We start from the raw sequence: 72,089 nt of genomic DNA on the forward strand, positions 1-72,089 counted from the left end.
TTTGTACTTCGAAGGATTCCATCAAGAAATTGAAAAAACAGCCCATAAAGTGGGAGAAAATTTTTGCAAATCTTATATTTGATAAAGGTCTAGTATCCAGAATATATAAATAACTCTAACAAATCAAGAGTAAAAAGACAACCAAACTAAAAATGAGCACAGGATCTAAATAGACATCTCTCCAAAGAAAATATACAAATGGCCAATGAGCAAAAGAAAAAAAATGCTCTACGTCATTAGTCATCAGGGAAATGCAAATCAAAACCACAATGAGATGCCACTGCACTCCCAGTGGGATGGCTCTAATAAAAAAAAAAAAAGACAGTAAAAGTGTTGCCAAGGGTGTAAAGAAATTGGAACACTCATACATTGCTGGTGGGACTGTAAAATGGTGCAGCTGCTTTGGAAAACAGTCTGGCAGTTCCTCAGAGTTAAACATAAAATTACCATATGACCCAGAAATTTCTCTCCCTCTCTCTATATATAGATGGATAGACGGACAGATAGATAGATAGATATTCTCATCCCCATTAACAGTCACTCTCCATTCCCCCTCCTTCCAGCCCCTGGCAACCATGGATCTATTTTATGTCTTTACAGATTTGCCTATTCTGGACACGTCATTTGTAAATGGAGTCATAGATGTGGCCTTTTGTGTTTGGCTCCTTTCACTTAACATAATGTTTTGAGATTCATCCATGCTGTAGCATGGATCGGTATTTCATTCCTTTTATGGCTGAATAATATTCCATTGTATGGATATGTCACACTTTGTTTATCCATTCATCAGTTGGTGGACATTTGGGTTCTTCCCATTTTTTGGTTATTATGAATGATGCTGCTATGAACATTTGTGTACATGTTTTTGAGTGGACATATGTTTTTAATTATCTCTCATGTATATTTAGGAGTGGAATTGCTGGGTCATTTGGTAAACTCTATGTTTAACCTTTTGAAGAATTGCCAAACTGTTTTTCCAAAGTGGCTTCACCATTTTATAGTCTCTCCAACAGTGTATGAAGGTTCTAACTTCTCCATATCCTCAACACTTCTTACTGTTCTTTTTTAAAGAAAAATTATTATAACCATTGTAGTGGATGTGAAATGGTATCTCATAGTGGTTTTGATTTGCATTTCCCTAATGACTAATGATATTTAACATCTTTTCCTATGCTTATTAGCCATTTGTATATCTCCTTTGGAGAAATATCTATTTAGATTCTTTGCACATTTTAAATTGGGTTGTCTTTTTACTGTTGCGTTGTAAGAGTTTTTTATATATTCTGGATACTAGTCCCTTATCACAGCGGTCCCCAATCTTTTTGGCACCAGGGACTGGTTTCTTGGAAGACAGTTTTTCCACGGACCAGGGGTGGAAGGGGTGTGGGGGATCGTTCAGGTAGTAATGCAAGCGATGGGGAGCAGCAGATGAAGCTTTGCTTGCTCGCCCACTGTTCACCTCCTGCTGTGCAGCCCGGTTCCTAACGGGCCAAGGACTGGTACTGGTCCACAGCCTGGAGGTTGCGGACCCCTACCTTATCAGATATATAATTTACAAATATTTTCTTCTATTCTGTGGGTTGTATTTTCATTTTCTTGATAGTGTCCTTTGAAGCACAAAAGTTTTTAATTTTGATGAAGTCAAATTTATCTATTTTTCTTTTGTCACTTGTGCTTTTGGCATTATATTTAAGAAACCATTGTTTAATCCAAGGTCACAAAGATTTAAGTCTAGGTTTTCTTCTAAGAGTTTTATAGTTTTAGCTCTTACATTTATATCTTTGATCCATTTAGGGCCAATTTCTGTATATGGTGTGAGGTAAAGATCCAAATTCATTCTTTTGCATGTATATTGTCCCAGCACCATTTGTTGAAGAGACTGTTCTTTGACTATTGAATGGATGTAGCACCATTTTGAAAAATCGATTGGCCATAGATGTGTGGGTTTATTTCTGGACTCTCAATTCTATCACAGTGATCTATATGCCTATCCTTATGACAATACCACACTATTTTAATTACTCTAGCTTTGTAGTAAGTTTTGAAATTGGGATGTATGAGTCTTCCAGATTTTTCTTTTTCAAGATTACTTTGTTTTTTCTGGGTTCCTTACATTTCTGTATGAATTTTAGGATCACCTTGTTAATTTCTGAAGAAAAAAGGAAGTTGGAATTTTGAAAGGTTTGTATTGAATATGTAGATCAATTTGGGGTGTATGACCATTTTACCACTATTAATCTTCTAATCCATGAACACCAGTGTTTTTCCATTTATTTAGTTCTTTAATTTATTTCAACAATATTATGTAATTTTCAGTGTACAAGTCTTACACTTCTTTTGTTAATCTTTTTCTAAGTATTTTGTTCTTCTTTTATTCTATCGTAAATGGAATCATTTTGTTAATTTCATTTTGAATTGTTCACTGCTAGTGTAGAGAAAGACAACTGATGTTTTATTTTTAAAAATTTAAAATTTTATTATTTTTTAAAAAATAAATTTATTTATTTATTTTTGGCTGCATTGTGTTTTTGTTGCTGTGTGCAGGCATTCTCTAGTTGCGGCTAGTGGGGGCTACTCTTCGTTGTGGTGCACGGGCTTCTCATTGCAGTGGCTTGTCTTGTTGCAGAGAATGGGCTCTAGGCATGCGGCCTTCAGTAGTTGTGGCACGAGGGCTCAGTAGTTGTGGCTCACGGGCTCTAAAGTGCAGGCTCAGTAGTTGTGGCACACGGGCTTAGTTGCTTCGCGGCATGTGGGATTTTCCTGGACCAGGGATCGAACTCGTGTCCCCTGCATTGGCAGGCAGATTCTTAACCACTGCGCCACCAGGGAATTCCCACAATTGATTTTTTTATACTGATGTTTTATCTTGAGACCTTAGTGAACTTGCTCTTTAGCTGTAATAGTCTTTTTTTTTTAACATCTTTATTGGAGTATAATTGCTTTACAATGTTGTGTTAGTTTCTGCTGTATAACAAAGTGAATCAGCTATACGTATACATATATCCCCACATCCCCTCCCTCTTGTGTCTCCCTCCCACCCTCCCTATCCCACCCGTCTAGGTGATCACACAGCACTGAGCTGATCTCCCTGTGCAATGCAGCTGCTTCCCACTAGCTATCTATTTTACATTTGGTAGTGTATATATGTCAGTGGTACTGTCTCACTTTGTCCCAGCTTACCCTTCCCCCTCCCCGTGTCCTCAAGTCCATCCTCTATGTCTGTGTCTTTATTCCTGTCCTGCCCCTAGGTTCGTCAGAACCTTTTTTTTTTTTTTAGATTCCATATATATGTGTTAGCATACGGTATTTGTTTTTCTCTTTCTGACTTCCTTCACTCTGTATGACAGACTCTAGGTCCATCCACCTCACTACAGATAACTCAATTTTGTTTCTTTTTATGGCTGAGTAATATTCCATTGTATATATATGCCACATCTTCTTTATCCATTCATCTGTTGATGGACATTTAGGTTGCTTCCATGTCCTGGCTATTGTAAATAGAGCTGCAATGAACATTGTGGTACATGACTCTTTTTGAATTATGGTTTTCTCAGGGTATATGCCCAGTAGAGGGATTGCTGGGTCGTATGGTAGCTCTATTTGTAGTTTTTTAAGGCCTCCATACTGTTCTCCATAGTGGCTGTGTCAATTTACATTCCCACCAACAGTGCAAGAGGGTTCCCTTTTCTCCACACCCTCTCCAGCAATTACTGTTTGTAGATTTTTTGATGATGACCATTCTGACCGGTGTGAGATGATATCTCATCGTACTTTTGACTTGCATTTTTCTAATGATAAATGATGTTGAGAATTCTTTCATGTGTTTGTTGGCAATCTGTATATCTTCTTTGGAGAAATGTCTACTTAGGTCTCCTGCCCATTTTTGGATTGGGTTGTTTGTTCTTTTGATATTGAGCTGCATGAGCTGCTTGTAAATTTTGGAGATTAATCCTCTGTCTGTTGCTTCATTTGCAAATATTTTCTCCCATTCTGAGGGTTGTCTTTTTGTCTTGTTTATGGTTTCCTTTGCTGTGCAAAAGCTTTTAAGTTTCATTAGGTCCCATTTGTTTAATTTTGTTTTTATTTCTATTTCTCTAGGTAGGAGGTTAGGATTTTCTATATACGAGATGATATCATCAGCCAGAGGATTGGAGAGGAGGGAAAGGATGTGACCCTCCTCCTGCATCTCATTTGTGAACATGTTTGTTCTGATTCAAGTCAGATACTTTTGTGATTCAAGTTAACTGTTTTATGAAGGTTGTATCATTCTATTCCGGGAAGAAAATGTTTTATGGAAGCCAGACTCCGAATGCAGATTTAAATTTTGGAATTCTCTTTGGTAAACACAAAGTAGAATAAATCAAGATGGTTTCTATCTCTCTCTTTCCACCTTCCTTTTCTTCCAAGCAAAAGGTGTTGACAAAATGCCAGAGTAGAGTGAAAGGACTGTTCTTTGGAGATCTTAATGTTAAAAATTTGAAAAGATTTTAGTCTAAAAGTTCAGATACAACCATAAGTAGGTATAGGATTTGACAGGACACTGACAAAATGTAGTGGACATCTATTCTACCTTCCACTTCACATCCGTACACCCTTCTTTGGTAACAACACTTCAGTTTTCCTCAGGAGGATCACCTCTCCCTGACTTTCATTCCAGGCAGGTTGAGTGGTATTGATATCACCCCAAGATCCAGGGCTGGGCATGTGACTCAAGGCTGGCCAACTAGAGAAGTTTCCCCCTGTGGCCACAGAGGTTGGTTCAGGGATGGACACAGAGTCCAATTCAAGCCAATGAGAGACTCAGAATTTTTATTTGAACTATCAGGGAAGAGAAGCTATCTTTTCAAAGGGGAATTAGCCTTTAAGGATGTCGGCCTGGCAATGCTAGCAGCCATCATGCATATCTTGATTTGTGGAGCCTGAGAATGAAGCCAATGTGATGGAAAGCAGAATAGAGAGATGGAGAGAGACTGTTTCCTAATGACATCTTAGAGTTCCTGGACTTTTCAGTTATGTGATTCAGTAAATTCCTTTTTATCCTTAAGTCAATTTGAGATTTAAAAAAATTCATTTGTTTATTTTGTCACTTACAAGCAAAAGAGTTCTAAATGATATACCAGATTAGGAAAGTATGAAGGAGGAAATTTGAAAAGGGAATGAATATTAAAGAATAGAGAAAAGAGTTTCTGTAATGGGAAAGCCTACTGCCTCTGACCCCATAGCCGTGGAGCAGAGTATGCATGAAGATAAAATTGCCCCAATCACTGGAGTCGGTTCAGTAGATAGTTCTAGCACTGTATCAGGCTCTGAGGAGTCTGTCCTCAGAATCTCAAAATCTTGGTGGATGTGCTAGGTATTTCGTTTGCCCCTCCAAATGCACTTTCTACCCTTTTCCACCCTGCTTTCTTCCTTGGGAGGCTGACCTGTATGGACCACATCGGTGGGCTTCCTTGCCCTCTGACTTTTTGTTGATTTTGGGCAATGGGAATTACCAGCAGGAGATCATAGAGAGGGAGGAAAATTAAGTCAAAGTATTTATTCTCCTATTTCCCCACCTACAAGGTCACCTAGAGCTAACTTAGTCCTCCAACAAGGTCGCCACTCCTCTCAAAGCAGTCAACTGGGCACAACTCAGTCCTTCTGGGTTCTGGGAACCACTCCCTACCGTTGTCCCTTAGGGTCTGGGGAAGCCTAGAGTTTAGCTTATACTAGCCTGGGTTATTGTGCTATTCTTTGCAGTTCCCTACATCTACACATTTATAAGTAACCTCTTCGTAAATAAATTCTCTTCCAATTATTCCATTTTGTCAAGTGTGCTATCTATTTCTTGTTGGAACCCTAACTGAAGCTATGGCCATACAGGAGCCTGCAAAGAAGTATATCCTGGATACTGTGCTGTCAGATTGAGAGCCTATCACATCCTTCTTAAACCTTTTGGATCCCTCTGTCAGCTTTTCTTCCCGCCTAGCCTGCAACTGCAGAACTTTGTGAAGTAGGCAAGGCTATTCAGCCTCTCAACTCCATTTTCCTTGCCCTCTGCCTCCATGCATCCTAGGCCCCCACACACACCTCAACACACACACGAACCCCCAAAACTCTATTTTCTGCCTGGATAAAATCACAGTGTAAATCACACTTCTGTATGATTTGGTTAAATTGCTTTATCATGTTTGAAGTCAGTAAGGAAAAATGACTCTAACAAAGAACGTAGATGGGGGAAATACATTGGGATCACAGACCTCGCCCCAAGTCAAACTATATCAACCTAGTAGAACTTAGCCCAGGGCAGCTTCCAAAGAAAGGGATTCCTACTGCAGCCTAGCCTCTGAGTCAAACAAGGGAGTGGAAATATTTCTGTCTTTAGTTGCAGTTACAACTAGAGATTTGCTCTGGGAGACAGTTTGGGGTCAAATGTGCCCTGAAGTCCCTTAGCTAGACTTTCATCAAGCAATTGCAGCTTCTCTTTGAATTTTGCTTCCTTCTCCCCACCTCAAAGTTTCTCATAGTGTTCTCCTACACAAAGGGAATAATTTATACTGGAACTCAACCTTGATGAAGAAAGGAAGTTTACTCTCACAAAGTAGTCTTCCAAGAAACTGGAGCGTGAAGACTGCAAAAGGAAAAGTGCTCAGAAATGGAACAACTTTTAGTTTCATTCTCCTGTGGCCAAATCCCAGGAGTTGGAAAAAAAAAAGGTGGGAGGGAGAAGAATTAAAAAGTCTTAAACTAATAAGCTGTCAGTTGTTGAGTTTTCCACCCACATGTCTGCCCAGTATTCCTATGGGAAAATCAGTGGTACAGTTTAGAAAGAGGAAATCATACACTCCTTTTTTATTTTAATTTATTGCTGTCAACAACTCCCCAAGACAATATTAATGTCTTCTATATGAAGATTCCCAGCAAACAGATGCCTAAGGAAGGTAACTTCAGGATAATAATTTCAGAGGGATAAGAAGTAAAAAATCCTAAGTCTAGCATGGACAAAATCATGAAGGCATTTGGAAGTAGTATTTCTCATTGACAATCAAGTAAAACCAAGTGCACTGCAACAGATGGTATACAAATCAAATCCTGGTACAGCACAGTTTGGGGGACTATTTAAATTAATCCATTAGAAGTTTATTGAATTGTTAGAATCCAATTTTAGTGAATATATTATAATATCCAGTTCTGTATAATAAAGCTATTTTTAAATGTCCCAGCTGACATCCCCAACTGCCCTAGTACTATTCATTACTGCTTTGAAACTGTGGACACGATGGATTCCACTGAATGAGAAATACTGTATGACAAAAGATTCATAATTCCTTGTCTGTTTAATAGTCAACGTATTTAACAGGATAACGTATTATGTATAATATATAGCACCAGTTGAATTCCTGTGAAATGTTAACTATTCTAACTCAAATTTGACATATGTTTTAAAATGTTTGGGATATCATTCATTGATTTTTAAAAAGATGGTACTTCCTGGTAAGCAGCAGCTCAGAGTAGAAAGAGCACTGGACCTGGAGTCAGATGCAATGCAGGTTGTTTTCACTAAACGCTCTAATATCCTTTCCAGATCTAATGTTCTATTACCTTTTACTACTAAATCTCGAGAGTTTGGTTATTTGAGGTAATTTTTAGGTGGCTTTAAAGTTGTTATCTTCAAGTTTGTTTCTTTTTAAAGGTTAGCTTTGAAAATGGAATTTGGTAAGGAAAGGCATTGGGAGGAGACAGTTTCATTGTTTTTTGTATTTTCCACAAATCTGCTGTTGCATGTCTTTTAATCACTTGTTAATAGCAGTCAACCCCCCTTTACTCTGTCACTAAAAGTTGGAAAGGTGTCTGGGAAGGAGATTCCAACGAGCAGCAGCAGTCCTTTCTGCCATAAGCCAAGAGAGAAGCACTACCTGAGAGACTAGATTGCTGTGGTGTCTTTACATAAGTGGCTCAAATTCCCGTGATTAAATAGCTTAGACTTTATTAAGAGAATTCACTTAAGCGAATGCTGCTTTTGTTCTCAGATTTCCTTCTTCCCAACCCCACTTATATTTACATCTCCACATCAATGTCTGACCAATAGAAATCAAAAGCCTAAAATGTCCAAAAGCGATCTCAACATCTTCCTCTCCAATCCTGCTTCACTAGTGTATTTTCAGTCTTAAAAATATCACTATCCCACTGGTTGTAGCCAAGCTCAAAACCTTGGCGTCATTCTTGACTCCTTCTTCTCCCTCGTTGCCCATTCCCCAGTCTTGCCCCTCTCCAATCCACCCTTCACGTTGTGGCTGCCAAAGTGCTCTTTCTAAAAAGTAAATATGATCACAGAGCTTCCCTGCATAAAATGCTTTAATGACTCCTTTTCACCTACTCGATAAAACTCAAAGTCTTCTTTTGGTACCTGTATACATTTCTAGCCCAGTCCACTGCCGCTCCCTGCCATTGCTCTGAGCCCTTTACACTCCAGCTACATGAACTGCTCAGTTACCCAAACACACCATGGTCTTTCGTGATTGTGACATTGCATGTGAAATTTCCTCTGCTACTTTCTCAGCTTACTTTTCCTCATCTTCCCATAGCATTTCCACATACTAGTATTATAACTCTTATCACACTATATTGTAGTTACTTCTTTACTTGTTTGTCTTCACTACCAGACTGTCAGTTCCCTGTTTTGGGAGAAGGTAAACATTGTAGAGGAGATTCAGACTCTGGATACTTCTAGGTGGCATTTAACCCTGCTTTGGACCCTGAGACGCTACGCTCTTCTCTGATGCTTTCTTTTTCTCCTTGTCCCAGCCCTCCCCCTGGTGGAGGTGTTAAGGAACAGTGGAATGGTCACATGGCCAAAGATAAGACAAAGCAGCCTGGCTGATCCACAACCTGGATAAACATCTGCCTCTTATCGTTTTTTTAAGCAAATGAAAAGCTGGCTAATGGGCCTCGAATTTAGGTGGCCTGGCAGGAGCTTTCTGTTTTACCACGTATCAGTTGGGAGACCCTGATTTCAATCCCCAGCGCTGTAGCGAGGTGTGGGCGGGGACGGTCAACACACCTATCCCTGATGGTCTCAAAGAACATCACACTACTGTCAAACAAAGAGCTCAAGAAGAATTAGTTGGTGGAGATCTTCCTTGTTTTCTTCCTGTGTCTGACGCTGAGACAAACCTTTCTGCAGGAACATTTGCCTTTGGATGATTACACCATAAAGCAAGGAATCTAATACCAGTCACATCCACATGGTAGGTGTTCTCCCCAGTTGCAGTGGGCCTCACCCCCCAAAAAAAAGTTATAGGAAGGTCTATGTTCTGGTCTATCCCAGGACAATATCCAATTATCACTGACTTCTGTCCCAGTTGAAGATAACCTAGTCTGTGAATCAGTATTTAGATGCCCATGTGAGGCAGCCAGTTTCACAAGCACCCCTGGATGTAGAGTTCCCTAGGTATGGTGGCCCTAGGTGTTTTCTGGATTGGTCTGGATGGTGATTCTCAGGGAAGGACCTTGCCAGGCAGGTTAACAAAAATGGTTAGTTATCAGCCTGGTTGGGAGGAATCTTAAACAACAAATTTTTAGAAAACATGATGAATTTATAATCATTATGGAAATTCTCCTTCATGGCTATTGTGAATTTTATCAGATACTATGTTACACTACAATGAGACTTCTAGCAGCAAGAATGGGTTTTAGTTTTAAGTGGGAGAAAAGGAAATTAATATAAGCTATTTGTCATCAGGAGACACTACCTTTAAAAATCAAATAGCTCCCACAATGCCATTTCGAACATACGCCAAAGGCAAGGAAAGATGATCTGCTGTCTCAGGTGTCCACTTGGCTGTGTCCCAATTGAAGAAAAAGAATTCAGGTGCTACCAGGGTAACATGAAATAAAACAGAAACAGAACTGGTGGGAGTGGCCCCCTGAAGTTCTTAGGTTTCTATGTTCAGAGTAAAGATTACCCTACCCACAAAACGATCATTGATGACATCATTTATGATGCCTTTGCCCTTCAGTTGGCACTGCACAGGCACCGCTTGGTTCTTCACTACATCTGTAAAGTGCATTGCCACCAGCGGGGAGGTGTAGTTAACCTGTAGGTGGAAGAACAATGAATTCTAAGTGTGAGGAGGGGAGGGGATGTAGGGGAGGGCAATAGGATGGAAGTGATCAGATAACCAGTGCAGGAGGATGGAACAGCCTCCACAAAAGGAACTGAGTAAATCCCATGATGCCAAGTCACAAATGGCTAAAGCAACTGACATGCTGTCTCTGCCCTGGGACAGTGGAGAAATGACACATTTCTCTCGTAAGTCAGTGTCAGTTGTCTGTCCTCTGGGGAAAACCAATTCTAGCTCAGCGTGATGTGATTTTCTAGATATCAGACCATGAATCAAACCAGAACTAGTATTTATCAAGTCTCCATGCTGGAGATGAAGTTTTCACTGCCCCGAGGCTCTAAGTGTGAGAAACAGGAAAGTGATTATTTGGGCATAATTTAGTGCAATGGCAAGTGATTTGTCTGCTCCTGGCTCTGCCACTAATTAGCTATGTGACATTGGGCAAGTCACTTCTTCTCTCTGAACCCTAATCTCTCCATCTGTAAACTGAAGGAGTTAGGCCAGACCATGTCTGAGATTCCTTCAGATTTGGAAAGGAGCGGTTGGGATAGGAATTGGTAGAGGGAACTCCTAGTCTGGGCCAGCAGCTATTCACACCTTTGCTACTACCTGCTGCTCCCTAATTCTCATAGATCCCAGCCAGCCCTTCCTTTGTCTCTGAGCCCTTTCTGACAGCAAAGACTGAAGGGAATACAGACTTACGTGAGTCAGTTTGCCATAGTAAGGGTAGTAACGGAGGTCAAAAGAAGCCGACTCTGGGTAGTAATTGATGGATCGGATGTCGTTTTCATCACCTTTCTGTAAGTAAAAGCAAGTACATATCAGGTGCTGGGTCACTCAGTGAGTTGGAGCCTGAGCTAAAGGGGCCTGTGTCCCAGGTGAAATCACTGTGTGACCCACAACTGTCTCAGGAAGACCACGAAAGCAGAATGGGGCATAGCTCAGCCCAGACTTATCCCCAGAGGAGTGTTTCCAGGGAGAGACTGTGCTTTGGCTTTTCAGTGCAAAGAACACTGAATAGAAGGCCCAGACCACGGAGGCTGAAGGTTCTCAGTATGGCTGTATGCTGGCTCCTAGGGGACCCAGGCAGAAGGGCTCCAAAGGGCTTGCAGTACCCAGTGTTGCTCTGGCAAGAGGGCCTACCATGCCAGCCCCTTTCCAAAGAATCACACTGGTCCTGGTACCCAGTCTTGGACTTTGGAGCTGAGGCAGGCGCAAGTTGGAACATGCCTAGTAAATCCCACTCCACAACAACGTGCACACGGTGTGCTCATTTCTGGTTGAGGTCAGACCCGGCGCACAGGGACCCGATGCATAGGGACACAGCCTGTAGTTGGCTCACCTAAATGCATGTCTCTGACCACATTCTCTGAGGTGCTTAATTACAGGAGGTGGGGTCAGGAGGATAAGTAAGGGGGGAAATGATTAAATAAATAAGTCTACCCTCATCATATCATGTCAGGTAGGGGACTGCCCATTCTGCCCATGCGTTAGGCTTGCCCTAAATAGCAGAGGTCTAGAGGTTGCTAGGGGACGAACAGTGCATCACTACTAGCAAATCGCTCACTTGGGTCATGTGATTACTTCTATCGATATAGTATAATAGCTCTTGGTATAAACCGAGCTCTCCTTAATTTATTCTAATAATTACCTCATCATGCTTGATTTCCACAAGTGGGCGTGGATTTGACCAGTGTTGATTATTATACAATGTATAATGACTCAGCGTTTCTTTTTTCTTTTTAAAGGACAGTTCTCAGCAAGGTTCGATGTAAGCTGAAAAATGAATGGCTTCCACTAGGGAACTATAAGCAGGACTCAATCCAATTAATATGCTGGTTTAAGACTGAGTTCGTCTTTATGGTTTATTTATATATTCTTGTAAAAAGTAATGAAATTCATTTTTTTCTGAATGGTGTGTGGAATCAATTCCAACGGTTTGCAGTCACACCTCACGTGTGTATGTTTATACATGCTCACATATATGTGACCAGAATGAATGTCCTTCCTACCTTGTTCACCTAGCAAGCACTGCCTGACCTTTCAAAGCTCAACTTCAGTGTCACCACCTCTCACGTGGAACTAACCTTTCCCTCTTTAATGTCCCCACTGCACCTTTTTTTTTTTTTTTTTTTTTGCGGTACGCAGGCCTCTCACTGTTGTGGCCTCTCCCGTTGCGGAGCACAGGCTCCGGACGCGCAGGCTCAGCGGCCATGGCTCACGGGCCCAGCCGCTCCGCGGCACGTGGGGTCCTCCCGGACCGGGGCACGAACCCGTGTCCCCTGCATCGGCAGGCGGACTCTCAACCACTGCGCCAACAGGGAAGCCCTCCACTGCACCTTTCATAGCACCTGTATTACTTGGCCCTGATTTCAGAGACGGAATCATATTTATCTTGGCACCCCCAACACCTAGCAAAGTACCTGGTACTTAATAAGTGATCCATAAATTCTTGCTGAATGTGAACTATTGACTGAATAAATGCTGCCTTTTGCTGCTTTCTGATCTGCCACAATCAAGACTGGAGTTTTGAGCGGCATTTCTGGTACTGAGAATGGGGTTACCCTGCTTCACACATTTGCAAGACAACCGTCCAGGACTGGGGGTGTAGTAGGTGTTACCAAACAGGTGGGAGCTACTGCCAGCTTTAAGAAGCAAACCCCAGCAAACCCAAGATCTCTGTAGGCTTTTTCCTACAAAGGAGCTAATTGGCATAGATGAGATAGGAGTTAATGGTCCCTTGAAGGACAGTTAATTAGCATATTAATGGAGTTCTGTTTATACTTCCCTTGTAGTCATTTGTTACTGCAGCACCCAGTGCCACTGGTCATTGCTACAAAAAGTGAAATCAGTTTTATTTATTTATTTTTGTATTGCTATATATGTTATATTGTAAAATATGTCTAAGAGTATGGAGGCTACACACACACACACACACACACACACACACACACACGATTTAAGGAAGAAGAAGAAAATTGACCCCTGAAGACCTCCACCCAAGTTAAGAAACAGATCAGAGCCTGTCTTTCCACAAACACTACCTAACTTTTGTGATATCATTCCCTTGCTTTTCTTTTGTGAAATCAGTTTTAAAAGCAGGGACTAATGACTCTAATGAAAGCTGCTTGTTTAGTTCAGAGAAACAAGTAATTAGAGCAAAAGTGTAAACAGAATTCCCGTTAATGACTTGGCACATTGTTGTTTCCTGCTGTGGCCCTTAGCTGAGGTTCAGTCTTTGGCTTTCACAGGTATAAATCAGCACACACACACACAAACACTACACACACGAATACACATGAATGGAATGCTTTCTGGAAACAGGGAGGCCCGAAGGTATAAATGGAGGTGTAGTTATGAAAAGATTAAACCTTTCCCTAACCCTTAGGCAACCATCCATGGTAAAGCCCTTGGAAGGGGAGACCCACCCTTTTGCATGAAACAGCTGTGCTAACAGTACTTACTCAAAAGGGCACTTTACCTGAACTTTGCAGGAAACCTTCACAGGGTCTCCAGGCTCAGGGCGAAAGCCAACAATCTAGCAAAAGAAAACCAGCGTTTTTTAAAAAACCAAAAACCAAAACAGATTTGACAGGAAAAATACGGCTTTTCTAAATCCCCCTTGAGTTGTCCTTTCTTTAGGCATAAACTTGATCTATTTTGCCCTCTCAGAAATGTTACAGAAAGCAGAAAATGCAAAGTATCTTCAGAGCTGCTCAGCTCAGCTTAGTTCTTATTTTATTTGTGCCTGATATTCATACAATGGTAACTGCAGCAGGATTACCTTGAAAATGTAAAGAACGTACTGGGTCAAGAGGAGTGTGCCTGGTAAGGCTCTGCCACACCTGAGGCATGGCAGGAGAGAAGGAAAATGCATTTCTTGTGATATAAGAATTGTCCCCCAGGCCACCCCCATGTCAGTCCCCTGTTCCAAACAGCTCAAGATCTCATTCCTGACAGAGCATCAGAGGTTTAGGGGTGCTGGAGAAGAATCAAAATAGAACGTGTTCAGGGAGAAAAGGAATTATTGCTTGGTAGGTTTGTCTGGTTGTTTGTATTAGTGATGCTCTTGGTAAAAAATAGCCAAACTTACAGTGTATGAAGACAGAGCCCAAGAGAAGTGGAGCGGCCAGAGCCTTCCTACCCAACTCATCCACTTATCATAGCCAGAGTGACAAGGGCCAATATACCCGGTTCATCTTGAGAAGGATGCAGGGCTGTCCAGTAGAGTAGCCAAAAGTAGGGTCCTCCAGGCCAGAGCAGTTCTTCAGGAAGGAGCGCTTAAATTGGCAGGCCTTCTTGTCCTCATCCTCATCACCATCTTGGATGAAGTATTGGCCTGGGGGGCAATCTACATTCATTTCCTCTTGAAGACTGTCATTATAACCTAAAGTGTGGGTGGCAAAGGGTCATGTTAGATAGGTACTACAGAGGAAGGCCATGTTTTCAGTAGTTCTCTTCCCTAGTTTCCTTTCTCCAGCTTGCTTGTGCTCCTCTGAAAGCCCACTCAGTTTGTCCTAGGGCCCGTGACCTGGCATCAGGTGCCCAAGGCCCTTCATCAGCAACATACCTCCAAGAAGCCTTCTGGGCTGGTCCCCTCAGCCCACTTTGATTGCCTGTCCCCTTGCTTTTCATTCCCTTGAACTTCTTCGATATCTGTCTCTGGATTGTATGTTTATCGCTTTATAACTTTCCTCTATTTTTCATTATTTCTTTTCTGATACGGTAAATTGTAAACTTGGAGGGCTGCCTTTTCTACTTCTGGGAGAGGAATAGGCAACATAGTAGATGGATTTTGGAAGAAGGATTGAATCATATCAAGGCATGGCATATATAAGGAGGCAAAGCCCCTGGATTAAATCTCTTTAAGTTCAGCCTAGGAAACATCTCTCTTTGAGGTCAATGAGAGGCACACGATGCAAGACAGTGACGAGTGTGTGTTGTGGGACAGGAGGAAGGGGGAGCACGAAGAGGAGGAGATAAATCAGCTCCTCATTCTTTACAGAGGGAAGTTAGCACTGCAAAATAGAAGCTTAGGTTGAAAGACAGAAAACAATGACAACCATAGCGGTCTCCACTGAGAGGGTGAGGGGGTGAGATCTTGTCTACTGAGACCTGAGGCACTCAGAGTTAGTGTCCCTTTACACTGGATGGAATTTAACATGTGCCCAAGGTACATATATCAGGGAGAGAGCTGAAAAGGGCTATCTGTGAGCTGACTCTTTGGGCTACTAGATGCCAGAGAACTGGGCTTTAGAAATTACTGCATTATTTCCAGTTTGGTTCTAAATGATGGAATCCAGTTAGTCCGGTTAGATCCAGCCCCCATGCATTCATGTTCCAAGTAGCTCAGGTTTTTAGAGGAGACTGTGCACCTACAATCCACCAGCGTTAAAACTCCAAACGTATTGCTGGACCCTCATCTAACCAGATTGTGACTTGAGTTTGATATTAGAAGCAACTGGGAATTTTAAATCTATTCTAATTATGGCTAAGCCTTTATTTGTCCTTTGACAAAGCTACATTCAATTCAAGGTTTTGTTTTAATCTCTCTCTCTCTCTCTCTCTCTCTCCTTTTTTTAAAGAGTAAACTGTTCAAATAACTTTCTAAATAGAAGCTCTAATCATGTGCTCCTTGTTTCTCTTGAGGTAGTTCCATTAAAAATACTGTGACATGGACATGACCCTTATTGCAAAATCCCTGTCCTCATGGGAATGAAATTGATACTCTGGGATGTCTATTTCAGAGGTGTGTTCCTTTTTAACGGGGCATTATTATCTACGCTTAGGCACTAAAAAACCCAATGCTTTTCCTAATGTTCCCCACCTGTGTCATCAGGTCAGAATTGATATTTCTGAATCTACTACCTTCTCAGAGGAATTTCCTCAGCAGAGATTCTGGCAGTACATTTGCAATAGCTCACAAACATTTTGAAAGAAAAGAAGATATTGTGCTGGCTATGATGCCCAAAACATTTTGGGGAGTCAAAAGTGGAACTACATGGATTCAAAAAGAACCCAGCCCCTCTAATTTTTTTTTTTTTTTTTGCGGTATGCGGGCCTCTCACTGTTGTGGCCTCTCCCGTTGCGGAGCACAGGCTCCGGACGCGCAGGCTCAGCGGCCATCGCTCACGGGCCCAGCCGCTCCGCGGCATGTGGGATCCTCCCGGGCCGGGGCACGAACCCGTGTCCCCTGCATCGGCAGGCGGACTCTCAACCACTGCGCCACCAGGGAAGCCCCAGCCCCTCTAATTTTACAGGTGAGTAATCTGAAGCTCAGACTTAACCAAGATGACACTGAGCATTACCAATACAAAGCTGAGTTTCTAACTCCTGGTCATATGGCAGCAGCAGAGAATTATGAAAAGCAGAACTTCTCGAGCTTTAATGGACATACAGATCACCTGCGGATCCCCATTCAGCAGGTCTGGGTGGAGCCTGAGATTCTGCCTTTCCAACAAACTCCCAAGTGATGCTGCTGCTGCTGGTCCCTGGGTCACACTTTGAGTAGCAAGGGTGTCGAGAACAGAAACAAGGGTTTAAATTTAAACACTACTGCTACTGGGAGACTATGATTACATTTCTTCTCCTTTCTGAGCCTTAGTTCCCCCAATGTGGACGATAGACTCTGCTATGCAGGGTTAAAGTTCAGTGACATTTACACATTTACACATTTAAATAACACTTCCTATCACATAAGAGAATCCTCTTAATTCAGTGCACATTCTGTTGGCCACCCCCATCACCCCACTTCAGCCAGGAAAACCAAACCTGGCTTTTTTCCACAAATAATAGGTGCAGTAAACCCATGGGGGCTCCTCTTTGATAGCTGGATAAATACAGAGACTGTGTGCTCTGTGTTTAACCTTAACCAAGCTGCTACCTCAGTTTTCACCCTGTGTAAGGGCTTCTCAGAAAGCCATTCATTCACCCCTGAAAATGTATCTGATGACGCTCTAGAAAACACTTGCTGTCAAAATGTTGGAGTGAGTGCCACTCAGATTCTTCCTCTAACTCCCTTTTGGACTGCTATTTAAATGAAGACCCTTTTTCTCCTCCTTTAAGATGGATCATCTCCAAGAAATGAATTCTCTTACCTTGAGAAAACATAGGAGGCAAGAATCCTCCTGTTCTGGAGAACACTCTTCTTTTCTCACCACTACCTCCCCCCCGAATTATCTTTTATAATTGATCATTATTGAGCCATCTGGATGTGCCTAGGACATAACTAGGTGGTATAGGGTGTTCAGGAAGAGAAAACAAGTTCTCTGCCCCAATGAACTTATCATCTTACTGGCTTATATGCTTTCAAGGCAACATACAATCACAAACCATAGCAGTTTTGATTGTATCTGCAGGTGCTCAGGGGGATGCATGGTAAGGAAAAACCAGAATGGGCAGTGCTAGTAAGACTGGGATTTCTGAGCCAAGTGAATTTTGAATTTGAGTTCCCACCCATCACCTTTCCAAAGAGATTCTCACCATTCAGAGGAACTTACCCTGGAGAAAGCCATTTAGACTAATCACATAATGCTGCCAAGTGTCAGGTTCAGAAACGTTGAAGTTGAAGTTAAGGCTATGGGCGAAGGGTCTGATCATAACTCCTGGCAATGAAAACAGGTCTTGGATATATTAACCCATTCTTGGGATAATTTTTTTGTATCGATTCCCATGAAACCATTTCCCCCCAGGCAATCAAAATGAAAAGGACCATAATTTGCTAAGTACCATTTTACTTTTACTCTTAATAATTGAATCCCTAAGTCATTACCGGGAAGAGCCAAAGTTAATTGAAGCTGAACATGCTGTGCAAGCAGATTTCTGTCCAGCAAGTTCTGACAGCACGGGGTATTTGGGCACTCACCAGGAGGCTTCACCCTCTCAGTGAAGGTCGGCATGTAAGGACTGATGGTCAGAAATAGCGTGTACATGCAGAGGGTGATCACAGCGGCCAGGGAAGCATAGAAGAAGAAGTAAATGACTAAGATCAGGCCTGCAGAACAATCACAGATGAGGGTGGTCAGTGCTGGCCAACAAGCCCTGCCTCTGCATTTGAACTCATGAACCAGAACCAACCCAAACACGTGACATGGCTTTTTAAAAATTCCTCAGATTCAGTATGTCCTTGCTTATTCAGATTTCACCAATTTGAAATTGGTGAGAATTGCGTCAGAGGTCTGATTGCAGTTTACCTTTACAGCATCTCCGATGGAAGGGCTTGCTGAGCAAATGATGACCGTGAACAAGATTACAGGGGAGTGGAGTTTAAAGTACTGCAGAGGGCAAATTGCTTGGGAGTCCTCTGGGCAATGGTTGATGTCCTAAGTACAAATCATTCTTCGCTATTCATTAAAGTAGGTGCCCTAAAGAGTCCTAGCAGCTTGGTTCCAGTGATTATATGTATTTGCAAGTGATGAAAACAGCATTTCTTTTCACATAGCCTATAATTCAAACCTTTGATTCGTTTCCACTGGATGTGCCTCTAATGAAGGCAAAGTGAGGTTTCACTTTACGTATTTCAAATCTTCTTTATTTTTGGCAAAACTCTAAGTGACTCTGCTTTTCAAAAGGAACACTAACGCAGGATGGGGAAGGGAAGAGGGGCAAACTGTACTTAATTACTGACACCTGCTACCTGTGAGCTCAACCTGTGAGCTATAAGTTATAGAACCTCCTGGCACCCCCGATTCCTCGCAGGTAAAATGGGGATAAGTTCAGCCCTTACCTCATATTCTGATCAATATCCCTAACCCTATTTGAAATTCAGCCTTTCCTGACATCCTGTCCTGACTGTACCACTTCCTAACTGTTTAATCTTAGACATGCTATTTACCTCTCTGGGCCTCAATTTCCTCATCTGTAAGATGAGGATAATAATAGTACTTACTTCTTAACATTGAATAATGCATATAAATAGCATAGCACAGAGCCTGGCATATACTAAGTGCTCTGTAAGTGGCAGTCTTCATCATCGCTATTATTTTTTTTAATTTTTTTTATTTTTTGCGGTACATGGGCCTCTCACTGTTGTGGCCTCTCCCGTTGCGGAGCACAGGCTCCGGACGCGCAGGCTCAGCGGCCATGGCTCACAGGCCCAGGCGCTCCATGGCATGTGGGATCTTCCCGGACCGGGGCACGAACCCGTGTCCCCTGCATCGGCAGGCAGACTCCCAACCACTGCGCCACCAGGGAAGCCCCATCATTGTTATTATTAATATTATTATTGCCATAGGACCAGAAGCACAGTTGTGTGAATTCTTCCTCTGTGGGCTGGATTAGTATTAGGTTTGCCCCAGGATTAGGCAGCACAGAATGAGTGAATGAGCATGAGATTGCTGCTGAGAAGCTCTTTCAAGCCCTCCTTGGGGCTTTCTCAGAAAATAATATCTAGCTCCGCTCACAGCAGTGACATGATGTCGGAGCTACAGATTTGAACTGAATCATGAACCAGAAACCGGAACAAACCGCATAACTTTGCTGTACCCCACACCAAATCCAAATATTAATTTTTTATAAGCAGATATTCATTTTAAATAATTTTTATTTATTAAATATTAATTTTTAAGTTGAACCATGAACCAAATAAAATGAGCCAAAAAAGAAAAAAAAAGAAAAAAAGGAGTAGGGAAAAGAAGAAAAAATTCTTAGTAATCTAACTAGAAGTGAACCTTTATGTTTTATAAGATGAACTAAAGTAGAACTGGAATATGAACACATTGATTCAGTTGGAGTCCCTGGAGAAGAAACAGCAGCACCTCGTGTGCTTGTGATACTTGGCTGCTGCCCGCCTGCTGTCCTGATGGGATGTGCCCTGTGACTCCTCCTCCAACCCTCTACCCCCATCCCCATCCTGGGAACCGATCAACAGCTGGAGCCATCCTGGGGGACCAGAAGGCTCAGTTTCATGGATGAGAGGAAAGCAATAGAATACAGGTACATTCCCCTGGAGATATCTTCCTTCTTGCCTAGGATGTGTGGCCAGAAAGCTGTAGATGGGAGAAGGGCACTAGCAAGGAGTCCCCTCAGCTTTGCCCAGGAGTCTGTGCCCTGGAGTCTGTGATAGGCTAACTGTCTCAGCTACACCACCCCCTGCCCCCGGCAAAACCAAGCACTGTACCCACCTGAACCCGTTGATCCCTCCAACCCTTTCTGCTCCAAATGTCCAAGTTTTACTTGGGCTGCTCCTCTAGGTAATCCAGGGTTTTCTCCTGAATGTCCCACCCAAGCTTGGATAGACCACTATATCTTGAATAGACTAGGTACCCACGATCCCAACTCTTCAGTCCTTCCACTAAAACACCCCATCAGGTCCTGAGGCCCTATCCATCAGGGCCTTGCTCATTGCTAGAGTTCATGAAGACAGCATGATGTTCTGGCAAGAGAATGAACTCCAGTGTTCATCCAACCTGGGTTTGAATCCCAGGACTGCCACTTTATTAACTGTGTGACTTTAGATAAGTTACTTACCCTCTCTAAGCCTCAGTTTCTGCATCTGTAAAATGGGGATAATAATATTACTACCTCATAAAATTCTTGTCAGTACCCAATAAAATAACATAAAGCTCCTAAGAATAGAAGTTGCCCAGCTATCAGAGGAAAAGCCCAGAATATAATAATGGGCTGGGTGAATATGTTGGTCATTTTGATGTCCAGGTTGGGACAGTGTTAGTAAGTGCTTAAGTGGCACCTAGTTCTCAAGCAGGAGGGCAGCAAGGCATGTGGCGGCCTAGGCATTAACATCACTATTTGCCCTTTGCCCAGGGGTAGCCCGGGCTCTCCTTAGACCCGCTACCCCGAGGCCTGGATACGACCTACCGTGCAGTGTCCCCATTGCCATATCTTCCCTGGGCACTTGAACCTTCCTCCCTCATCCCCACTTGTTGGCCTATGGATTGTTCTCCGCAGGCGCAGTTGGGATCAGCTCATCTGGTTAAGTTCCAATGGCTGGCTGTTTAAGGGTTAACGTAGGGCTCCCTCTCCCAGAATCACACTTGCATTTCACAAGGCCTGTTTTTCCAGTCCTCTTTAGGCAAGGGAGAAACAGCTGTGCCCCCTTTTGGAGCCCCAGTGAGTGTCCAGCATTTGTCTGCAGCTTCCAGAACGTCGGAATGTTCCTTGAATGGTACATTTGTTCCAGTTGAGAGCTCGAGGGATGGGCAGGGGTGGGGCTGGGAACTGAAGAGGGGTAAAGGGAGGTGGGTGTTGTTCAGAGCCCCACACCTGCTATTGCTAATTCCAGGCAGCAGGGCTGGCTGTTTCATCCTGACTGAGCTGAATTAGAAACATAAACTACAAAGGAGAGAATTCTCAGCCAAAGGGGCCTTTAGAAGGCATGACCATCGACTTTAGCAACCTAGGCCCTTGGCACTGGGGGACTCTTAATTTATCCATAGAGTTATCTATTGTTTTCTTCTGTGGGTTAACTGAATTCAAACCAGCAGCTGCTCTTTTCCTGGGATGTTCAGAGACTATGGCGAGTGTGACTTTTACCACAAGCTAAATCTCCCGAGAAGGATCAGCATTAATAGTTCAAGAGGTGAGTAGGACCCTGGGAGAGGCATGCTGGGGAAGCTGTGAAGTAAAGGTGGTGGCAGCGTGTGGTACAAAGAGGAAATGCTGGGGACCGCAATTCTGCCATTGATCAAGCAATATGGGGACTCGGCCTTAAATTGCTAGAAATGATCCCTTTAACCCATTTCTCTCTATACACCATGGGATCGATCGCAAAGCACCTGCAAGCTGGGGCCAGGGGCAGCCGTGGCTCTCCTTCACTGATATTACAAGGTGAAATGATGAGGCTGTACAAACCCTTGGTCAGGTTAGCAGGGACTTGGGTCTCGTATCTTAGGAATAGTCTTCTGCATAGTACTTTGTACTTTACAATTTTAACATCTTATTGGAGCCTCAGGCTGATCCTATGAGAGAGGTAAGGCAGATACTGTTTCCTTCATTAAGCAGGCGAGGAAACTGAGGCTCAGAGAAGATAAACGATGAGCCCAAAGTTACAGATAGAAAGCGACAGGGCTAGGGCTTCAAAGAAATCTGCACTTTTTCAACTCATTCTTACTGTCTCTCTGCACTGCAAATGCTATTGAGCCCAGTGTATTTCAGCTATACAATCAAGTTTGTTCACCCACTTGGGAGTTTGTTCTGATGAGATCTGCCCATTATTTCCCTAGGCAGTGATCCTGTTACATGAAGTGCTAGAGAACTTTGCAGACAAGCCCATCCAACGTATGGTAAAGGAGTACTGGACACCAAGCCAAAAGCAAAGGACACCCGACTGGGACATTGGGACAACTGGGACTTACTCCAACTCTGACCTGTTCGGGCCAGAGACATCCTTTTCTCCGGATCCCACAGGTATTCGTTCACTATCTGCCATTTCCGCCACCAGGCACTGCCTGTTTCCTGAGCCTGACTCTCTTCCTCCTCCTTTTCCTCTTCTTCTTTCTCCTCCTCTTCTTCCTCCTCCTCCTCCTCCAAATCAGGTACCACCATCACCCGAGCCTCTTCTTCTGCTTCTTCCTCTTCATCTGCTAAGTAGTTCTGGTTCACTTCATCCTGATCATCCTGAAACAGTGACAAAACACAATCCCCTTTTTGGAGAAGAAGATTTCCAATGGCACATCCCACCAGCCAAAATAAATGGAAAACGACTCAATGTTTGGAGATGCTTCAGATGTCCACTTACCCATAAACATACCTGTTGTTACAAGAGGCAGATTTCTTTCTCTCTGTTCTTTTGCAGGAAATATCCTTTCTATGACCCATTTTGACCCAATATTCTTTCCATAGAGGTGCAAGTTTTATTCTCGGCTTCAGGCATTTGGGCTCTTCCCCTAGGACTGTTCATGTCATTACTCTGTCCTGGGGCCTTGGCTTCCCGCTTAACTTTGTCTGGCCTGTCAGGGCAGAGCTGAGCTCAACACTGGAGGATGGAGTAGTTTTAGACACTGTGTCCATGATGGCAAATTCGCAGGCCAAGCCAGCTTTCTCCTAACACCCTGTACACTTTCAGCTGCTCAACCTCACCATCCTAAGTTGTGGCTAAAAATAGCCTGGGACAGACATCAGGAGGAGAGGCCAGCTGCTGTACCCCTCCTCAAAACTTAGACGCCTTCCCAACATAAACAAGAGATGGGGGCGTTCCTTGCTGCTTCTCTGACTGTTGCCCACACTGGAACCTCCTCCTGCCTTAAGCAGGTTGGACAGACCACCTGAGGGCTGGCACGGCAACTGATACTTCCTTCATCTTCCCGCCACCAACCCCATACCCTAGGCAGAAATCTGGGCACGTAGTAAATGCTCAGCACATATTTGTTGATTGACTGATTGCAGCCATTACTTGAGATCTGAAACCGTAATCTTCTCCGAGTGGTTCTAAGAAAATTAAACAAACAAACAAAAAAAACCAACAACAACAAAAAAGAAAAACCCAGACTTCACCAAATGGTATTTCCAATGCCTCCCAGCCTCGGGCTGGAGGGTTGGATCTTTGCTCTTTGTGGGTCTGAGGCCACCGTCCCTTCTCTCTGCTGTCCAAATCTGAAGAGTGGCAGGGCCTGTGCACCTGTTGGGGTTGAATGTGTCAAATGATAGAGGCCAGGGGCTCTGTGCTGCACCCTCCCTGCCTGATTCCTCAAAGGCCATTTAGAGGACACTCAGCTGAAAGGGCTGCCATGGCCGGGGGGGAGGGTCAGAAAACTGGATTGTTCAGAATCAGTAAAAGTGATACAGCGTGACAAGGCTATACTCTCAGCATTCAGTCTGCCCGGCGCTATCTAGCTCTTGATTATAAGCACTCTTGAATTGCTCTCTAGTTTGTTCAAATGTACAGCTTTATGTCACGCGCCATATCAACACTGACAGGGACCTTGAAGATTCACTTCTCCATGTGAGGCCCAGGGAGGGGACAGGATCTAGCCAAAATCACTCAGCAAGGTCATGATAGAGCTGAGTCTCAGAACCATGCTTCCTGATACCCTGGACAATGATGCTTCTCACACTGAGCACAAGTGCCTAGAAGCGGTTTAGCAGAGGTGGTTTATGGAGCACAGACGATGCGTTAGATTCTGTGTTCCCAAGAGACTGGAGGTGCTTATAATCAAAGATTTCTAACTCTGACAAGGACTCACAGAGTAAGGCTTAGGAAAATAAACCTCATCACTCAATGTTGAATGGATTAATAAATGTCCTTAAATCTCTTTCCCTTGTGTGTGAACACATGTACCCATCTGACCTCCAGAATGACATTCTGAGCACCCGGGGGCAGGGTCCATATTTTCTAACTCCTTGATGGCTCTCCCACAGTGTGGAGCCCACAGCTAGGTAACCAGCGGGTACTGAACAAACGTCAGTGATAACTGCCTGACTGAAAACTCCTGAACCAGAGCTCTGGGGGAATGCTGTCACAGAGCTTTCTGCTCTAGCCTCAGCGCTCATTCGGACTGTAGTGGGTAGTCATCATGGCCCCCAGAGAATCTAATGCAACTGAGAATCTCAGAGAGTTTGAAGTATAGCATTTCAACATGGAGACATTTATATTCCCTTTATATTTCCTGGAAAACTTCCTTTTCTCTCCTTGTTGCCTGTTTGCCTGCCCTCCACCGAGGAGGCAGCTGGCTTTGGCCTCAGCCTGATCTTATTTGTAGATATTAGCTCTCACGATAATCCCATTAAAGATGGCTTGTCATTAAAGCTTTACCCTCCCGGGAAGAATTAACCTTCTCAGAGCTAATTTCCCCACGGCTCTCACACTGCCTGAGCTTCAGGAACCGCAAATATCTTTTCCCCTCTCCCCTGCTTCCAGGTATAGGAGAACCTCACGTTGTACAAGAGAGGCCCTTTTGTGCAACTATTTAACGGAATCCAGTAGGGAATCCTTTGGTAATGAGAGGGTCTGTTTTTGTCAGTTTCCTAAAGTGGCACTGCCCTCATGTGATAGTGTGTGTGAGTGTGCTGGGGCCATCGTGTTGCCCTAAAAGGAAAGAGTCTGAAGGGCAGAAGGTGGCTCCATTTTGAGCACTCTAAATATATGAACATATAAACAAATATATAAACACACAGTATGACCCGAAAGATAAATTTGTGCCCTGCACTAACACCCTGTAAACATTCAAACAGTTGGTTAATTGTCAAAGAGACATTAGCACCCGATTATTCACTGCATCAGGTAATTTCTTTTTTTTTTTTTTTTTTTTTTTTTGCGATACGCAAGCCTCTCACTGTTGTGGCCTCTCCCGTTGCGGAGCACAGGCTCCGGACGCACAGGCTCAGCGGCCATGGCTCACGGGCCCAGCTGCTCCGTGGCACGTGGGATCTTCCCGGACCAGGGCACGAACCCGTGTCCCCTGCATCGGCAGGCGGACTCTCAACCACTGCGCCACCAGGGAAGCCCCAAATAATTTCTTTTTAAATTTGATCAAGTAGCCCCTATAAAGAGCAAGATCCCCTGATGCATTTAAAATCCAAACCAGTTGACAAATAATTGAAATTACACACAACGCTTTAGCAGCATTATAGAGAAAGATGCCAAGTAAGGAATAGTTATGTATGCCCTACAGACTGTGACTGCTCTGAGACCCGGTAGGGACTTTGGGGATGTCAAAAGAGAGATTCTACAAACTGTGGCTGGAAAGTTACGAGAAGCCCTCCGCAGGTTGATACGGGGTTGGAAGAATTCGTGTCTTCCTCTGCTGGCTGTTGACAGTCTCCACTTAGCTCCCTGGTTATATAAGTGGACATTCCCCAAGAAAAATGGATTAAGCTTTGTTTCTTCCTGGGGCCCAGATCACAACTCTCTCTGGGGGAGATTTCAGAATATACCTCCCGGCAAAAAAAAAAAAAAAAAAAAAAAAAAACTACTGCATGCGGCATATATTCATGATTTCTAGCAAAGTAAACACAAAGGAACTTTGGGTTCAAAAAATTTTCTAATGCACCCTGGAGATAAATGGTGACATTGAAGTTGGGGTGCGTGAGTGTTGGGCAGGGCGGGGTGGCAGGCAGGGAGGCAATGGGTGGTGGAGGATCAGAGGGCTAGGGAGTGGCATGCTGCAAATATGATGGAAAGAGCACAAGATTAGACGTCAGGAAACTTACATTCTCACTTTGGCTCTTCCAGTAACTTGCAAGTCACTCCTGTGCTCTGAGCCCCAGCAGCCTCCTTTACATAATGAGGGGTTCTGGAGAGATGATGTCTAGGACTGCTCCCAACTTCTATCTAGGATTCCATGCTTTTAGCCATCGTTTGGAATTTCTGCTTTAGAAAAGAGCAGCTGGGTTCCTAAGAAGCTACCACCCAAAGCGACTGAGACAGCTGGGTAGGCAGCGCCTTTCATTTCCTCTTCCCTTCCCTTCTCTCTTGGCTAAATTTCTTGCTCTCAGAATGAAGCCTCTATTCCCAGACTCCAAAAGGTCTGTTCAAATTCTAGACTCCCACGAAAAAATTTTAGAAGCTCCCCCTTATTCTCTGGCATCTTCCCCTTCCCTTATGCTTCTTGCACAGGAAGAGGGGCTTCCTCTTTCAATCTAGCAATTTAGGGTGCAGTGGGGTACTGGGAGTCACTGCTCGAGCTTGAAACAATGGGCTTCCTTAAACTTCACTGTTCCTGCCCATCTTAAGGAGAAGCAGCCCTAAGCCACCACCTACACAACCCCCAACCCACCCCACTAAAAAGGGACAGCGAAATATTCTGCTCCCTGGGACTCACAAGTCTGTAGCGATAACCGTAAGGAAAGGCCGGAGCCCTTCTGGACCGGAGCTGCCTTCTCATGGCTGTTCAGTGGGCAAAGACGCGGCAGAGGCAGGCAAGTGGCTGAGAGCTCTGGAGCTTCTGCTGGTACAGGAGACACTGGTTGCTGGGGATACTTGGCGCCTAGTAAAAGTGAACCCTCCTGGCATGAGCCCTTCCCCAAAATAATCTAACATGCCCCTCTCTCATTGGTTGGCCCCTTCCCTGAATCAAAGGAAAGCCCTTATGGAAAAGCAAGCTCATCATTACAGGGAGGGGGAGATATTCTGGGTCACGAGGATGAGCGACTCACCCCCCCCCCCTTGAACTTCATGTCTCTTCTCACTCCCTGCTCTTCTCTAGCGCCTGAGCTACTATGGGCCCAATGGAGATCTTAAGTTGTGTTCTTCTCAACTGAGAGTTGGATATCAGTGTGTGCAGGGGGTGGGGCGTGGGTGGGAGTTGGGGGTGAGGGGAGTTGGCCAAGAATAACTTTCTTTTTTCATAAGGCTGATCTCATGCAAAAGGATCTAGGGTGTCAGGAAAGATTCCCTTTGCTCTCCCCACCTCCCCCCCACACACACACCAAGCCACCTACGATATTCCTTATTTGTATCAATCCACCAGCCCCTTAAAGGTGGATTATGCATTCTGATTTTAGAGGCCAGGCTCCTGCTTTGCCCCTCCCTGCCCAAAGAGGATCTTGGACATAAGAAGCCTTTTTCTAGCCTACATGTCAGAATGACCCCATCAGCACTACCCCTCACACACACACCCCTTGGAATCCTGGCCAAATTTCTGTAGTGGTTGAGCTCTATATTTATCCCTTAACATCAGGGCAGGGAACAAGCCAGAACTTTGCAGTGTCAGTTTCCCAGACATATATAACTCCTGAAGCCAATGTGGGATCCAACAAAAGAAAAATTAGTAAAAACAGCCAAGAACATTGTATAGCATTTTTGGTTTGTTTGGTTCACCCCACTGGAGCCTGGGTGGCTAAAAGGCCTAGGAGGAATATGAGATCCTTCACAAATCCCCTCCCCCCCATTACACCCAGGTGACTGAGAATGTTGCAGGTACTGAGATTCTGGGCACATTCATAACCAAGAAAGCCAACCCAACCTCTTAGATAGACAGATTTATTCATAATGCCAAGCCTAGGCTATTCTGATGAAGACAGCTTCAATAGTGGTTAATTTAAAATATAGACTCCACTTATTAGAACGTTATTACTCAGGATTCTTTCTTACAGAGTCTCCCCCGATACCCTCATTTGAAGAGAAAGAGAACACTGACAAAGAAAAGAGAAACTCATTCCTCTTTTTGGATTTTAATAAAAGCAAAATATATTCCAGGGGATAACCTGGTATCAGTAGACATTGAGCTTTATCTTTGCACTTTCTCCACTCGAGATTTTTGTGTGATTCCTGATGTTAAGTATATGAGAAACCTGAAGCCCTTGGGAGCCTCAAAAACCAAACAGAGGATAGGTAAATTGGTCTTGTCTTACTAAGGCAGAAAAGTACAGTCATGTTAGCAAGATTTAAAAAACTAGGAGTAGGGGGTAGCATTATTCACAATAGCCAAGATACGGATACGTGTCCTGTCAACAGACGAATGGACGAGGAAGGTGTGGTATATATGCACACAACGGAATATTATTCAGCCATGAGAAAGAAGGAAATCCTGCCATTAATGACAACATAGATGGACCTTGAGGGCATTGTACTAAGTGAAATAAGTCAGACGGAGAAAGACAAATACTGTATGATCTCATTTATATGTGGAATCTAAAAAAGCCAAATTCATAGACATAGAGAGTAGAATGGTGGTTACCAGAGGTTGGGGGGTGGTGGGGGAATTGGGGAAATGTTGGTCAAAGAGTACAAACTTCTAGTTATGAAATGAAAAAGCTCTAGGGAACTAATGTATGGCATGGTAATTGTGGTTAATAATACTGTACTACATACTTGAAAGTTGCTAAGAGAGTAGATCTTAAGTGTTTTCACCATAAAAAATAAATGGTAATTATGTGACATGCTAGAGGTGTTAGCTAGCACTATGGTGGTAATCATTTTGCAATATATATGTGTATCATATATATTGCACATATACACATATATATGTGTATAAAATCACATTGTACACCTTAAACTTACATAATGTTGTATGTCAATTATATCTCAATAAAGCTGGGAGAAAAAACTAAGAGTGGGAGATAAAAGAAGATTTGGAGCAATGTGAACTCAGGTAACAAAATGTTCCATTCTCCAGAATCTCTCATTCCCTAGCATTCTGGGTTATTTGGGGTTTGCCATATCCTTAATATATTTGCAGTGTATTTTGACTATAGCCCAGGCTGCCTTCTGGAATGCCAGCTGTTGGGTGGGGTAAAATAACAAAATCCCATAGGATCTCAAAGACAGAAATCTGTATGAGCTCACACTCAAAAGACTAAAGGAAAAACCATTCCTGCCAATTTTGGGAAAAAACAATCTGCTTAACAGTGTAGCAGACTGGAGCCAGAAGTGGCCAATGGGGCTACAAATGAAGCAGTGGCTACAGAGGCAAGAGAGGAGGGAGAAAGGAGAGGCTTTGAACTTGATAACAAGTTCAAAGGCGAATGATTCAAGTCCCTAAAACTATATGGCCAGTCCTTGTGCACAGATGTTAGCAGCTGCTTCTATAAGCCCCTTTTCCTGGTTGCCTGCCTCAGGAAAACCACATGGTGGCTGATGGGGAACAGAAACAGTCTTATGGACTGGGTTCTCTTGTTCCCAAAAGAAGGAAGAGAAGGTAGCACTTTTGAGAGATTCTTTGCTTCTGAGAGGGGCTAGTTTAAGGCATCTATCCCTGTGGGCTATTTACACAATCGTGTGTGTGTGTGTCTGTGTGTGTGAGGGGGAGTGTCCCAGAGCCATCAAAGAGCGGTTATGTACTTTCCCCGCCTAGGGATTGGCTAAGTCTTCAGGGAGTCTCTAGGAGGTCATGTGCAGTGGAGGTTAAGAGTTGTTTGCCGTTAGAGTCACCCAAGCATTGCTGAGTGCTCTCTAGAACCCCAGTCCCTTCCAGCAGTAGTGACCTTGAGGACTCTGAAGTCACTGGTGAGGAAACTCCAGGCTGGCCTAGGACCTGAGGCTGCCCATGAATGCTGCCCAGCATAGGGTGTCATCTTCAAAATTTGTGGAGGAGGGGAAACTCATTTGGGACTGCAAAGGTCAGGGAAGGCTTCCCAGGATAGGCGGGGTTTGGGCTGGACCTTGAAGGGCAGTCCTTCAAGTTGGAACAGCTACTGCTAGACTTTGATGGTGCCAGTATGGTCCCCAGTGCCCAAAGTTCCCCTCCTGAACAGCTAGCCTCTGAGTAGTGGCCAGCAAGCGTGGCCAGCAGGCTCACTGGCTAAGGCCAGAGGGTTTCTTTGACCTGAATGATCCAGATAATGGCCCCAGATCCTTATTTCGCTGAGTTCCAGGAAGAACCCTTAGCATATCACATTCCTGAGCAGAGTTTCCATCTGTCGAGTACAGTTGTACAGTGAGCGATGCTTTCATTTCGAGGGACTGAGGGCTCTAAGTTGGTGACTATATAAGCTTAGACCCCTAGGGAAATAATGAAGGCTTGGGAAATAGTGAGGTCCTTGTGGAGTTTCAAGCCTATTTCCAGTGGCTAAAAGGCACTAATGAGTATAATGCAGGCAAGAGACGTTGGTTCAAACAAACAACTAATTGGAATTAAGAGAAGAAGTGTGCAGAGGCCCCTAATGAATGGATATGCTAATTGGTCTTCTTTGCTAGCCCCTTGGGCTTTGGCTGTGACATAGACTAGCCTATTAGATGCCTGCTCTGTAATAGCTGCTGAATGCTGGGGCCCTTTATTGCCATGGTAACATTGATGTCGAGAGTCTAGCTGAGCCCCGGATCTCTTAATTTACTACTCAGGCGGCTACAATTCTTTGGGTTTTATTATTCTTCATGCCCCGGGTGCCAGAGTGGCAGTGAATCATGCTTATTCATCCTCTGCGCCACCCACGGTGTCTTTGAATAAGTCAGGGTGTCTCTTACTGTGTGTGATGGGCAGATTATTAAGTTCGAGCCTGTTTCTGCCTTAGCTAGACTAGCGCCTCTCAGAAACCCGCTTGCTTACCTGACGCATCAGATGGCTTTTGGCAAGCGGAGAGATGGCACTGCGGTGGGCTGGCAGAGGCGCAGCCTCCCAGGAGCTTTGTGCTTGCTTGGTGGGCAGGGAGAAGCAGAGCAAGATAGGTGGGACAGCACCCACCAGGAGCATGAACCTTGGAGACACATGCCATCCAAAGGGAGCAGTCAGAAGGGGAGAAGAGTCACTGCAGAGAAGGTCCTGGCTGGGAGCTGTGGTGCTGGAAGTTTCAGTCTCTCTAGGGTCAGGGGGAAGGGCCTGGGTAGAAAAGGCGACCCCTCGTTCTGCATGACTCCAGAGGAAGGGAGCAGCCACCAAAAGCTAGAAGTTACTAGGAGGATGGATTGCACTTTATTTTCATAAAGACCCTTGTTTAAAAAAAAAAAAGCTGGAAGCTGGTCACAGAGACCAGCTGCCTCTGAAACGTAGTAAGTAACTTGTCACGTGAGCTGCCCAAACTTTGGTCTCTCAGTATAGAGATGTTCTAAGATGTTCTAAGCGTGCACAGCCATGGGGTGAAGAGTAGGATGGAGGGTTTGCTAGATGACCTCTTAGGACTCTTCCAATTTTGAAATCTGTTGTGTCTATATATGATGTTGTTTAATTTATCAGGACATATGCTAAACTTGGGTGATACTTTATATGCACATGTGCTTGCTTTAACAGCGCAAATGCTAAAATTGGGATGATACTCTATATGTGTTTGTCTGTGTCTATCTCCAGCCATACATGAAACCTTGCAACAGGTGCAGAGGTATTTTCCTGACACACCTGTTGCTAAGAAATGGGCAACCTGAAACTAAAGATAAATCGGTCAATAACCCCCCAAATTACAAATGACTCTTGCTAGCAGGAGAGAGTCTTGGTTTTTGCGGGGTTTTTTTTTTTTTTTCCATTTCACTGCAGCATTTGACTGGGCGTCCTCATGGGAGAACTGGCAGACTAGAGAAAACTGTGGGCTACACAAATTCAGAGCACCTTTACAAGATTTTTCTTTCTGTTTGTTGGGAATGGAGGGTGTAGGGTGAGGGGAAGAGGTTCTCTTGAGCTAACTAGAATCTAAGAGGTAGCATTTTCCCCTGTGACAGGCTGGACAGAGAGGTGTAAACATAAAGACAGTTAATCAAGTGTGCAAAGCACAGAAAGGGGCTGTTAGGCAACACCGGTCTTTTCCACCAAGGCCTGCAAGCCTGTTTATTATCAAGCAGCAGCATTTCCCCACACAAAGGACAATGATATTAATCCAACCTGAACCCACTCTGGATTCAGCAAGCACCAGTCAGAAATCACAGTGGCTCTCAGCTGCCTCTTAAATCAAAATCAAATTCATAAGCAAGAGCTTAAGGTCTCTCCATCAACATCCCTGCTTGGTTACTCACTTGCTGTAAGACCACAGGAATGCCAACTGATTTCTCTATTAAACCATCTCTCCACCTTTAAAGATAATAAGTCCAGTGTCCCTGCTTCCTCACTCTCAGGAATGCTGTGGGCCTAGAACTCTTCAGAAGTAAATGGCAAGAGAATTCTGAAGTTGGGTGGAATTAATGCTCATTAGGGAGTATATAGCTTAGTGTTTAAAAGCATGGGCTTTATAAGCGGTACTGGATTTGAATCCAGTTCCCACTCTTAATAGCTGTGTAACCTTAGAGAAGTTACTTCACTTCTCTGAGCCTCAGTTTTCCCATCTGTAAAATCATCAGATCGGCATAGGATCAAATGATGTAATTTATGTACAGTGCTTGGCTTAGTTCACTCAACTATTATTATTATTATTATTGATAATAATACAAACCAAACAAACAAAAATACCTTGTCCATTTCAAGGGCGCTTCCTCACAAGGCCAATGACCAGAGTAGGGGAGAAAGCTCCCTCGGGTTGTAGGCAATGCCCCCATCTGGCCTACTAATGTCTCTCATGCTAGGGATTTGGGGCCAGGCAAGAGGGAGAGGGTATTTGGAGGTGGAGTGAGAGGTGAAATGTGAAGGCAGACATGCTAAGCCTGAGGTATTTTGGAGGCAGATAAGGCCTTTGAGGACCCTCATTCACATCACACCATGTAAAACAGCAGTTCAAACTTCAGTGCACTCAAAAATCACCATAAGAGCTTGTTAAATGTGCTCATTCCCGATTACTCCGCAGATTACTTATTAATTTCAAAGGGAAAATGTACCTTTGCAATGAAGAGTTCTAGAAGACACCACCTTACATAAGTGATCAAATTTAGCATCACCAATAACAGGGCAATTGCATGTGAACCTCCTGATGTGACACAATGGGAAGTAAACAACATTACTTCTGTAGTATTCTTGCCAAAGATGTTTAATATGAATCTAATCGTAAGGAAACAATCAGACGAATCCAGACTGTAAACAAGACAAAGGACCTGGACTCTTCAAAAATATCAGCATCATTAAGAAAAAAAGCCAAAGGTACTGTTCTAGAATCTAGATTAAAAGAGACTAAAAAGAAAAGACAATCAAATGAAATCCATGATTCTTGACTGAATCCTGTATCAACACAAACAGCTAGGATGTTTGGGAGATAATTTGAGAAACTTTGATATGGACTCAATATTGAGTAATATTATTCTGTCAATGTTACATGTCTTGGATGTGATATGGCGTTATTATTATGCAAGAGAATGAGAGAATGCTTTTTTTTGTAGGAAATACATGCTGAAGTATTTAGGTGCAAAGTGGCATGATACCTGCATGTTATTTTCAAGTGTTGTAGCCAAACACATACATGTTTTTACTACATGTGTGTATGTGTGTATGGAGAGAGAGCATATGTGCAAATCTAAAATGTTAATTTCCAGGTGAAGGATATGCTGTTATTTGTCATAGTTTACTTTCAGATTTTTCCAAATAAAAAGTTGGGAGCAAAACATAAATTCTTTCCTACAGCTCCATCCCACATGTGCCTTCTCATAGCCTCAACACTCCCTTGCACCCCAGTTCTTAGATGCCTAATGTCCCCTGCTGCATAACATCAGGAGATAGTTGGAGTTAAGGAGACATGAAATCAGGGAAAGCTCCATGAAGGCAGCTACACCTGAGCTTGGCCTCCAGGGTTGGGGCAGGATTTTGCTAAACAGAGATAGCAGGAGAAGAACTAGAAGAAAGAGGCAACAACTCAAATGAAGCTTGAAGAATATAGAACAGAGGTCCTCAACTTTAGTGGACACAGAGTCATGTGAGGAGCTTGTTACCTATGCAGATTCTCTGATCCCGACTCCAAAATTCTGATTCCGTAAGCCTGAAGTTGGGGCCAGAAATCTGAAGGTTTAAAGCACGAAGATGGCTCTCCTGCAGGGGTTTGGGGACCATGATTTGGGAAACACTGGCATGGGCAGCTGCTTATTCCACATACACAAAGAACTGGCCCTGTCTCTCTTGTGTTCACCTATGAATCTCTCATAGGTGAATTGTCACCAAGGCTGATGTAAACCTTCAAGGGAAGTCCTCTGTACTAGACCTGTTAGTCACGGTGTCTGCTGTGTCCAATGCTCTGCTCACTGCCTCCTGGTCAGGAAAGCAAATCCAGCTAGTTGTGGCATAGGGGTGACCTTGACTGTACCAGGAATGGGCCGCAAGATTTGGTGACAGATAAGGTAGCCAGCCACAGAGTTTTGTCCAACAGGATTGATGGTATCAAGCTAAGGCAATCAGACCAGCAACCTGTGGAACTGTTCATATAGACTACGGAGAGAATTTTCTAGTCCCTGGCAAGAGGAGAATAGAGCAGACTTACAGAGGGAAGCAGGGACATTATACAAGAGGAAGGGAACATGATGGTGAGGACTAGAGCTGCTTTGGAATCTAGCAGTCTTCCAGGCTATGTGTATCATCATCATAATCTTTCTTTTCTTGAGGTATCCTAAATAGACCTCTGTTATCTATGATAGAAGGATTAAATTAATGCACCTTCTATGAGGTTCCCAGTTCTTAGAGAACTGCTAATGCCCACACTGAAAAAGAAAGTGTCTCTGGGGCATGTTGTTGCTCACCTGAGGAGCTGGCAGGACAGAAATAAGCTAATTGTTTCCTTGTCTCTTGCCTCTTCAAACAGACATACAGCTCAAGAAAAGAAACCCCGAGTCTACTTTCTCGAGACCCTCCTTATTTCATACATGCCTGCATCCCAAATGCCTCCCTTTCCTATCCCCAGTCCTCCTTGCTTGGTTCACCATGGTGGAAACTCCAAGTTATGTGGCCCTTTTCTGAACTGTTTGCTTCCCATCAACTCTGGCTCCAACCCAAGCGGAGCCCAGCTTAGTAAATCCATGCCTAGAAGTCAAGAAGTGAAACAATCATCCTCTGTTCAGACAAGAGCAACAGCTGCTAGAGGGGGTCAGGAAGGGGAGAGCTGAAGGCTGTGGGGAGGTTAATTCTACTGCTTGAAACTGCCAGTGGGCCATTCGGCCAGGAGAACTGGTTATCTGGCTGGACTCTCGGACCCAAAGACACCAGCACATTGTAGATTTTGGATGCAGGGTGGTGAAAGAAAAATTCATGGTCCAGTCAGACTTTAGGACTCCCAGTCCTCAGCTCTTTGCTGTACATCAGTCCTTCCACCACCCTTCCACCCTGCCTTTGTGGAAGGAGGCATGATGTGGCTAGGCGTTGACATTGTCCTGCCCTTTGCCTCCGGAGATTCTGTCTTATGGCAGGATGACCAGGAGCTGTCCAAAGGAAGATTCCTCATCCTAATCCTCATCCTACTCCTCTACCACCTGAAGACTAGGACACTAGCCTCTGAACTCACTAAATATAAAAGGTATAGAGAGGAATTCTAGCCCCAGATCTGCTATGAATGTACGGTATAATGTTGGACTAGTTAGTCACTTAAACTCTTTGGACCTGTTTCCTCAAAGGGCTGTTGTGAGGATAGCATGCAATCACTCTGGTGCAAATGCTAGACAAGTCATCAGGCCTTCTGGTAGAGCAGTCCTCTGGGGACATGATAAGGGGGAATGGCCTCACTCCTCCACAGCCTCCTGTTTCCCCTCTCCCCAACGCTGTAGCGGCAGCTGTAGCTCCAGCTTTAGTGAACAGAGAGAATGATTGCCTGACATCCCAACATTGTTGAAGCTAAAAAGAGTTTGTAGATAACAAGAGCAAAAGACCTATATGAACAAAAGGGGTAGTTGGGACTCCTGAGATTAGAAATGTCTACTGAAACCACTTTATACAATTAATTTGGGGGTTAGAAATATATGGAAAATGTGATCTTGGGATCCCACCATTGTACACCCCCTGAACTACCACCTAGGTGGCCCAACAAGGATATAGAAGGCCCAGTGCTTTTTTTTTTTTTTTTTTTTTTTTTTTGCGGTACGCGGGCCTCTCACTGTTGTGGCCTCTCCCGTTGCGGAGCACAGGCTCCGGACGCACAGGCTCAGCGGCCATGGCTCACGGGCCCAGCCGCTCCGCGGCATGTGGGATTCTCCCGGACCGGGGCACGAACCCGTGTCCCCTGCATCGGCAGGTGGACTCTCAACCACTGCGCCACGAGGGAAGCCCTAGAAGGCCCAGTGCTTTTTGATGTAGAGCTTGGCAAGTAACCCCCAAAGAGCTAAAACTAGCCGGTTATTTATGAAGTATCTAAGGTGCTCCAGTTGTTGTGTCCTCTGGGAACTTTTGTTCATCAGGATGAATATGCCTGACAAAAGCCTGACTATTACAAGAACCATAACCCTGGGCAAATAGCGTGATTAAGCAGATAGGATGATAGATTAAAGACTTCCATTAATCTAGGAGACAGAGGGAAAGACAATTATAATCAGATACTTTAAACCTCTTCTCTGCTTAATGGAACACCCAAATCATCCAAACTGAAAAGTAAAGTCAGGTCTAGTGACACATAGGTATCGGAGAAGGGCAGGGAGGAATGACATCATACGATGCAGCAACTACTCCTGTGTACGGCTCAGGAAGCAACGGCATCCTGGGAAGAGAGTGTGGGTTCTGGAGCCAAACAGATATGGGTACAGTTCCCATTTCTGACACTTCACCTGTGTAACCATCAAGACTTGTGATGGTTCTGAGATTTTATCTTACTTGCAAGCTAACAAGTTAGCCTGCCACATTTTTTTCATGGATGCTGGCAGAAGACATGAGACTCCTGGGTCAGCAATAGTAGTAGCCAGAGTATAAGCTTTTTCTTGCGTCAGTTCCCCTTGCCCCCCAGGTCTCATAGGAGCTACTCAGAAAGGCCAGGTGACACCTGCACATGTAGTGGGTTGTGTTACAGGAGAGCAACACTGAGCTTAATGAGTCTGAATCTTTTACGCTGGGCAGTACGTTTGCCTTTCCATTGCTCCACAGGGAGACACTGTGTCTTCCAAAGCTGTTCACTATACAAATATCCTTGAAAAAAATAGTCCAGAACCATGTCAGTCAGTGTCTCTGTTCACAAGATGTGCAAAAACATGAGAGATCCATGGGAAATTGTCTCACAATAATGATCATTAGCAAGTTATTGAACCTCTTTGAACCTCTTTTTTTTTCACCTGTAAAACATGTATTATAATATTGCCTATCTCATGGAGCTGTGAAGATTAAATGAATTCATACATGTTAAAGCACTAGACACCTAGAAGATGTTCAACAAGTGTTAATTTCATTCCTCTCACTCTCACTTTCTCACCACCGTTACTAGAAGGCCCTACTATTCCACACTTCCTGTTTTGTTCCTGCAGTCACTTCATGGCTCCCAATGAAGACTTCAGTTTATTTCTCCCCACCTTTTCTCATTCATTTGCTAGTTTCCATCTACATCCTGTCAGGATTTAAGTCCTGCTTAACTAACTAATTAATTAATTATTTAAAAGATATTTATAGGACACTGACTATGTGTCAGATACTGTGCTGGGTGCTGGTGATACAACCAAGAATGAAAAAGACATGGTCAACAGCCTCATGGAGCATGCCCTTTCATTGGGGAGATCGACATTAGGTTAGTCAGAAATTATTGGTCACCAAGAAAGCATGACATATGGAAGAGAACATTATCCCCATTTCCCTCATTTGATCCGCACTGCCTCACTGAGAAACACTGTCCACGTAGGATCATATCTCTTACCACTTTTCCTTGATGGAGTCAACTTCACTCCTGGGCCCTAACTAGGTGAAAGGTCAATCTAAACTTGTGGACCAGCTAGGATGTAGAGCACTGTCCAAGGAGTGGAGTCCTATTACTTTCCAAGACAGGCAGCAGCACTGGTGATAGAGAGTAGGGTGAGAGAAATAAGGCTTCTATAATCTGCTGAGGACTTGAAAGAACAGATCCCAGTTGACATGAACAGACATTCTTTAAGAGAAATTACAGCTGCCAAAGGTGGTTTTTGTTTCTTTGTTTGTTTGTTTTGGCTGACTTGCGTGGTGTGTGGGATCTTAGTTCCCTGACCAGGGATCCAACCTGGGCCTGGGTTGAAAGTGCTGAGTCCTAACCACTGGACCACCAGGGAATTCCCCAAAGGTGTTTTTGAAAGCAAATCTGTTGGCCTTCACTTTTAAGGAACCTACACAGTGCCCTCATTTTTCACAAGTAATTAGCTACACAAACCTTCCTCCCCTTCGTCAAAGGTCAGCCTCACCTCTGGCATATAAAGAAATGATCATGCACTCCAAACCAGCGAGATATTTTCTCTTCCTTCTCCTAGCTGAATATTTTTTTCTCCAGTAGGATTGTAAGAACCTTGAAGGCAAGGCCTGTACCTTACACTTCTCTTGTAACCCACTTCTACTCTTTCCCTTCCCAGCAAAGTCTGTTTCTGTTCAGTGACAAAAATCTGTTCTCCAAAAACAAAAACAAAAACCTAAGTAGAAAAAGGAATGATGCTGTGGAACGGCATGGTGTTTACAAGCATATTCGTGGTTATTTTATTTATAAAAATTCCCAGACTTCTCTGGTCAGTTACTCTTATGGTATCAACAAAAACATTTTTTTCCCAAGTATATTTTGTTAGCCCAAACAGATCCGTCTCCCTAGTTTCACAGATAGAAAGTCAGGTGTTAATTTGAACCAATCCCGTACTAGTACAGTACTGCTAGGAATAGAAGCAAGGAAACATTATCCCTAACTCTCTTTAATCATTAGCTGGGTCTCTTTCTTAGTCTAATCCCCTTGATGATGAGTCAGGGACCTTTCCAAGCTGTATGCCAAGAATTCTGTCACTGTTTCTCCCCAGGGCAGGAGGCAAGGCGTGATTAACTTCAGGGGAGGGCATGAGAGAGAAGATTGTTACCTCTCAGCTATTGTAATTTGGAGGTCAAGGGGAGAAGCCAACTCACTGGAGAGAATGAGATTGGAGGGAACTTTGAAATGCTTGTAAGGAGACCCTCACAAGATGGGAAGAAGAAGCTATGACAACTGCCAAAATTAGCCCAGGCACTAAATCTGGCAGTTCACTTATCAAGATTGAACCTAGGAGACTTTGGAAAGTCAATAATTCCTTACTTGGTTCTAGAGAGGAAGACGGTGTAATGGGGAAAGCATAGAATTTTGACTTCGATAGCCAATATACTTAATTAAGTCTAAAGTTAATATATTGACATACCTCTTAAAAATGTGAGCAACTTAGAGCACTATAACTGTAATCACTTCTCTCCAGACATTTCCTCCTTAAAAAAAAAACTGTGGAATATAATATACATACAGATTTTAAAATTGACTTTGTTTTTTAGAGCAGTTTTAGGTTGATAGCAAAATTGAACAAAGTACAGAGAGTTCCCATATACCCCCCTACCCTCCCCCACACACAACCTCCCCCACTATCAGCATCTGCCACCAGAGGGGTACATTTGTTACAATCGATGAACTTACACTGACACATCAGAATCAACCAAAGTCCTTAGTTTACAATGGGGTGCCCTCTTGGTGTTGTACATACTATGCATTTTGACAAGTGTATAATGGCATGTATCCACCATTACAGTATCATACAGAATGGTTTTACTGCCTTAAAAATCCTCTGTCCTCCATCTATTCATCCCTCCCTCTCCACTAGCCCTTAGCAAACACTGACCTTTTCACTGTCTCCTTAGTTTTACCTTTTCCAGAACGCTGTATAATTGGAATCATACAGTAGGTAGCCTTTTCAGATTGGCTTCGCTCACTAAAGTATATACGTTTAAGTTCCTCCATGTCCTTTCATGGCTTGATAGCTCATTTCTTCTTAGTACTGATTACATACAAATGTGATGCATAAAATATTATCGTGTAGCCTAATGAAAAAAATTTTAAAGCTAATGCCATAGGGAAACCACTACCCAGGTCAAGAAATAGAAGATTGACAGCACTCAAGAAGTAACCATCCTCCCGTGTGGACTTCTAAAAGACAACTAGTCTGGACTCTTCAAAATATAAATAAGATGAAAAGAAAAAGTGGAAGGTTTGTTTTAAGTTAAAGAAATCTAGAGAGACAAAGCAACAAAATGCAATATGTGAACCTTGTTTGGTTATTGGTTCCCCACCACACACCACCCCCCAAAAAAAGGCCCATAAAAGACATTCTTGGAGAAATTTGAATATGGACTGTTTATTAGATGATGTTTGAAATTATGTTAATTTATTCAAGAATGATAATAGTATTATGGTTATATAGGAAAACGTCCTTATTTGGGGGAGATGCATGCTGAAGTATTTAAGGATGTTTCCTGATGTCTGCAACTTATTTTGATATGGCTCAGCAAAAAATATATATGGATATATGTGGAAGTTCCACTTCTGGCAGGACAATGTGAGGAGCTCTGTGGACCAGCTCTCCAGTGAAACTGGTGAAAATTATGAAAAAGTACGTACGACCATTAAAAAATCTCTGGAAATTATCCTAAGGACATACAGAAAATGAAGAAACATCTACTCAATAAAAAGTCTACTAAAATTTGATTAGAACATGGGGAGTATGTGGTATTGGAACCAAGACCCATTCCCTTCCTCCCCCTTTTCTAGCTCTGCAAGAAGGAAACTCCTCTCCGGATTGGTGCAAGCAGGAACACAGGGCTCCACCTTTCCCTAGCTCCCAGTTGGAAGGCTATTTTCTTAGAAGGCACAGGATGTGAGCTTTTCTCATCTTGCCCTTAGCTACCTGTCGCTGAGGCTAAGATCCAGTGACTATGGCCAAGAGGTGCAGGCTTCCTTCTTTTACCCAGCCACCACTTGTGGGATGGAGACTCTGCCCTGGGCACGGCACCGCTGACAATACTGGGGCCCCATTACCCTTGTTCTGGCTTGTAAGGCGGTGGTTCTGTGCTGGGAGAAGCAAGCGTAGAAAACTTGAGGCTACTGCCCTCCATTCCACCGAATACTAACCTCCTAGAAGCAGAAGAGAGGAAGGAGCAGAAAAATTATTTGAAGAAATGATGGCTAAAAGCTTCACAGATTTATTGAAAAACATTTGTCTACACATCCAGGAAGCTCCATAAACTGTAAGTAAATACAAAACAAGACAAAAACAGGAAATGCAAGGAAATACGAGACAAGGAATTCATAAAGAACCCTTACAACTTGATAATACCAAGAGAAATAACCCAATTAAAAATTGGGCAAAGGATTTGAATAAACATTTCTGCAAAGAAGAAATGCAAATAGCCCATAAGCACATTAAAAGGATGCTTGACATCATGATTGATCAGAGAAATGCAAATTAAAAGCACAACGAGATGCCATTCACACCCACTAAGATGACTATAATAAAAGGTCAGATAATAACAAGTGTTGTCAAAGACTTGATAAAATTATAACCCTCATACACTGCTGGTGGGAATGTAAAATGTTGCAGCCACTTCAGAAAACAATCTGGCAGTTCTTCTAATGGTTAAACATAGAGTTACCACATGACCCAGCAATTCAACTCCTAGGTACATACCCAAGAGAAATGAACACACATGTCCACACAAAAACTTATACACAACTGTTTATAATATAGCAGCATTATTCATAATAGGTAAAAGGTAGAAACGACCCAAATGCCCATCAACAGGTGAATGGATAAACAAGAGGTGACATATCTATACAATGGAATATTATTTGGCCATAAATAAGAATGAAGTGCTGTTATAGACTGAATTATGTCCCACCCCACCCCTGCAAAATTATATGTTGAAGTCCTAACCCCCAATGTGACTGAATTTGGGTGTAGAAACTTTAAGGAGATAATTAAGGTTAAATGAGGTGCTAAGGGTGGGGTCTTAATCCCATAGGAATGACATCCTTGTAAGAGGAGGAAGAGATACCAGAGATCTCTCTCTTTGCAGGTACACAGAAGAAAGGCCATGTGAGGACACAGTGAGAATGTGGCCATCTGCAACCCAAGGAGAGGTCTCACCGGAAACCAACCCTGGTGGCACCTTGATCTTGGACTTCCAGTCTCCAGAACTATGAGAAAATAAGTTTGTTGTTTAAACCTCCCAGGTTGTAGTATTCTGTTATAGCAGACCAAGCAGACTAATACAATTACTGACACATGCTACAACATGTATGAACTTTTAGGATACTAAATGAAAGAAGCCAACCACAAGAAACCACATATGATTCCATTTATGTGAAATGTCCATAATAGGCAAATCTATAGAGCCAGAAAGTATATTAGTGCTTGCTGGGAGGATGAGAGGATAGGGAATTGATAGCTAAAAGTATGAAGTTTACATCTGAGGTGATGAAAATGTTCTAAAATTGAATATGCTGATGGTCGCATATATCCATGATTATACTAGAAACCATTGAGTTGTACATTTAAAATGGGTGCATTGTATGAGATATGAATTACATTTCAATAAAGCTGCTAAAAAATATATGTAAGTATACATGGAGAGATATAAAGCAAAATGCCAAAATGCTAGCAACTGTTATATCTAACTGGAGGGTACATGAATGTTACTTGTATTATTCTTTCAACTTTTCCTGTATCTGTGAAATTTTCCATAATAAAAAACTGGAAAAAAATAGAAGTCCTCCAGTGTGTCCCTTTCTGATCACTCCCATTTTTCCTCTTTCAAGAAATAATCGATATCCTGACTTTTGTTAATCATGTCCTTGGTATTCTTTATAGTTCTACCACCTATGTATGAGCTCCTAAACAATGTAGATTAGTTTTTCCTGTTTTTCTGCTTTATATACATGGAGTCATACAGTATGTAATATTTGTTCTTGGCTTGTTTCCATCAATGTCATGTTTGTAAGGTACATTCATGCTGTTGCATGTAGCTGTAGCTCATTAATTTTCACTGCTGAATAGTTTTCCACTGTTTGGAAATATCACAATGTTTTACCCTTTCAACTGCTGGTCAAAATTCAACTGCTTGAATTTTGGCTTATTCAAGTGTAAGGGCTATTAAGACAGTGCTGCTAAGAACATTCTTGTACATGTCTTTTGATGAACATATACACAAATTTCTGTTGGGTGTATATATAGAAGTGGAATTGCTGGGTCACAGAAAATGCATTAGTTTCAAATCTGCTAGATAAAGCCAAACTTTTTCAAAATGGTTAAATCAAATTACATTGCCACTAGCAGTGTGTCAGACTTTCTGTTGTTCCGTATCCTTGCCAGCAGTTGGTATTGTAAGGATTAAAAAAAAAAAAAAAACACAAAGCCAGCCGCCATTCTGGTAGATGTGTGGTGGTATCTCATAATGGTTTTAATTTGCATTTCTCTGATAAGGTTAAGGATATTTTCATATGTTTATTGGCCATTTGGATTTCTACTTTAGTGAAGTAACTGTTTATGACTTTTTGCCCATTTAAAAAAATTTCTTATCATTTTCCAGCAATTCCGTATATGTCCCAAGTCCTAGAACTTTATTTGCTACATATATATTGCAAATATCTTCTGCTACTGTATGGATCAATTTTAATTTTCTTCATGGTATCTTTTAATGAACTGTTTAATTTTAATATAATCAAAGTATCAATTTTTTCTTTTATGGCTAATAGTTTTGTGTACTGTTTAAGAAGTTCTTAAACTTCCAAACCTGTGAACATAATCATTTACATTGTAAAAGCATAATTTTGCCCATCAGATTTAGATGTATAATCTACTTGTACTGATCTCGGGGTATTAATTGAAGTAAGGGCCCAATCTCTTTCCTTTTTTCCATATTGGTACCCAATTGTCCCAGCACCATTTTTGAAAAGAAGTGTCTGTGTCTCTTGGCTATTCTTTCAAAAAGAATTTGCCATCCAGCTGCAAGGAGTGCAGTTAGCTGTCAGCCTCAAGGTGAAGCACCTTTGAGATCGCTAAAGCATTTAAGCAGAAGCCAAGCTCTTCCCACGCAGCCCCTAGCCAATGAGTGAGCATGGGAGGCTTACTAAGGCCTGATCCTTTCTGCCCATTGAGGGATTCCTCTAATGAGCTCTTCATCCAGGATGCCAAAACTTTCACGATCTGAGGTTCTCCACGCCCAATCCTGCTTTCCCTTCCTTTCAGGCATTACCCTCCAATAAACCTCTTGTACTTTGTACTCCAATTCAGTGTCTCCTTACCAGAGGACCTAAACTAACACGTCTGCTACCAGGAGTGATCCAAGAAACCAGGCAGTAAAATGGAATTTGGGAGATGGGATTACTCACTACCAGGCTGTCACCGTAGACCCCATCCCCAGTGGTATGTGGGGTATGGATTGTCCCAGGCACCAGATGGTGGCGCACTTGATAAAACTTTCACAAGCAGTGTCTTGGGGAAATGTTCCCTAGAAGGGAATGCCTTGTCAGTGCAATGATTCAGGCTTTTGGGAAATGGGTTGGTGTGGGGTGCGGGGTGGGAGGGGAGAAGAGGGAATCATACAAAGACAATGAGATTTTCCAGCTGTCATTTAGTTGCATTGATACCTACAGAAGGCTAATGAAAAGGTGAGGGCTGTTAACAAATACTGTGAAATCCAGAGTGTCTCTTTGGTAGCTTACACCAAAGCTCTTATCCTCTGCAGTGGAAGAACAGAAAAAAAATCTCAAGACCAAACTCAGGATTTTAAAGAATCCAGGTTCTTTAATCCAGGTTTAAAACTTCGAATCCAGCTTCAAAGATGACTGTTTGGCGGAGGAAGGTCTATTTTGTTAAAATCAGAGTCTTGGTTGGGAAAACTTGGGACACATGTTGATGAGTGACCCTGAACATTTTGACGTCTCCCTTAGTCCGTTTGGGCTACTATAACAAAATACCACAGATTGGGTGACTTATAAACAACAGAAATTTATTGTTCACAGTTCTGGAGACTGGAAGTCTGAGATCAGGGTGCCAGCATGGTTGGATGAGGGCCCTCTTCCCAGATCTCAGACTTCTCTCTGTGTCCTCACATGGTGGAAGGTGCTTAGCGAGCTCTCTGGGTCTCTTTTATAAGAGCACTAATCCCATTCATGAAGGCTCCACCCTCATGACCTAATCACCTCCCAAAGGCCCCACCTTCTAATACCATCACATTGGGCATTAGGATTTCAACATAACGAATTTAGGGGGGACACAATCATTCAGATCATAGCAGCTGCCCAGGCTACATTGCCAGATTTAGCAAATAAAAATATAACAAAAATTAAATTATTGCATGGGACATACTTATACTAAAATTTTATTTATTTATCTGAAATTCTAATTTAACTGGGCATCCTGTCAATTATCTGACACCACTACCCCAGGCCCCTCTGCACCCTCAGAACCTGCACAGATGGCCCATTCCTTCTCCTTCTTCTTCTTTTTTCTTTTGTTTTTCTGCGGTACGTGGGCCTCTCACTGTTGTGGCCTCTCCCATTGCAGAGCACAGGCTCCGGACGCCCAGGCTCAGCGGCCATGGCTCACGGGCCCAGCTGCACTGCGGTATGTGGGATCTTCCCGGACCGGGGCACAAACCCATGTCCCCTGCATCGGCAAGCGGACTCTCAACCACTGCGCCACCAGGGAAGCCCTTCTAATTTTTTTAATACAAATTTTATCCACATTGTTTTTTGTAAATTAATTTTTATTTATTTATTTTTGGCTGTGTTGGGTCTGCGTTGCTCTGCGCAGGCTTTCTCTAGTTGCGGCGAGCAGGGGCTACTCTTCTTTGAGGTGCACGGGCTTCTCATTGTGGTGGCTTCTCTTGCTGCGGGGCACTGGATCTAGGTGCATGGGCTTCAGTAGTTGTGACATGCAGGCTCAGTAGTTGTGGCACATGGGCTTAGTTGCTCCGCGGCATGTGGGATCTTCCTGGACCAAGGCTCAAACCCATGTCCCATGCATTGGCAGGCTGATTCTTAACCACTGCACCACCAAGTCCCCCATTCCTTTTTATTAAGAAATAGCCCTCCAGCCCACCCCCATGTGGGAAGACACTGCAGAGGTCTCTTTCCCTCAAGGCAACAGGAGGCCCCCCTCAGGATTTGCCCCCACCTCTTCTCCTGTTGGGCAGGCATAGCTGCATAACCCATCTAAGAACAACATGGGCCTGATAGGAGAGGACAGGGCCTATAGCCCAAGGGATCCACACAAATTAGCTAGAATGTGTCAGCAGCAGTCAGAAGGGTATTCATGGGACTTGATTTTGAGGGTGCTCAATCAAGGGGGCCATGTCATAAGACTGGATAAGGGAGAATTTATTGATCTGGGGGTACTCTCTTGGGTTACAAGATCTAATGGTTGTAATAGTTCATTTTATGTGTCAACTTGAAGAGATGCTAAGAAGAGGGCTAAGAGATGCTCAGATAGCTGATAAAACATGATTTCTGCGTGTGTCCATGCGAGTGTTTTTGGAAGAGATTAACATTTAATTCAGTAGACTGACAAAGAGATCCACCCTCACCAATGTGGACAAGCATTATTTTAAAAGGTGAAGGAAGGGCGAATTTCCTTTTTCTCTTCTTGAGCTAGAATGTCCATTTTTCCTGCCCTCAGACATTGGAGCTCCTGGTTCTCAGGCCTTTGGACTCAGAAGAAATTATAGCACCAACTTACCTGGTCTCTGGCTTATAGACAGCAGATCATGGGACTTCTGGCCTCCATAACCATGTAAGTCAATCCCTATAAATTTCCTCTTATATATATATCTATATATATCCTATTGATTATATTTCTCTGGAGAACCCATATTAATACAGATTTTGGTACTTGGGGTGGGGTACTGCTGTAACAAATACCTGAAAATGTGAAAGCGGCTTTGGAACTGGGTCATGGGTAGAGGCTGGACGAGTTTGGAGGTGCGTGCTAGAAGAAGTCCACATTGCCGTGAATGGACCATTAAAGGCGATTTGCGTAAGGGCGCAGAAGAAGGTAAGAGTGTAGAGAGAGCTTCAATCTTCTTAGAGAATACCTAAGTGGTCACAAACAGCCTGGTCACAGTATGTCACGGCATGGACACTAAAGGTCATTCGGATGAAGTCTTGATGGAAATGAGGAACGTCTTGATGGAAATGAGGAACAACTTACTGGAAACTGGGGGAAAGGCCATTCTTGTTATAAAGTGGCAGAGAGCTTCACTGAAGTGTGTTCATGTCTTAGAGTTTTGTGGAAGACAGAATTTGTGAATGATAAAATTGGATATTTGGCTGAAGCTATTTCAAGCCAAGTGTTGAAGGAGCAGCTTGGCTTCTCTTGAATTCTCATAGTAAAATGAGAGAAGAGAGAAATGGCTTAAAATTGTTAATCAAAAGAAAAACAGAAATTGAAAGTTTGGAAAATTCTCAGTCTATCCATATGGCAAAAAATGAGAAAGCATATTCAGATGAGAACACTAATAAGCGTGACCAAGGGATGCTTTGATAAGGGGATTAGTAGGGGTGTCAGCCATGGACTTAATCAGCCACCTCAGGAGGAAAACAGCCAATTTGAACTGAAGGAGGAGACAAGAAAGAATGAAAGGAAAGTTGTCATTAGACTTCTTAGATTTTGCAGGATGGGACCACAGAGCTATTCACCTACAAAAGTACAATATTCTTCAAGACAAGAAGAAGGACCCAAAGGCAATTCAGAGATTATCAGGGCTGCCTCCTTGGTTTCAAGGGGGGTGGGCATCTCCAGGGTTTCAACAAGCCAGATGACTCCCACTCAGAGCTGTGGGTGCTAGACCCCTGCTCAGTGGAGTCATGGGGGGGTAAGGTCACCCCCAAGATCCAGACTGATAGAGCCACTAGCATGTGATTTTAGCCCTAGAGAGCCGCCACATGGTTCAGCAAAGCCATGAGGGTCGAGTGCCCCGGTGTGTCTTGAAGGCAGGACGCCTACCCCAGTGTGTCCAGAAAGCAGGACCTCTGTCCCAGAGGGCAAAGCGTTACGTTAAAGAAGATTATTCTCAAGCCTTAGATTTAATATTGTTTGCCTTGGAGTTTCAACTTGCTTGGAACCTGCCACCCCTTTCTTCTCTCCTATTTCTCCCTTTTGGAATGGGAATGTCTGCCCTATGCTGGTCCCACCATTGCATTTTGGAAGCACATAACTTGTTTGATTCCACAGGTTCACAGCTGGAAGGGAATTTGCCTCAGAATGAATCATACCTTGAGTCTCATCCATATCTGGTTTTAGATGCTATTTATTTAATTAATTTATTTTAATGTGAATAATGTATTTTATTTAGTCTATGTGGTATTATCATTGTAACGTAATCAATATCAAAATATTTATGAGATAGTTTATATTCCTTTTTTTTTTGTACTAAGTCTTCAAAATCTGTTCTGTTTCACACTCACAGAGCATCTCGATTCGGGATAGCTTCATTTCCAGTCCTCAGTAACCACATGTAGCTTCTGAATTGGGCAGCCTAGGTATAACCCAATCCTGTCATTTAAAAGAGAGAGAAACCAAGGATCTGAGAGATCTCTTAGAGATTCTCCAATAACAAAAGAGTTTATATTTGGAGAAACGGTTGTATACCAGATTTTCCCTCCATCATGCACCTTTGGGAAACAATTAGATGCTATTTAAATGAGACTTTGGACTTTAGACTTAAGTTGATGCTGAAACGAGTTGTCTTTTGGAGCTGTTGGGATGGAATGGATGTATTTGCGTGCAAGAAGGACATTAATTTTGGAGGGCTGGGGTGGAATGCTGTAGTCTGAATGTTTGTGTTCCCCTCGAATCCATATGTTGACATCTTAACCCCCAAAGATGATGGTACTAGTAGGTGGAGCCTTTGGGAGGTACTTGGGTCATGAGGGTGCAGCCCTCATGAATGGGATTAGACCTCACAGAGCTCCCTAGCCCCTTCTTCAAAGTGAGTACACAGTGGGAAGGTGCTGGCTGTGAGCTAGGAAGAGGGCCCTCACCAGGACACGAGCATGTTGGCGCCTTAATCTTGGACTTCCCAGCCTCCAGAACTGTGAGCAATAAATTTCTATTGTTTATAAGATACCAAGTCTGTAGTATTTTGTTATAGCAGCCTGAACGGATTGAGGCAATACTCCAGCCAGGACCCTAGGAGAATGATGCACATTTGCTGCTAGGGTGACTCCTAGGAGCCTGGGGAACGTGGTGACCCACACTGAGTGCGGTAAAAATGCCTGAGTTGCTACGGGAGACAGTGGAGGAAGGGATTAAAAGGCACAAGGAAGTAGGCATGCTGCAGTGTATATATTATGTGAGAATAAAAGACCCACTGGGGGCTTCCCTGGTGGCGCAGTGGTTGAGAGTCCGCCTGCCGATGCAGGGGACACGGGTTCGTGCCCCGGTCCGGGAGGATCCCACATGCCACGGAGCGGCTGGGCCCATGAGCCATGGCCACTGAGCCTGCGTGTCCGGAGCCTGTGCTCCGCAATGGGAGAGGCCACAACAGTGAGAGGCCCATGTACCGCAAAAAAAAAAAGACCCACTGGAGACTATGTTCCATGCAAGGGCTCAGGCAACACACTATTCAGCAAGGCCATGAGGAAAGTGCTAGTAAGACAGGCAGTAGCAGTACTAGGAAGCTGAGTACACATTCATATATATATATATATATATATATATATATATATATATATATATATCTGCAATGAATGAGCAGCAGTCTGAGAAAACCATGATCCCTTGCCAAGTTCCTGCACCTGACTCAGTTTTCAGACCTAGAGCCCACTGGCTGAAAAGGTGGCTAGGTCCCCAGGAGGAAGGACCCTAAATCACTATGGCAATTACAGACCATAATACTAACCCCAGTTCTTTCCCAAAGGGACCTATTGCCATTTATTTGGGTGACTGTACATTGGGGAAAGGGGAGACATTTAGAGGAATACTGGACATTGATACCCAGAGGCCCAAAGTGTCATCATGACTCCCTTTAGAGAGTGGATTATAGGGAGACCAGATAATAAATAGAGCCCTGGCAAAAAGACACCTTACAGAAGGTCCACTAGGTCTTTACATGTACTAGGTGCTCATTCCCTGGTCACTGTGTCTTCATTGGGATTGGCATACTCGACAGCTGGAGTAACTTTCACATTGGGTCTTTGTCCTGTGGTGTAAGAGCTACAGTAGTGGAAAGGCCAGGTTGAAGTTTCTAAAGCTGCAGCTGACAGTCAAGATAATAAATAAAAATCGGTATTCCATCCCCTGCCCCAGGATGGGATATGGCAGAGACTGGTGCTACCATAAGGATCTCAGGCAAGAAGGGATGGTGTTCCCCATTTCACACATACACCAGTATAGACCTTGCAGAAATGAGTAGAACTTGAAAGATGACTGGAGATGACTGAAAGTTTAAGCAAGTAGTAGCCAATCTCAGCTTCTATGCCGGTCATGGTATCTTTACTAGAGCATATTAATTTGGCTTGTAGGTACATGATATATGGCCACTGATTTTGCAAATATGTTCTTTGCTATTCCAAACAAGGGAGAGGATCAGAAAGAGTTCACATTTATGTGGAATGTGTAACAATATTCATTTAAAGTTTTGTCCAGGGATATGTTACTTCTTCTCCCTTCTGTTATAATATAGTTCAAAGAGATCTGGCCTCTCTGAACAGCCACAAAACATCACATTTATCCATTACATTGATGACCGTATCATGCTGATTGAGCAGGACGAGCAGCAGATGGCTAGTGCTCTGGAGGCCTTGGTAAGACACATGTGCTCCACATTGTAGGAGATAAAACCTATAAAGATTTAATGAAGTTTTTTTAAGGATCCAGTGGTTAGGAGCATGCAGGAAAATCCCTGCGAAAGCAAAAGACAAATTGTGGCATCTTATAATCCGTACTACAAAGAAGAAAAGCACAGTACCAGGAAGAACCGTTTGGGTTTTAGAGCAAATCATTCCATACCTAAGAACACCGGTCTACTCATATACCTGGAGACATAGAAATCTACCACCTTTGAATAAGTCACAGAGCAGGAAAGGGCTCTTTTTAACAGATCCAGGAAGTAAAAGCAGCGCTTCTGCCCAAACCATATGATCCAGTAGACCCTATGGAGTGGGAAGAATAAGGGGTAAGAAAATATGCATCGTAGACTTTATGCCAAGTCCCAGTGGGCTGCTGTTACAAAATGGGGACAAGATGAAATATGAATGGAGCTTACATAATCCATTTGGATGACTCCTGGTACTCCTTTGCCTTGCTGCATTTTAACTGTGAATGGACAAGTGCAGCAACCCCAAACCGAGGCGTGTATGGTTGCCAGGGGCTCAGATTTCGCAGTAATGAGGGTTTTACTGACATCACCAAGTAAGCCACCAGGACTAGCAGAGGTAGTATCTGAGGGTGAGAGGAATTTAGGATGGATAGTGAAGGAAGGAGATAACACACATAAAGCAGCTCCAGAATTTTTAACCCATACCACTGCAAAAAACATACCCACTACCTAGAGTACACTATATGTTTACAATTATTTTGCTTTTAAGTCTAGGTTATATAGTCAAAATATTGTGTTCAAAAGTTTCTTGGGTTAGTTCTCCCTCCACTCCCAAACCCTAAAATGGCTGTATTATTTAGCAAAAGTAGAGTAAAGCAAATGACTTTTGTATATTGATTTTGTATCCAGCAACCTTGCTAAACCTCTAATTATTTTCATGCAATTATTGCTTAGTATTTTCATTGTATTATTTTTTTTAAATATTACCAATTATACATTATTGTTTTGCCTTGTTTGTTTGGATTTACCCACATGATCACCAATGCTTTCTCACTATTTCTTTTTGTGATTTAGACCTTCTTTTTGATATCATTTTTTTTCTTGAAGTACATCCGTTACTAAACTCTCTAAGTTTTTATCTGAAAATGCCTTTATTTCACCTTTGCACACAAAAGATCATTTTTCCTGGGTATTAATTCAGAACTGACACACTTTTGTCAGCCCTGTGAGGATATCATTCACTATCTTCTTTCTATTATTATTATTATTACTTTATTTCTTTATTTATTTTTGGCGGCATTGGGTCTTCGTTGCTGCACACGGGCATTCTCTAGTTGCAGCGGGTGGGGGCTATTCTTTGTTGTGGTGCGTGGGCTTCTCATTGCGGTGGCTTCTCTTGTTGCGGACCTGAGGCTCGAGGTGCACGGGCTTCAGTAGTTGTGGCGCACAGGCTTAGTTGCTCCATGGCATGTGGGGTCTTCCCAGACCAGGGATCGAACTGTGTCCCCTGCATTGGCAGGTGGATTCTTAACTACTGTACCACCGGGGAAGTCCCTCATTGCACTATCTTCTGATTTTCATTGCTGCTATTGAGAAGTCTGCTGACAGTCTGTCTTTCCCTTATGGGGGATCTGTATTTTCTCTCTGGCTACTTTTTTAAAATTAAAAATTGTATTGATATAATTTTAGATTTACATACAGTTGTAAATAATACTACAAAGATATACCTTGTATACTTTGCCAAGTTTTCCAGTGGTAACATTTTGCAAAAACAATAGTATGATATCATAACCAGGATATTAATATCCACTGATCTTATTCAGATTTCCCCAGTTTTACTCACATTCATTTTTGTGTATATGTCTGTGTGAATGTATATTAAGTTCTGTGCAATTTTATCACCCGTACAGGTTTGTGTATCCACCAGCACAGTCAAGGCAATAAAGAGTTCCAACACCACAAGAATCCTTCATCTTGCCCCTTTATAACTACACCCATCTCCCTTCTACCCCCTTCTCCTGTCTCTAATCTTTGGAAAACACCAATCTGTTCCTCATTTTTATAATGCTGTCATTTCAAGAATGTTATATAAATGAAATCGTACAGTACGTAACTTTGGGGGATTGGCTTTTGTCACTCAACATAATTCCCTGGAAATTCATCCAAGTTGTTGTGGGTACCAATAGTTTGTTCCTCTTTATTGCTGAGTAGTATTCCATGGTATGTACATACAGCACTTTCACCATTCTCCCATTGAAAGACGTCTAACCAATACCATATTTTGCCCAAAAGTTGCCATGAACACCCAGGAACTTGTTTTTGTGTGAACATAAATTTTCTTTTTTTGTGTGAAAAGTGCCTCTGGCTACTTTTCAGATCTATTAATCTCTGGTAGCCTGGTTGAGTAATGGAATAGAGTTTTGATGTAACTCAGAATGCAGCGCAGAGAAACAAGGAGATGATAAATATGAAAGAAATTAAAAGAGATAGAAGATAGTATGAAAGTCCAATATACATCTTATTGGAGTTTCAGAAAGAGCAAATTGAAAGAGCTGAGGAGAGATAATACTTAAAGAGGCGATGGCTGCAAATTTTCCAAAACTGGTGAAAATATCTGAATCCATAGATATAGGAAACACAATGTATACCAAGCAGAATAACTAAAATGAACTTAGAGTAAAATTCAAAAAAAAAAAGACACATGCACCCCAATGTTCATTGCAGCACTATTTACAGTAGCCAGGTCGTGGAATCAGCCTAAATACCCATTGACAGACGAATAGATAAAGAAGATGTGGCACATATATACAATGGAATATTACTCAGCCATAAAAAGAAATGAAATTGAGTTATTTGTAGTGAGGTGGATGGACCTAGAGACTGTCATACAGAGTGAAGTCAGAAAGACAAAAACAAATACCGTATGCTAACACATATATATGGAATCTAAAAAAAAATGGTTCTGAAGAACCTAGGGGCAGGACAGGAATAAAGACGCAGATGTAGAGAATGGACTTGAGGACACGGGGAGGGGAAGGGTAAGCTGGCATGAAGTGAGAGAGTGGCATAGACATATATAGAATACCAAATGTAAAATAGATAGCTAGTGGGAAGCAGCCACATAGCACAGGGAGATCAGCTTCGTCCTTTGTGTCCACTTAGAGGGGTGGGATATGGAGGTGGGAGGGAGACGCAAGAGGGAGGAGATATGGGGATATATGTATACATATAGCTGATTCACTTTGTTATACAGCAGCGACTAACACAGCATTGTAAAACAATTATACTCCAATAAAGATGTTAAAAAAACCAACAAAACAAAACACCAAAACTCTATACCAGCATTACCCTGATACCATAATCATAGAAAGACATAAAAAGCAAAGTGCAGACCATCTTCAGGACCCTAGACTCTTCAGGAACATAGACACAAAAACTTCAAATAAAATTTTAGCAAACAGAGTCCAGCAATATATAAAAAGGATAATAAACCATCACTAAATTATTATTTCTCCCAAGAATCGAAAGTTGGTTTAACATTTGAAAATCAATCACTTTAATTCCCCACATTAACAGACTAATGCAGAAAAAAGCTTTGACAAAATCCATCATCCATTCCTGATAAAATCTCTCAGAAACTAAGAAGAGAAGAGAACTTCCTCAACTTAATGAAAGCAACTATGGAGGGCCTATAGTTAACATCATAATTAATCGTGAAAAAATGAATTATTTCCTCTTAAGATAACAAAGCAAGTATGTCTGCTCTCACCATTTCTATTCAACATTGTATCAAAGATTCTAAGTCATGTAATAAGGCAAGAAAAAGGGAAAAAAAGGCATACAGGTTGGAGGAAGAGGTACAACTTTTTATTCACAGGCAACATGATGATCTGTGTAGAAAATCTTAAGGAATCTACAAAAAATTGTTATTAGAACTAATAAGTGAGTAACAAGGTTTCAGAATATGAAGTCAATATACGAAATCAATGGTATTCATAATTCAAAAAGATACATGTACCCCAATGCTCATTGCACCACTATTTACAATACCCAGGACATGGAAGCAACCTAAATGTCCATCAACAGAGGAATGGATAAAGAAGATGTGATACATACATACAATAGGATATTACTCAGCTATAAAAAAGAACAAAATGATGCCATTTGCAGCAACATGGATGGGCCTAGAGATTATCACACTAGGTGAAGTCAGACAGAGAAAGACAAATATCATATGATATTATGTGGAATATCATATGATATTATATGTGGAACCTTAAAAATGGTGTAAATGAACCTATTTACAAAAAAGAAACAGTCACAGATGTAGAAAACAAATTTATGGTTACCCAGGGGGAAAGGGGGGGAAGGATAAATTGGGAGATTGGGATGGACATATACACACTACTACATATAAAATAGATAACTAATAAGGACCTACTGTATAGCACAGGGAACTCTACTTAATACTCTGTAATAACCTGTATGGGAAAAGAATCTAAAAAAGAGTGGATATATGTATATGTATAAGTGAATCACTTTGCTGTACAGCAGAAACTGACAAAACATTGTAAATCAACTATACTCCAATAAAAAATTTTTTAGGGGCTTCCCTGGTGGCGCAGTGGTTGAGAATCTGCCTGCTAATGCAGGGGACACGGGTTCTAGCCCTGGTCTGGGAGGATCCCACGTGCCGCGGAGCAACTAGGCACGTGAGCCACAACTATTGAGCCTGCGCATCTGGAGCCTGTGCTCCGCAACAGGAGAGGCCGCGATAGTGAGAGGCCCACGCACGGCGATGAAGAGTGGCCCCCGCTTGCCACAACTAGAGAAAGCCCTCGCACAGAAATGAAGAGCCAACACAGCCAAAAATAAATAAATAAACAAACAAATAAACAAAACCTGACCTCAACAGGCTATTAAGAAAATTTTTTAAAAATATCAATGGTATTGAGTTTTCCTGGTGGCGCACTGGTTAAAAATCCACCCACCAATGAAGGGGACACGGGTTCGAGCCCTGGTCCAGGAAGATCCCACATGCCGCGGAGCAATTAAGCCAGTGTGCCACAACTACTGAGCCTGCACTCTAGAGCCCTTGAGCCACAACCACTGAGCCCATGTGCCACGACCACTGAAGGCCGTGCACCTACAGCCTGTGCTCCGCAACAAGAGAAGCCACCACAGTAAGTCCGTGCACTGCAACAAAGAGCAGCCCCTGATCACTGCAACTAGAGAAAGCCCGTGCACAGCAAAGAAGACCCAACGCAGCCAAAAATAAATAAATAAATAAAATAAACTTATTTTTTTTAAAATCAATGGTATTTCTATGTACTAGCCTTGAAGATCCTAAAATTGAAATTAAAAACAATGCTACTTACAATAATATCAAATATATGATTTTGACCTAATGAGCAGACAAAAGATGTGGAAGATCTGTGCACTTAGAAGTATAAAACATTACTGAGAGAAATAAAAGAAAACCTAAGTAAATCGTGAGATATAAAGTATTACTGGATTAGAAACTCAATATTCTTAAAATGTCATTTCTTTCCAACTTGATCTGTAGATTCAGCACAATCCCAATTGAAATCACAGCGGCTTTTCTTCTTTCAGAAAGTGATAAGCTGATTCTAAAATTTATATGAAAATGCAAAGGGGACCTAAATGTCCAAAACAACTCTGAAAAACAAATTGGTATAGATATAGATATAGACATAGCCATAGATACAGAAAGTGGTGAAAAAAATTTTTTAAACTTCAGGGAGTCAGCATCAAGGATACACATTGCTTCTTCTTTAATTCATATTGGGCTTCATGGAGGAGACAGAATTTGAGCAGCAGTTAAAAAGACCAGTGAAGGAGACAAACTGAGGGCTGGTAGACCTGATAAATGACCTGAGGTCTGTGTCCCTGAGTGGAGGATGGAGCAGTTCTAAGCATCCTGCTGGTCCAAGGCTAGGTGGACACACAGGATAGTATATGTTGGCAAAAAACAAGATGGGAACTACACTGGATTTCAAACCACAGAGGGCATGGCCAAGGACAAATGCATTCATAAATCCAAGTTTTTCTGGTTTCTCTTACCTCTCTTATTGTGCCTTCTCAATCTTCTGGGTCTCAGAATGACCCTTAAATATTGCTGTTCTTTACAGTTCTTTCCTAAAACTTCTATTCTTTATATCATACAAATTCTTCCTGAGTGATTTCACCCACTCCAGTGTTTTAAACTACTCTGACAATCTCCACATTTTTATCTCTATACCAGACTGACCCTCCCAGTCTTCAGATTTATATACTCAGCTTCCTACTGGATATCTGTATCTAGATATCCTAAAGATATCTCAAACTCAAAATGTTCAAAACTGAATTAAGTAGAATGATGTCAGCAATAATGATGTGGTAAGGACCACAGAAAATACTCTCTTCCACAGAAGCAATGAGAACACTGGTGATAATGGTCACAATCAACTTTTTTAGACCTCTGGGAATTAACAAAATGCTTGCAGGAATCAGAGAGCATTTACTGAAGAAAAGCAGCTAAGTTGTGATAAGAACAGCAAGCTTAGTGGCATTGCTCTATGCCTATCCCCTTCTCTCCAGCTCTGCAGTAGCCTTTAAAACTGACAACCCACAATCATGTAGAAAACCAAGAGCCTGGCAACCACTGGGGGAGGCAAAATGAGGTTAGAGCGCCTTCAAAGCGCTATACCCATATACTTGTCATCATCTGATCTGTCTGATATTTCCCTGGAAGACCCCACTCACAAGACTTGTCTTTATTTGACCTGACTCAGAGTTCACCCAGTGTGAAGAGCCTTGTCCCAGAGGGTGTTTACTGAAAATAAGAAGTGCCAATTATTTAACATCATTGCTGCTAGATGCAATGGATAATAGTTGGGACACAATAGGCTAACCAAAAAGCTTAAAAGGAAAAGCAGGGAAATGAAAGATCCATAGGGGTTTTGACAAGCTCTGACAAATTCCTGGGAATCTAGAAGGCCACACACATGTGTTGGGCTATGTGCATGCTTAGGAAAAACCTGAGGAGGCCCAAAGCTCTCACCTCTGGCTGATTTTGAGGTTCTACATAATCAGGAAATGCAACTAAGACAGAGTTTCAAATTATCTGGCTCAGTGTTGAAAGCCCCAAAGTGAACACAGAGCCCCTCAATAAATACTGGGAGACATTGATTTCAGGCATTTAAGGAAATCTCTGTCTAATCATTAGCTGATCAGTAAGCTAACCAAGCAAAAACTTCAGTGGTCACACATGACAAAGAATACAAACTTTACAGAATTACTTCAGAAAAGTCATTAACCAAACAAACAGCAACAATAACAAAGACAAACAGAAAAACAAAACAAAACATAAAACACCCTGGGCATAAGAGAGCATCTAATTTCAAGAGTTACCACATTATATTTTTCAAAAAAACAAAACAAAACAGTATAAGACATGCAAAGCAACAAGAAAGATAGGCTCATACACAGGGGGGAAAAGAAGTCGATAAGAACTGTTCCTGAGAAAGTCCAGATACTGGAATTACCAGACAAAAACTTTAAATGAGTTGTTTTAAATATGCTGAAATAAAGGAACTCAAGTCTACTGAAACTAAAGCAAAGTATTAAAATGATGTCTCATCAAATAGCAATTATCAACAAAGAGATAGAAATTATAAAATGAATGGAATAGAAATTATGAAGTTGAAAAGTCCAATAACTGAAACGAAAAATTCACTAGAGGGACTTGACAACAGAATTAGCAGGCAGAAGAAAGAATTAATGAACTTGAAGATAGGTCACTTGAGATTATTTTTTAATCTGAGGAGCAGAAAGAAGAAAAGAAAAATGAACAGAGCCTCTGAAACTTCTTGGACACAGTGAAGCATACAATGGGTGACCCAGAACGAAAGGAGAGAAAGAATGGGAAAAAAAGTATATTTGAAGAAATAATGTCCGAAAGCTTCCCAAATTTCATTTAAAAAAAGAAAACATGAATCTACACATCTGAGGAACTAAATGAATCCAAGTAGGATAAATGTAAAAAGGAGCACACCTAGACACATCATAATCAAATTGTCAAAACACAAAGCAAAAAGAGATCATCTGGGCTTCCCTGGTGGTGCAGTGGTTGAGAGTCCTCCTACCAGTGCGGGGAACATGGGGTTCGAGCCCTGGTCCAGGAAGATCCCACATGCTGCAGAGCAATTAAGCCAGTGCACCACAACTACTGAAGCCTGTGCGCCTAGAGCCCGTGCTCTGCAACAAGAGAAGCCACCACAATGAGAAACCCGTGCACCACAACGAAGAGTAGCCCCCGCTCACCGCAACTAGAGGAAACCCGCGCACAGCAATGAAGACCCAACACAGCCAAAAATAAATAAATTTATTTAAAAAAAGATCATCTTGAAAGCAGCAAGAGAGAAGTGACTCATTAGATACAAGAGTTACTCAATAGATTAACAGCTAATTTCTCATCAGAAACAATGGAGGCCAGAATGCAGTAAGATGACACGTTAAAAGTGCTGAAGGAAAGACTGTCAACCTAAGAATTCTATATCCAGCAAAACTTTTCTTCAGAAATGAAGGAGAGGGCTTCCCTGGTGGTGCAGTGGTTGAGAGTCCGCCTGCCGATGCAGGGGATACGGGTTCGTGTCCCGGTCCGGGAGGATCCCACATGCCGCAGAGCGGCTGGGCCTGAGAGCCATGGCCGCTGAGCCTGAGCCATGGCCGCTGAGCCTGCGCCATGGTCGCTGAGCCTGCGCATTCGGAGCCTGTGTTCCGCAATGGGAGAGGCCACAACAGTGAGAGGCCCGCATACGGCAAAAAAAAAAAAAAAAAAAAAAAGAAATGAAGGAGAAATTAAGACCTCCCCAGAGAAAGAAAAACTAAGAGGGTTTATTGCTGGCAGATCTGCCCCACAAGAAATACTGAAGTGATATTTTCAGGCTTAAATGAAAGGACACTAGATAGCGACTTGAATTCACATGCAAAAATAAACTGTTAAATTTAATTACATAGGTAAGTATGAGACAATATAAATGTATTTTTGCTTTAAAATTCCTTGTTTTGATCACCTCCTCTTCACCCCATTGGTGAAGGATGAATTCCCCATTCTAGGGTTATGGGGATGGCTAGGACAGGTGAGATGGATAGCAGTTTATTAGTCACATATACTCACAGTCCAGGGGAGGAAGGCACCACATGCCATGCAGGGCCACAAGGGGGTTGCACTTGGGAACAGGGTGAACAAACAGGGTCTGAAGGAGTCAGACTTTATAGTATCAAGAGTATGAGGTGACCCTTGATTTCCACAGAAGGATGTGATTGGCCTGTTTGAATAATTCCATGGGCTGACATGCTACTCAGGGTTAAGTAAGAACTTGCCTGATCCCCATGAAAAGGAGAATTTTTTGGCTGGGGGACTTTATCATCCATACGAGCAGAGTGAGGAGAGGAACTTGGAGTTAGGCTATCTGAGGCCCTCCTGATTTTACCAGCTGTCAAGGCAACACTTAATTTTAAGATTTACATTGCAGCTGACCTCTTGAAGGTCTTGATATCACTTTAAATCTTGGTTATGATTGAGACTTTTAGGGAGTAGAAGTGCCTCCCTAGGAAGTGAAAGAGGAACTTGACCAGGAGAAAGAGGGCCACATGGTGAGGTGATCATCAAAAAATAGTAACTTTAGAGGTGACCCCTTTGTGGCCAATAAACACATTGGAGGGACCTGTGTGGCATTGGTGCAGGGAGTACCTGTCCCCAGGGGGCATGAATTTAGACTAATCAATGCCTGTGGCAATAGTGACACCCAGTGGGGGGTCCATTTGCCGCTCTGTAACTTAAATAAGAGTTCTCTGAGGAGCTCAGTTTGCCTTTCAATTAAACCAACTTCCTGGGGCCTGTTGGAGAGGTGGAAGTTCTGCTGAATGCCTTTTTTAAGAGCCAGCATTGTGTGTTTTGAAAAGTGAAATGAGTACCTTTGTCATGATCAGTTATATCTACAACTCCAAAGGAGATAAGAAGTATCCTGGTAAGGCCTTGTATTGCGGCCTTAGTATATGTCAAGACATGTGTGACCTTGATTTATATTTTGGGTATCTATGAGGCAAGAGATTCCCAGAGTTTTTACCCCCAAAGGGGGCAACTCTTAGGCAATGGCCCAAGAGTTTGTAAAAATGTGCAGATGAGACTAGTTTTTGGCTAGGGCATCCACTGTTCAAATGACTCCCTGAAGTGTGGCCAATTGTGCTGACTCTTGTGTGCTATCCTTTTCAGAGACATTCTGGTTAAGGGATGAAAAACAGCAACATTCTACTGAACTCCATGAGGTATGACGGTGCGATGCCACCCATAAAGTGTATGAACTCCCATTATTAGTCACTCAGTTGATCCTAAGGGAGTCCCCAGGTAGCCAAGGGAGAGGCTTGACCTCCTCCAGCATCATAACATCTGGCAAAGGACTGAGGATAGAGGAGGCCATGCCTCCTGTAGCTGGGATCCACTAGAGGGCCCAGGTTCAGTTCCATCCTGTGTCAAGGAGGCCTCATTAGCTGTGATGTGCTTGTGGGGTGCTGCTTCCAAAACCCAAGGCATAATGAGCTGCTAGGTATAAAAGGTCACAGGCTCAGGGACTGTGAGAACCTCAGTTTTCAGGGGATCTCAATATGTGGCCATCAATTGCTGCCCTGATGGTATGTAGTGCAGGGCTATGAAGGGCAATTTCTTGCTTCAGAAGCCTAGGGACAACTAGGTCATTGTAGGTGGCCTAGAGATTCCAGGAGGTATGAAAGGAGGTTGCTGAAGCTACCATGAAGGAGTCTCTGAGGGCACTAACAGAAGTGCCTGTTGATTTCAATTTGACAGATTCTAGAGCTTTCTGTTGGAGAAGGCCCCATTCAAGATGGGTCAGTTTGCAAGTAGCAGCATCAGTGAGGTAAAATAAAATTTGTAAATGAAGAATATGGTGCCTCCAGAACCCCCAAAAAGAAATACTCAAAGATATTGGACGTGTATTAACATTGTGGGCACTTAAAGGGTCAATAGCTGTTTCCTGACAGTGTCAGAGATGGAGCAGCTCTCAGTTTACCAAAGAATTCTCAGGATTGTAACAGAGGTAGTGGGGCCTTGCTTGCACTGTGTGTGGAGCAATAGTCTATCCCCTTTTATGAGCTCCTTTGTGAGTATTTGTATGTCCTTAATAAATGTGTTAAATGAATCTCCTTGGAGGAGGACGTCATCAAGGTAATGTCATACCTGTATTCCTAGAGAAAGGTGGACGCAGTTAGGATCTTTCGTGTGATGGCAAGGCCGCTGAGGTACCCCATGAGTAGCCTAGTAAAGGTGTATGTATCCTTTCGGAGGTGAAGCCAAACAACAGTTGAAAAGGTATTGAAATAGATACTGAACAGAATATATTATCCAAATCTATAATAGCAAAATAGTTGCCGAGTGGATGGAGTCAGTAATTCCAATAATATTGGGTGTTGGATATGGGGGCCATAGTGGATGGGGCTGCAGAATTGAGGTTGCGCTTACGTACTGTGAGGCACCACTCATTCTTTCCAGGTTGAAGAACAGGCCAAATTGGGATGTCAAATGAAGGAGCAGTGGAGATAATCACCCCTTCACTAGTTCAGCCTTACATATAGTAAGTTCTAATCCTTGAAGGCCCTATTTTAGGTTACATTAGGTCATATTAACTATTTTAACTGGGGAATCCATGGCACCTCACTTAGTCAAAGAAATTTGTAAGTGCCAAAACTTTATTCAATTTTAATTTATTACTCATGGGTCAGAGTGTCCATGCCCACTACAGGATATTTTAGGATAATGGGTGCAATGACCATGGAGAATTTAGGCAAAATAGTAATTCTGATGGCTAAGGTGAGGCATACCTATTTGTCCTATATTTTACAGTCAGTAATTCCCTTAAGATTATAGAGGGTACCTTGTTTAAATTTAACGGGTCCCCAGGTATAACTGTGATTTGAGCCCCAGTATTAGTCCACTAACGTTTGCCAATTGGTGCATTTCAACTGCAAGTGTTGAAGTGAATTCAGAACCTATGTTGTAAAGGTGTGAAAGTGCCCTTTTGTCTTTTTTTTTTTTTTTTTATTGGCTGTGTTGGGTCTTCGTTTCTGTGCGAGGGCTTTCTCTAGTTGTGGCAAGCGGGGCCCACTCTTCATCGCGGTGCGCGGGCCTCTCACTGTCGTGGCCTCTCCTGTTGCGGAGCACAGGCTCCAGATGCGCTGGCTCAGTAGTTGTGGCTCACGGGCTTAGTTGCTCCGCGGCATGTGGGATCTTCCCAGACCAGGGCTCGAACCCGTGTCCCCTGCATTGGCAGGCAGATTCTTAACCACTGCGCCACCAGGGAAGCCCCCCTTTTGTCTTTTTTGCTGTATAAATTATTTTAGTAAATTTTGTATTTCCAGTTGTGTTAAATTGTGGACCTTTGTTTCAATTTAATTTTTTTTCTGCAACCCTGAGAATTGAGCTCTTTGTTGCAATGGAGGCATAAGCAGCAGAGTGGTGTAACAGAAGATCATGGGGTCCACAATTCTGCTACAGCCCCACTCTTTCCCCTACAGGGACTTCCCTTTCCCCCTCTCTTTTCTTTGTCTAAAAATTCCCTCATAACAATTTAGATTTCTAGCCATGTAAAGCTGCTGCTTTCAGTTTCTGTCTACCCAGTCACCTGTGATGTGGACCTTCTTGGTGGTTACAGGGAAAGGTTCAGGGCCCTGGGGCCCACTTCATAGGCAGCTGCCTTCTCCTCCAGGGAATGACAGTCAATCTTCCCTGAGCTGAATCCACATCCAGTAAGATCATTTTGTCTATGGCCTGGATGGGATTCATCAAGCCCCGTGATTGCAAGATTAGGACTTTTGGTGTGCTTGTAAGCAGCAGTGTTAGGTAAAGCCCAGGCACATTGGCTAGGGGTTATGGATTGGGACAGCAATTAAGTATGAAATACTCCTTCCCATTTTCTTTTTATCGTCGGTGCCTGGGCCATGGGCCACCATGGATATGCACCTCAATGCCTTTGGGGGTCAGGAGAGCATACACAACAGTAGCGAGGGAAGCAGCAGTATAGAGAGAAGTGAAAATGCTACCCTTGCCTGGATAACAATGACTATTAGGCAACTAATAGTGAACTTAATTCTCCCCAGGGTGATGGTCTCCTTCCTTTCCACGAACCTCACAAAGAAGTGTCCCTGGGCTCATCCTGGCAGTGCACATTCATGAACAAGGTATGTTATGGCTGCCCAAGCAGCTAGTGACAGTAACCAGGCTAGATACTGTGACCACAGAGCTATAGCCTCACTGCTGGTGACTGTGACTCAAGTGCCAACTGGTCAAGATGCTGTGTGTGCTGCCTTCACAGGCAGGAGCCTCAGAGACCACCTGCCAAACATGGGCCAAAACCAACAGCACACCATGACGGGATATAGTCAATTAGCAACCATTCTTATCTTGAGGATTAGAGCATTCAGAGTAGGAATAGATGATAATACCCAGCAGAGACAACACATTGCCTTGCAAGCCAAAGCACAAGTCCACTGGCAATTGGCAGTTCTGTCCCAGACAGTATTTGCCATATCACGGAACCAGTTAATTAGCCGTGAACAGTTAATTAAAGCTGACCCAGTGTCCTTGGTCATGGTTGGTCCATCCTGTTCATGACGCCAATTGTGTTGATCACTGCCTCTTCACCCCATTGTTGAGGGAGGGATACTGCCCTAGGGTTATGGGGATGACCAAACACACAACACCTAACACTGGACAGTTGAAATAGACAGCAGTTTATTCATCACATATATTTACAACCTGAAGGAGGAGGACACTGCATGTCACAAAGAGCCACAAGCAGTTTGCACTTGGGAACAATGTGAACAACCAGGGGTGTGGGAGGCAGGCTTTGTAGTTTCAAGAGGATGGGATATTCCCTGGCGGTCCAGTGGTTAAGACTCAGTGCTTTCACTGCGGATGGCACAGGTTCAATCCCTGGTCAGGGAACTAAGATCCTGAGTGGCACAGCCAAAAAAAAAAAAAAAAAATGGATAGAGTAACCCCTGGTTCCTGTGGGAGGATGTGAGTGGTTTGTTTAAATAATCCTCTGGGCTGGCAGGGAACTGAAGCCCACTACTCAGGGATAAGCAGAAACTATGCCTGGTCTCCATAATGAAGATGGTTGTTTGGCTAGAGGACCTTATCTGTGGAAGGAGAATGGGGAGGGGAATTTGCAGTTAGGTCATTTGAGGCACTCTCAATTTTACCATATGTCAAGGCAACACATAATATTAATTTTAGGCCATATACCACATTCCTTTTCCTCCCTTTCTGATTTAATATTTATTTATTTATTTGGCTTCGTCTGGTCTTAGTTGAGGCACATGGGGTCTTTACTTGCGACATGTGAACTCTTAGTTGTGGCATGTGGGATCTAGTTGCCTGGCCAGGGACTGAACCTGGACCCCCTGCATTTGGCGCACAGAGTCTTAGCCACTGGACCACCAGGGAAGTACCGCCCCCCACCCCCGGCCTCCACCTGTCTGATTTAAAAGACAACTGTGTAAAGTAATCAGGACAAATCTGTGTTGATGACATACAATGTATAAAGATGTAATTTGTAAGACAATAACAGCATAAAGGAGTGGGGAGAGAATGGAGCATTCTTGGAGCAAAGTTCTTAAATAATATTGAAATTAATTTGGTATTAATTTAAGTTGGTTTTTATAAACAAATATACTAATTGCCATCCCCAAAAGCCACTAAGAAAATAACTGAAAATATAAAAGAAACAAGGGGGACTTTCCTGGTGGCAGTGGTTAAGAATCTGCCTGCCAATGCAGGGGACACAGGTTCAAGCCCTGGTCTGGGAAGATCCCACATGCCGCGGAGCAACTAAGCCAGTGCGCCACAACTACTGAGCCTGTGCTCTAGAGCCCGCAGGCCACAACTACTGAAGCCCACGTGCCACAACTACTGAAGCCCGCGTGCCTGGAGCCTGTGCTCTGCAACAAGAGAAGCCACCAAAATGAGAAGCCTGCACACCGCAACAAAGAGTAGCCCCTGCTCTCTGCAACTAGAGAAAGCCTGCGTGCAACAACAAAAACCCAACACAGCCAAAAATAAATAAGTAAATAAACAATAAATTAATTTTTTAAAAAAAGGTAATCAAAATGGTAGGCTAGAAAATAATCCACTTAACCCAAAAGAAAGCAGTAATGGAGGAACTGATGAACAAAAAAGACGTGAAATATAGAAAACAAATAGCAAAATAGCAGACATAAATCCTACCTTTTTGCTAATGACATTAAATTCAAATAGATTAAACACTACAATCAAAAGGCAGAGGAGATTGGAAGAATGGATAAAAAAGCATGATCCAATTATATGCTGTCTACCAGAGACATGCTTTGAATTCAAAGACACAATTAAATTGAAATTAAAAGGATGAAAAAAGACATATCATGAAAACAGTAACCAAAAGGGAGTTGATATACTAATATCAAACAAAATAAACTTTAAGACAAAAATTATTACTAGAGACGAGGGAGAACATTTTATAATGATAATAGGGTCACTAATTCAGGAAGTTATAACAACAGTAAATATATACATACCAAAAAACACCCCCTCCCCCAGATACATGAAGGAAAACCTGACAGAATTACAGGGAGAAATAGACAATTCCGCAGTTTTAGTTGGGGACATTACTACTGACCTTAGAGAAATTTCTTTAAAGGCATCCTATGAACAATTGTATGCCAAGAAATTAGATAACATAGATGAAATGGACAAATTTCTAGAGAGACACAAGTTATCAAAACTGATTCAAGGAGAAATAGAAAGTCTGAATAGACCAATACAAGTAAAATGATCGAATCAGCAATCAAAAATTCCCACTTATACACACATACACAAAAAGCCCGGACCAGATAGCTTCACTGCCAAATTCTACCATGGAGGAATTAACACCAATCCTTCTGCTCAAGCCAAAAACCTAGAAATCTCCCTTGACTCTTCCCTTTTCAGCACCCCTCCCCCATGTATCCCAAGTGCTTAACACAGCACTTAGCACAGAATAGGCATGTATTCATTTATTCAATGAATATTGTGTTCTTACCATATTCCAGGTACTGTTCTAGGCATTAGACCTACAACAGTGAACAAAACAAGCCCCTGACCTCATGGGACTTACATCTTAGAAAATGAATGAGTGAATGAGTAAATCTTTTAATACTTAAATCAGGCACCACTTCTCCCCTCCCTTCTCAGTCCTCTGTCAGAATCCGGGATAAATCTCCTTTACCATTGCATTTAGTTTTTTGTGTTGAAATTATTATTTTTATTCGGTTATTTTCTTCACAAATCTCTCTCTCCCCCACTTAGCTGTGAACTCCTTGAGGGAATTCCCTGGCTGTCCAGTGGTTAGGACTCCATGTTTGCACTGCCAAGGGCCCGGGTTCAGGGTTCAATCCCTGGCGGGGGAACTAAGATCCCACAAGCTGCACCATGTTGCCAAAAAAACCCAAAAACCAAACAAAAAAAACCCCTGTGAACTCCTTGAGAGAAGGATTTTATTTATTTATTGAATCTTGTTCATTTCTAGGACCTGGTACATAGCAAGTGCTCAATAATGGTTTGTCCTATACTATTCAAGGTGTTTTCTAACTTTAAAGACGGTCTCTACTCTCTCTGGTTCAATTCCGCCTCTAGCCCCTCCCACACGGCTGCACAACTTGCTGTGGCCAGGAACACTGGTCAGTTCTTTGTTTTTCCTGGCTTTCGGGTTCATTTCATACATAGGACCCTGGGGCGGTGCCTCAGGCAAAGCCTGGGAGTCTTGAAGTACTCCCAACTGCCCAGGAAAAGAGCCTGCTCAGCCTTCCGCGTTTAGAAAGGGTTCTTACAGCCCAATCCACTTTGATCCTTTTAGTCCTGAAAGGCTACCCTTTCCACTGTAAACTGGGGCCTCAATAATTCCAAACACTTCCCTCATCCTGGGTCAGGTCCCTGTGGTGATTCTGGGGTACACCCTGGAGGAGTTAAGTGGAAGTTTTTCAAACTGGGGAAACAAAGAGCAGCAAGAAAGTGTGACTAGTTCATTCAACCTGGCTCTACTACTGGGAAAACATCTCAAACCACAGATCCTGGTGAAGAAGGCCCAGCACAGTCAGCTTGGGTGTAAGGCACACCATGGCATTTGAGTGGCAGGACATGGCAGTCACCTAGGTATCTGCTGCATTTCTTACCTGTTAAGGAGTATAATACTGACTACAGAATTTCTGTGAGTCAGTATAACAACCTCTGTGCTTCTGATGGGAAAATAGGCCAAGAAGGGTTAATTAGACCAAGGGACTCCAGTCATTTTGTGAGGAGAGACCATTTTTTCATTTCACTTAAGCCTTGAGAACACCTGTGTGGGGAGGGAAGGGACGTATGCTTGTGTGTCTGTGTGAGTGTGCTGGAGGAAGCTGGGAGGGGGGAAGCACGAAGAATGTTGGATCTGAGGGGACTCAGGGAATGGATAATAATGATAGGAGGGGGGTAAACAGAGCTGACAGGGAAGACCCTGGGGGCAGGAAGGTGGCGGACAGTAAAGGTCCTTGGAGTGGGGAGGAGCTGACAATCTGACAGCGATGACCCTACACAGAGCCATAGAAGGGCTGCTGCTGTTTGCAGCATTTCCTTACTAGTTGATCCAGTGTCCTAGTTGGGCCCCCCTGGGCTGGACTAATAATGTACGTGCCCCACTACAATGCCAACACATCAAACAAGCCACCATTAGAACAGGATCATTTTCCTCCAGGCAGCTGCTTGCTGCAATCATTCTGCTGATTAAATTTCATTCTGGAAAGTACTGCACAGACATTAATCAGGTGTCACAGCCACTCCATCCTATAGAGCCAAAGCCTCTCTGACATTTAAAAATATACCAAACAGTTGCTAGAACACATCTCCCCAGGGAGAGTAGGTCCTCAGGCCAGCCCACAGAAATCTATGCTGTTCTTGCCCCCTTCCAACCGATCTTCCTCTCCCCCAGAGATAGAAAAGGGAAACAAAGACCTTTCTGACATTTTTGCCTGGGGGACTCTGGTCAGCCTTCCATCTTGGTGGTGCCAGCAATCCCCTACACATGTGGACTTGAAGGTCTGGAAGGGTTTCCCCATCTCAAAATAGCTTCCTCACTGGCCTGCTCCACTGCCTGACATTTTCATTGTAATAAGCACTCCTCCCAGTTAAAACACTGTAGTCTCCAGAAATCCCTGTTTAAACAAAATAAAATCAAACTGGTTTATCTGGAAGAGAGAATCCATAAATAATAACAGCACCTTACAATCACAGAACACTATTCCTTGCTTTCAGTGGACCTTCCCCTATGCTACCTCATTTCATCTCTACATCAACCCTGTGACGAAGATATTATTACTATCCCCATCTTGCAGATGTCAAAATGGAGGCTCAGAGAGATTAACTGATTTGATCAAAGTCCAAGGGGTAGAAAATGGTCTCCTGATGCCAAACCTTAAGCGCTGTCTGTCATGCTAACACAAATGAATACTGGCAACTGAGAGTTCTAAAAAGAGATGTGTTTTGATGGCGGTGCAGGCAATGGCTGAGGTCACCTCCAAGTAGGGTGACCCTTTCCAGAGAAAGGGCCTGCAAACAGCCTGAAGGTTAGTGGAGACAGTGAGCACCTGGGTGTAGAGGAGGGAGGTGGGGAGGCGAGGGGGGTGGAAAGCAGCCTGGTCTCTTTCATTTCAGATGTTACTATTAGTGCTCCCCTATTTCTTTCCCGCAAGCCAGTAGGTGGCAAATGAAGTACCTTATCTCTAGTTGGATCTTCCTGCCAGAAGTGGTGGAGAGATGCTGGATGGAAGTGGAGGAGGGGAGGTCACGTATTTGTGTCTCCCTGGGTTGGGCTGCCCCTGCTGATGTGTATCAGCAGTCTCTGGCCGCCCCACCGTCTACAGGCAGTACCCATTCAAGTCCAGGGCATTAATATGAAGATAGAGCATTATAACACTGTGTCAGTAATGTAAGACAGTGCCCTGTCCTTAAAGCATAATGTCGTTTAAAATGCAGTGTGTAGTAGGCTGCGACTTAATTGGAAAGGATGCCTTGGACCATTCGGGATGCTACAGAACATTTGGCATGGTCATTAAAAACTGTTCTCTGGAGCCCAGGAAACTAATTGCAAATGCTTAGGTAATGCACAGCTGATGGAAAGAAGATTTCCCCTTAAGTTGATTCCATGGTATATGTACAGGGATGTTTATTGCACTATTGCTTGTAACTATGAAAAACTGAAACTAAATTAAATGTCCAACTATAGGGAGTTGGCTAAATAAGTCTGAAACATTCCCACGACAGAATGTTATGCAGTTGCTAAAAAAATGAGGTAAACCTGTATATACTGATATGGAAACATGCCCGTGAATTAATATTGGGTTTTTAAAAAAGTAAGTTGCAGAATTATATTTATAGTTTGGTTCCATTTTTGTTCACTACCTATGTGTGTAGGTCCCTGTGTGTGTATGCATATACTTGTTATATATGCATAGCAAAAGTGGAAAAGTCTAGGAAAATACACACCAGACTTTTAATAGAGGTTACCTCTGAAGAGTGAGATTGGGGAGGGAAAGAATTTCACTTTTTAAGTTATACACTTCTGTATTGTTCGAAATTTAGGTGCATATCTCATGCTGGCTGTTTGTTAAAGGAAGGCAGACTTTATTGAGCAACTGCTTCCTCGTTATAGCAGGATCTGGGTTCTTAGCAGAGCTGAGAGGAAGGCATGGAGTTAGGGGCATTTCACCTTGAACAGAACTTCCTACAGGACCATCTGAACTGCAGTGCTGTATTTCTTTCAAACAGCAAGACAGTAAAATACAACCTTACTAACGGTACCCTAATAAACAAAGCTGCTCATTTGATCCCTCTCTATATTCTATCTTTCCCTCAAGTTCCAGCCACCCCACCCTACCGCAGGCAGAGTTCCTTTTATCTTCCCAGGCAGGTCAGTGTCCCAGAAAGCTGTTCCTTTCAGGCAATCCACAGAGTAGACAGCCCCCTACCGGTGTAATTTCAGGGGCATAGAAAGAGCTGGACCAGAAAAAGTACTTGCCACCTGCCAGCATCAACAAGCTTTAATCACACAATGAAAGAGAAGTACAGATTCCCTTTAGAGAGGTGACACCTTGCCTGAAACTTGTACTCAGGCAAGGAAGATTGAAAGCAGAGCCACGTGTGTGTGTGTGTGTGTGTGTGTGTGTGTGAGAGAGAGAGAGAGAGAGAGAGAGAGAGAAGAACCAGAGTAAGTGAGCCCTGAGTGGCCCCAAGCACACACTGCAGGGAGGACAGAGTACAATTATGAAACATTCACCTGTTTGTTTAATTTGTTTATAAAATAGAATTTGGAGGGTTTGGGGGGCTAATGTGAATAATAATACATTCTCACTGAATATATTTGAAAGATACAGAAAAGTATACAGAAGAAGGTAGTCGCCTGTATTTCCACCTCCCAGAGGTAACTACAGTGAATGTTTATGACTTTCCTTCTAGGCATTTTTCTGTGCATGTATATGCAATTTTAAACAAAATCAGGATCAAACTATACATGCAGTTCTTAACCTACATATTTGCTCATTATTATGGATATTTCTATGTCCTTAATATTTGAAAACCCAATTTTAATAGCTATATAATATGTGCATCATATGGCTGTGGTATCATCTGGTTAATCATTCCCCTAAATTTAGGCATTTCAGGGTTTTTTTCCCCCAATTTTTCTCTTTATTATAAATAACATTGCCATGGTCATCCTTACACATAAATCTTAGTCCAGATTTCTCTTTCCTTAGTACAGGTTCCCAGAAGTGGAAATACTGGGTCACAGAGTGTAAACATTTTTAAAGGCTCTGTGGAGCAGTTTGAACTGGGAGCAAATCTATTGCTTCCCAGAAACTGCTGAACACAGAAATCCTCTCCAGTCAAACCTGAAAAAAGCAGTTGGACATACACGCCCCTGCCCGCGACAATGCCACATCTAATTAGGTGTTTAATGAATGTTTTTTG

At 42.9% G+C, this 72,089-nt stretch overlaps 1 protein-coding gene across 2 annotated transcripts; it reads right to left on the reverse strand.

Annotated features, from left to right (window-relative positions):
* Positions 1–9,885: 9,885 nt before the first annotated feature.
* On the reverse strand, positions 9,886–26,881 carry ATP1B4 (ATPase Na+/K+ transporting family member beta 4; the record flags this gene model as incomplete). 2 transcript variants are annotated; one of them, XM_081222602.1, is made up of 8 exons in its annotated part: positions 9,886–10,076; positions 10,806–10,901; positions 13,585–13,641; positions 14,294–14,490; positions 17,603–17,707; positions 17,968–18,096; positions 22,427–22,676; positions 26,819–26,881. In XM_081222602.1, 8 exons carry the CDS (start codon positions 26,879–26,881, stop codon positions 9,915–9,917), a joined length of 1,059 nt encoding a protein of 352 aa, XP_081078728.1. In that variant the 3' UTR covers positions 9,886–9,914. The 2 variants fall into 2 exon arrangements, with proteins under 2 accessions (XP_081078728.1, XP_081078727.1); XM_081222601.1 differs by having other exon boundaries at positions 22,415–22,676.
* Positions 26,882–72,089: the final 45,208 nt, after the last annotated feature.

The sequence above is a fragment of the Mesoplodon bidens genome, assembly GCF_964165515.1.
Source record: "Mesoplodon bidens genome assembly, chromosome: X".
Taxonomy (NCBI): domain Eukaryota; kingdom Metazoa; phylum Chordata; class Mammalia; order Artiodactyla; family Ziphiidae; genus Mesoplodon; species Mesoplodon bidens.